Source organism: Gossypium arboreum, chromosome 9, assembly GCF_025698485.1.
Source record: "Gossypium arboreum isolate Shixiya-1 chromosome 9, ASM2569848v2, whole genome shotgun sequence".
Classification (NCBI taxonomy): Eukaryota; Viridiplantae; Streptophyta; class Magnoliopsida; order Malvales; family Malvaceae; genus Gossypium; species Gossypium arboreum.
The window spans coordinates 78,973,074-79,045,162 of NC_069078.1; the positions used below are offsets into that span (position 1 = coordinate 78,973,074).

Sequence of the window (72,089 nt, forward strand, 5' to 3'; positions counted from 1 at the left end):
CAGAAACTAGCCAAGCTCCGGTACACGCCCGCCGTGGCTCCGCCATACGTGGCCGCCGGAGGTGCCCAAAATCGAGCCTTTTGACCTCCTTTTACTCCATTTTCTTTTTCTTTTAAAAGATCTAAAAAAGAAAAAAATTTTAAAACGTTTAGTTAAGAAAATAGGCGAGAAAACAGCATGCAAGAACACCTTTACCGCTTCTTTTGAATCATCGACAGAACCCCGTAGGTTCTTAGGTATTCGAATATCAGCAGTGTTCGGCCGGGGAAGATCAATCGACAGGTATGGTTTCTAACTATTTGTTATTATTGTTGCTTTAAAATAAGACGAAAATCGTAAAAAAAAAAGAAAAGGAACAACCTTTGGAGTTTTAGTCTGATTTCTCTTTCAAAGTTTTTTTGTATTGATTTTCTGTATTCGTTTCCTATCCTTTTTTTTTTCGTGAAGGTTACATTGACATTTTTATGGCTATATAGCCGAACATATGTTTAGTTTAATATCATCTCTATTTCCTATGCCTTTGCTGTTTTCGCTTCTTTTCTTCTATTCTGTTTTCACCTTTTGTTCTGTTGTCTTGTTTTTGTTTCCCTTTTTGCTTTCTTTTGCAGGTGCATAAAGGGTCAACGAGGCGTGGGTGGCAGTTTTAGTGCAACGGGGCAGAGAGGGGCCGAACCTCGGGCGTCAGATGCACCGACGGCGCACATGGGAAGGGTACGGCGCTAAGGGGGGCTAGGGTTTCGAAATTGGTTTGGGTTTTGGGCCTATCCGGCTACCTGGGTTTTGGGCTAGGGTTTTAAAATTTTTGTTTAGGCCATTTGTGGATTGTTTTTTTTTGTTGATATTTTTTGTTTTTGTTTAAACGGGCTGGCAAAATTGGGCCCATACAAACATCTTATTAGTTTGGTAGTTTACAAAATGTTTGACATGTGTCTAATTATTATTTTTGGAGACTTGTATATGAATCACTATATAGTAAAAGTTTATATTAAAATTCTTGAAGGATTAAGAATATTAGAAGCATACATAAATTTCCAAGAAAATGTTCAATACAGTTGTATAAATATTTAGATGACTTGATTTGAACATATATATTAGTATAAAATGATTCAAAATACCTATTTGTATTCTTTATATAAAGATCGTGATCAAATTTGCTATGATTATTATTGAAATTTTAAAGAGATCAAAATATATTTCCTCAAAATTTTCATTACTCATAACTCTAAAAAGATAATGATATAAATGCTTAGCAAATCTATTAAAGTGATTATTTGAAAAGCTAGTATTCAATATAAGAATATTTAGAATTTGAGATATTATGTGATTTTGTCATGAAGGAGAATAAATTAGCACTATATTTTTTTCCCTTGATTGATGTTTGGACCCATTAGATTTTCCTGATAAGGTTTTTTGCATAGATTTTTATCTTAGTAAAGATTTAATGAGTCACATTATCTATCAATAGACAACTAATGAAAGTGTTATGAATATTTCATTATTAAATAGATGTCTATTATGATCAAAATAAGTTTGATATACTTACGACTCTAAAAATCATTAGAAGTAGAGTTTTATATTGTATAAACTTTTTATGTTTATAAATATAAATTTTGGAAAAATTTTGTAGACATCCATAGCGATCAATAAAATACATATCTATCTTTTGTTCTCTTATTTCTCTAGTTATTTCCTTTTTATTCTTTTATTTTATAACAATTTTAAATTTTAAAATTTTAATAAGAAATATTGAGGATAAAAAAGAGTTGCATAAATGTCTCCAAATCCATTTTTGCTTCTTTCTTGGCCATTAAAGTAACCTATTTGTGGCCATAAATTTAACTTTAGACTGGTCCAAGATTAGGATGTTTTTATTTCACTAGCCCCTATTTGCTGGTCAAATTTCTGTTTGACCCAATTGAATATTTTCTTTTTTCAAAAAAAATAAAATTTGTAGATCTGCCTAATTATCGCCGTGACGAGGAATGTAAGTTTTATTACGAGTAAATTAAGTCTCTTACAATACTAAAGTTACATAAAGTATTTATTGGTGTAAGGGAGGTTGTTGACATTGATAGAGATGCAAAAATCGACACAACTATTATGGATGATATAAAAATTTGTTAAAATTTGCGACTTTATTAGAGAGTTTAGGAATGAATTTTGGTTGTGTGTTGATTATGTTTGTGAACTTTTTTCTTTTTTTTTTTTTTACTTATGAGGTACTTTATAATGGGAATGTTGTGATAGGATGTAGGATATTAGTTCAGGGCATTGTTAGAGCCGACTTGAAAGGATTAGATGAGGTGCTTGTTAAATTTGGATTTGATGGATTGGCGAGTGTCATCAAGAATCCTTCCTAATATACCTTTAGCAGATTGTACGAGCTCACTTAGTGTAACGTGATGTGAGGTGAGACATGTTGATCTTTTGGTGAAAACAAGATTATGAGGCTGACCTTTGTGATGTATGAGACTATATGTCGTCGAATTTCTATAATAGTTAAATGTTCTAATGAGAGAATTCAACAAAATCTAATCTTGAATTATAAAAAGAAGAAGAAGAAAAGTCTCATTTTGTAGTAATTTAGATGTATATGATGACATTATGTATATTACGTGGATACATATGAAAGTTATTTGAATCTATGATACGAGTATTTGTGCTTAAATCTCTCGCATTCGAACCTACTCTCAAACATCATATATATATATATATATATATATATATATATATATATTATATATGCACACCGAATTATCTCTTCAAAAGGATTAAGTTTAGTTTACATAGTATATGAAAAGCATGCAATAGGAAGAAAGTTACATGTGAAGACCTATTGTATATGTATAATATCTAATACCAAACGTGATCTTGAAATTTAACTTTGGGATCATTTGTTTTAGTTATACAAATCGTATTGGATGATTTTTATGAATAAATTATATAGTATTATACTTTAATATAGAGAGGTCCAATCTGATTAAGTGCAAAAGAAATAAAAATAATAATTACTCAAGTCTATGAATTTGAAAGGTACGCATATATTAAATTAATCTATGATTATTTTACGGATGAAAATTAATTGGGTGCCGACGTTTGAAAAAATGATAATAATAATTTTCATTTTCATTTTTTTATAATATGTATTCGAATAACAATATAAACATAAATGTTTTTTAAATAAATATATTTATATAAAAATTATTGTGTGGTGTATTAAGTGAAAATTTTAATTACTATGTATCTCATTTAAATATGAATTTAATAGAGCTAACTATTTGAAATTAAAAATACAACAAATAATTATCCTCCATATAAAATAATAATAATAATAATAATAATATTAATAGTATCCACTACCCATTTTAAAATCCGGAATAAAATTTAGCGGACTTTGGATTCTTTTGAGTGAGTAAAGAAAGAAGAGACAAGGCCTGTTAGGGGAACGGTGTCACGTTTGCCTCGAGTAATACTAATTTATGATGGAAGCTTCTCTCAGCTCAGCTAATCAATAAACAAGATGATTGGAATTACAAGCCCTGTCTTTTGACTTGTGTTTTTTATTTTTTATTTTTTTTATCTCTCTATATTAATATCTCGATCAGTGTCCCAAAACCAATTTGCACAAAGTCTATGTTTCGGGGAAAAACTTAAGTAGCCACCATCACCTTTCACCCCCACAGTAGTTCTTGAAACAAACTTTGTTGGTCTGGTTTTCCAATACCCAAAGATCATGGGAAGGGCTCCTTGTTGTGACAAGGCTAATGTGAAGAAAGGACCTTGGTCCCCTGAAGAAGATGCTAAGCTGAAAGAGTATATACAGAAACATGGAACTGGAGGGAACTGGATTGCTCTCCCACAAAAAGCTGGTGAGCTTTTAAGCAACTCTAACTGATCCTATATTATCAACCTCTAAATTAAAAAGTCTTTTCTGTAGCTGTTGTTTTTTTTATCTTGATTTTTTTTTTAGGCCTTAAGAGATGTGGGAAAAGTTGCAGATTGAGATGGCTTAACTATCTCAGGCCTAATATTAAACATGGAGAGTTCTCTGACGATGAAGATAGGATAATCTGCACTCTCTTTGCAAGCATTGGTAGCAGGTATTAATCACCCATTTTTTAGATAAAATTTGCTACTTTTAGATAAAATTTCTCCCATTTTTTTTCCATGCATGCCGTTTTTAGTTTCTCAAGTGTTCTAATGGAACTTAACTCATCATGAGCTGCAACAGGTGGTCAATTATAGCAGCTCAGTTGCCAGGCAGGACTGATAATGATATCAAGAACTACTGGAACACGAAGCTAAAGAAGAAACTATTTGGCATGGTTCCCCAATCTCAAAGGAAACCTCATCAGATTCCCCATGCTAGCTTTTCATCTCTTCTACAATCATCTTCCCCTTCATCCCCATCCCCATCCTCATCATCGCCATTACTCTACAATTGCAGCAACAACACCTACCACACACCAGCTAGATCTTTTTCATGCTTTGAAGCATCATATTCCTCAAGTTTCTCAAACAGCAGTGCTTCTTGTGTAAATGCTGCATCAGTTCTTCAACCGCAGGAGAGTTTTTTGGGTCAAATCCAGCATTATCAACTGCATGATAATGGTGTCCAAATGTTTGGGGGGGAAACTAGTTGTAGTTCTTCTGATGGGAGTTGCAGCAACCAAATCAGCCACAACAAAGAATTAGAGAATAGCAATGGTACATTATATGATGGTGATCATCAACAATTTGGGATGTACAGTTATAATAATTTCTATAGTGAAGCTGCTGATGGAAGCCAGAAGCTGATGATGGCATTAAATGGGGATCATGGTACTGATGGATGGTCTGATCATCATAAGTCATCAAATGGATTGTTGGATGAAACTGAAACAACTTTAGATTATGGGATTGAGGGAATTAAGCAGCTAATAAGTACTAGTAGTTGTAACAGCTTTATTTTTGATGAAAACAAAGAAGATGAAAATCTTTTGTACTATTGATCTGACTTTGACCGTGTAAAATCACATGGATTTGAAGGATAAGGGGGGAGGGAATGGGCTCAAGATTTTACAGATTTAGGTATTTTTTTTTTGGGTGTCTTTTTGGGAAATGATGTAATTTGCTAGTGGCCATAGATTTTGACTGCAATATTCAGAAATAAAACATTAAATTTCATGGAAACTAGGGAGAAGCCATCATATTTTCAAGGACCAAACTTAAAAAGTAAGCAAAACCAGTTCTTTAATCCAAGTTTTAATTTCATTTTTAATGATTATGCATTGATTAACTTTGAAGCTAGTCAATCCCAATGGTTGGGGACTTTGGATCTTTGTGGATATTATCCCTCATGTTCTAAAAATGACTTGATGTTAATCCTTATCTTAGTCTTCTCAAAATGAAGAAAAAGTCTGCCAATTTTATATATTAAATTAATATATCTTTTTGCCTAAAATAAGTTAAAATAGGATGTTACTCGTACTATTATATGACAGGTACACCCCAATTTGTAAATTTAGTGCATGGTGTTTGAAAAAATAATGATTTAAGAAATTTTTCTTTTCTATACTTGGTCTCCGTTGGATGCACTACGACTTGACTTCTTACATGCAGGAGGTTTGGCCTTACCTCACACTTCCTTTACACCCACTTGCATACATCCAACAATCACTGGTATGCGGAAATATAAATTTTAAATTTTAAATTTACATTCTATTTATTACTCATGAATAAACTAATTGAATTTTAATATAATATATATTTGAAAAAATATGATTTTTTACAGTGAGATATGTTACTAATTGTTTAACATCTATTTTGAGTGTCCATGTATTTAATTTAATGTTGAGGAATTGCAACCGGTCGGATAATTATAATTTTAAATTATCCGAATTTGAATTTGCAAAGTTTAAAAATTTGAATTCTTAAATTATCTAAGTATTATTATCTAAATTGAAATAAATATTATTATTCGTCGGATACCGAATCAGTAAAAAATATAAATTTTACATTTTACAATCATATGTCGGATATCCGAATATGCAAAAATTTAAATTTGGATCTGTAAAATAATATAAAATGAAACCAAAAAATTAATTTTAAATAAAATTTAATTATAATTAATAATATATAAATACAAATTAACAAAAGTGATTAAATAATAATCTAAACAAATTAAATATAATAATTTCACAACAATTTAAATATACCTAATAACTTAAACATAAGAATTCCAAACAACATAACAATCAGTAAAATATTCCAAATTTAAAAATTCTCAATTATATGTCGGATATTTGAATCTATAAAAAATTGAATCTAAATCAGTAAAATAATATAAAATCAAACAAAAAAATTAATTTTAAATAAAATTCATTCATAATTAACAATAAATAAAATAGTTGAATAACAATCCAAACAAATTAAACATAATAATATCAAAACAATACAAATATACCTAACACTTTAAGGATAATAATTCCAAAAATAAAATAAAAGTTCCATAACAATTCAAAATAGCTTAATTACTTAGCCATGCTAATTATATACATTATAATCTATTATAAAGTTAGTTACAAGTTTAGGGTTTAAGTACTATTAATCTACCAAAAATAAGACTTACCATTAAAATAAAATGTACATTACAATATCAAAATTGTTTACATATTATTATTAATCTATCTTAATTATATAATGGTAAGTGTATATATTATAATCTATCATAAAGTTAGTTTTATGTTTAGGGTTTAAGCTTACATATCATTAATATAAAATGTACATTATAATAACATAGTTATATATAAGAATCATATCATTAATAACATACCTTAATTATATAATATTAATTGTATATTTTATAATCTACTATAAAATTAACTACACATTTAAGGTTTAGGCTGCATATTACTATTAATAAAATGCATATTATAATATTATAATAATATAATTATTATACAATCATAACTTACTTATATATAACAATTAATATATTATAACTAGTTAACCGCATATGCATACTTTTTTGAAATATAATATGTACTAAATATAATTTATCCAACATTATTAAATAATACTATAATATTAAATAAATATTAATTGAATTTTTAAATTTAGGTATTTTGATAATCCTATCTCATTATTTGGTTGGCTCAAGTGAAGCTAAATGAGATTTTAAAAATAATATGTTAAAAGAGGTTACCTTTTTCTAATAAATAAATTATTATATTTAATTTTATTATTAATTATTACATTTAATTTTAAAAATATTTTATTATGTTTTTATATATCATATATTAATTTTAATTAATATTTAAGACAAGTGTTAATAGTTAAAGATTAATCCATATAAAAGTTATGGATTCAAGTAATTTTGGAAATATTTATACAAAATCAATAAATTCAGATCGAAATCAGCATCCACAATATAAAGAGTAATTTAAATATCGAATCTGAATATTATCCGCAATTTAAAGCTTATTCCTTTTTTTTGTTTTGTCTATTTATAAAATTTAAAATTAAATTTTGAAATTCAAGTACCTACTATACAAATTTAATTATAATAAATTAAGTGCATATATTATTTTAATATAATTATAGAATTGGGTGAAGTAAAAAGCATGGATTTGTTGAATTCAATTATTTCTTTAAAATTTCAAAGTTTTCTTAAAAATTCAAAATTTCAATAATAGATAGGCACTCAACAAAACTACGAATTTTTAAAATAATCATGCATATATGCTATGTTTCTTTTATGTACATCATCATTCCATTTATATTATTTTTAAAATTTAAAATCTGAATTACTGAGTATTAGGCGTAACTAGTCATTGGTAGGGGCGAGCTCTCTAAAATGGAAAATTTTTCATTTAAATTCTTTAAAAATTTTAAAATTTTAAATTAATAAAAGTAAAATTATACTTTAATCCCTTAAAAATGATCAAAATTTAATTTAATCTTTTAAAATTATATTTATATAAACTATTAAAATAATCAAATTATATTTTTAACTATCATAAAAATTATAATTTAATTCTTACCTCTAAAAATATTTTCTAACTTTATCCTTATAAAAATATGTCTGAAAACTCAAAATTTTAAAATCGATATCCCTCATTCCTGAACGGGTAGCTGATCAATTTTACATCCATAAAAAGACATCAACAATTTCATGGAGAATTATAATTGTGGAAATGATTTTGTTCCATCACATTTATCATTTCGTAGTTAGCAAACATGATGTCGAAATTTTTTAAAATTTTAAATTGGTTGATAATCAGCAGCATGACACGTGTGAGGCAGGTTTCAATTATTGATTACTCCCCAATTAATTAGGGTTGGTGCAATATGAAGAGGCCAAATAAAAATTAGTTTGATTTTTGAAAGTGAGAGAAAATGATAAACAAATCCAACATGATCAAATAAAAAGAAATTCAATGTTTCAAATAAAGAGCTTGAATATCATATGATATGATGAGGATAACGATGCCTTAGGGTTTATCAAATTATATTGGCTAATGGGTTTAGTTGTTTATATTTTATTCTTCTCCAAAGCAAAATATATATTACTGAAAAGATGAATCCATTGACCTTTTTCACCTTCTTTTTTTTTTTTTTTTTTTAATTTCTTCTCTCAATTAGGTTTAGATTTAATGGGTTTTGTCAGCCATAGCCATTGTTTATTTCAAGATTAATAATTTGGGTTTTTAAAATATATATGGGGGCCGGGAAGAGTTTGTAGGAATGTTTGTTTTGTAGTGGTGTGTAAAAAAATGTCAAAAGGTGTGGCAATGGCACCTAAATGATCCATGAGGTTTTAATATATCTTGCGCAAAATTTTCGATTCAACAAATAATATATTTTAGGTGATTCATTATTTGCTTTTGTATGTTTGCTAGTGAGCGAGCATCAAACTTCAACCTCTATTTTATTATAAATTAAAGAAAGGATTATTTTATTCCATTCACAAAATTTAATATATAATTAAATTATTTATTTTTGCAATACAGCTTCAAGTTCATTGACTATGCAAAAAATTATCGGTGCAAATGAAAATTATGTTAGATTTAACAGACAACTAATAGAAGCATACAAAATAAGGATGGAACATAGTTTTTATGTACATGTCTCAACTAATAAATTCAATCAATTTTGAATTTTCCACTCCTACTAATAAGTTAATTGATCTCCCTATGACTTATTCATATTAATGATTAAAATTTTTGTAGTCTTTGGGACACTAAAGTTCTCCTCTTGACTCAGGTACTGTAGATATCAAGTTTATTCCTACAAAAATCAAATTAACTAACAGAGAAAGATTTAGTAAAAATATCTATTATCTGATCATCTGATTTACAATAAACCGTTTCTTTAATTTTTTCAGTAATCGTCTTATATGATTTTCTTCTCGGCTAGGGTAGCTTCAAGAGCTACCTCTAATTGTGTCCTAGCCTATAATTACATCTTTAGATCATCTAAATCAAAATTTCACAATTCAAAATCATCACCAGCTAGCTGTTTCAGAAAAGTCATGGGAGTGGCTAATTGCCACCCCCTCCTCCAAGGTCTTGTGTTGTCACTATACTTGTGATTAACACCATTTATCGTTTGGTTAACAGATCTTCTTGCGACCAATAATTCCTTTTCAAACTTTGCATTTTACACTGAAAAGTATAATCATCTCACCAACTAAATTCTTAACACCAACAACAACTACTGATGTCAATTCTTTTGCATATGAAGCTTCTTCAGCCAATTTTTTATTTTGGATACATAACCCACTGTTCTCTTTTGAAAGTTGCCCTTGTTCCAATTTCAGTTTTTCACTCTTGATCTCCTGAGATTGAACCTTTTTCCGTAGCTCATCAACATGTTCTTCAGATATTTCATGTGCAAAAGATGATAGTTTCTCATCAAAGAGAAATGCCAACTGCTACATAAAGCCAAATCTATATGGCATCATTCAAATCATGTGCATACAAATCTGAAAATTATGTTTTGATAGATAAGCGTGAATATATATGGATATATGTGCATGAATATGATGACTGTGGGCAAATATGATAATTTGGTTAATTCTAAAAACTATTATTGTGAGTTCTGACATATCAATGATGGTTGCACTTGAAAATTCGATACTCTAAATTGAACTGCTATCTGTGATTATTTTATGCAATGTTAATTAATGTGTTCTAATATCTGTTGCATTGATTTTATTGTAAATGGACTCACACAGAGCATCAAAGCTCACCCCCTTAAATTTTCGTCCTTTTAAATAACTCACTAGGTTAGGATGCAGGCACGACATCCGGAGGGTCTCATTACAATCTATTTTCCTTTCAATTTATTAAGGTTTAATCTTTAGACTTATTTTATTAATCAAGATTGTGATATTTTTATTTTAAACCATGGCATTGGATTTAGGACTTAGGTGTGCTTAATTCTACATGACATTTAATCTTAATTTTTAGTTAGGTTATTAAATTATTATTAATAATTGAGTATGCATGAATCCAGCTTTTAATAAAAAACATAAGTAAATACTATCTTTTCCATTGTTAGATAATAATAACGTTAAGGAATAATAAGTCGACATCTAAACTAAATTTTCTTTTAAATTAAATCAATGTTTTAAAATAACTATTTAAAATTTTTTGATAATTACGCTAAGTCATTTCGTTGATTGATATAATCTCTAGAATTGAGCCTAACGTCTAGGTCAAATTGGGAGATTATAATATATATAACGACATTTTAGATTTAGATTATTAATTAAAATTTATAATATATTAATACTACTAATTAGTAAGATTTAGATCATATTTTAATAAAATTTACAAATATTATTTTATTTAATAAAAATGATTAATATATTTTATATAAAATTAAAACATTTTATTAGAAGTAGTTTTTTATGAAACGTGATATGCGTTTATATTTTTATTATTTAATAAAATGTTTTTATTCCATATAATTAATATAAATAATCATTGAGTTCATATTTGGTACAATCGATAATGTATTTTTTTATTCCATAAGAAACTTTAAAAATGGTCATGTATCTCTCTTTTTAAAATAGTTATTTTTAAATACTTTACTATACTTTTATAAGATACTTGTTAATTAGAGGTGTTCATGGGTTGGGCCAGGCTAGACTCAACAAAAAATTTAGGCTCGTTTGCTAGGCTTGGGCTTGAAAATGAGCCTAAAATTTTACCCAAGCCCGACCCACCCATATTAACTTTTAATATTATTTTTATATAATTTTTAAAATAAATATAATATATAAAAATAATAAAAACATTAAAATAAATGTTTCTCAACAAATTAAAAATAAATTAAGAAATATATATATACTTAAATAATACTAAATTAAATGTAGCTTAACAAGCAAATGTGAAAATAGTAACAAAATTAACAATAAAACAAAAGTTATACAATATTCAAATAATAGCAACAAAATAATAGTAACATAATTATGAAATGATAGCAAAATAGTAAAAAATAACAAGAAAATAATTATAAAAAAAGGTAAAAAATAGCAGGGTCTTTTTTTTTGTTTTCATATTTGGGCTTATTCGGGTTGGGCCCAGGCAAAAAAAAAACCTTACACAAGACTTGACTCATTTTCTAAACGTGCCTTATTTTTTTTTTGCCTAAACTCATTTTTTAAGCTTATATTTTTACTCAAACCCTCCCACTTTCAAGCGGGCCATGGACAGTCTATTGTTAATCCCTTAATATTGTTTGTGAAATCTAAAAGTTTTACTGATAATGTACCGAATATTTTTCATTACCATTATTAAAAACAATTAAAAATATATATTATTAAAAAAAGAAGAATTTCAAATCATAATTTAAATAATTGTACAATATTAAAATGTATACATGTACAACTTTTAAGAGATTGACATATTGCAGATCTATGCTTTTATTCTCTAATTTTTTTGTTATATCTACAAAATTAACGTAAATTAATTAATGAGATTATTAGTATATTAAATAATAAAGCTATTTTAAGCTATCAAATAAATTATTCATATGTGTCTTTCTTGTAGTAATACCTCTTTATATACTGCATTTTGTGTATGCCTTTTTTTTTTTTGTTATTGTTGTTTGATAATAGAATTAATCTTGATTTAAATAAGAAATAATTAAAAATAATTTTTATTGATTAAATTAAATAGTTTAAATTATAATGAAAGTGTTTTTGTGGATGGATTACTTGAACAGTGTGACTTTAAATAAAGCTAAAAGAATAACTATATCAAGAAAAATTATATAAGTATCTTAAAGATTAAATTTAATTTATTCTAAAAAATATTTTGAGAATTTAGATTAAAGGTTGAATTAATTCATATACTTACACTAATACATTAAAATGATCATATTAACTTCTAATTTTTAATTTAATGTTAAAACATTATTTTCAATATTTTTAGTTTGAATATTTAAAATTAATTTTTAGCATTTTATATTTGAAATATTTTCCTAATATAAAACCAAATAATAATGTTATTCATTAAAAATAATTCAAATTGTATTAAATATAATTAAATTAAAGTTGATGAATCTTGTTCAAAATCAACTTATTTAATTGGGATGAGATTATCATAATATATCCAATTTCATAATAGTTTATTTTTAAGTGAAACATCTATTAATATTAAACCAATTAGTTGTATCATAAAAAATAAATTTAAAACAAATTAAAAAACTTCAACTTCCTAAAAATAATTGAAATAAAATATATTTAAACAAACTAAAAATCCAACTTCCAAAAATTTAAATAAAACTAATTTAAAAATAAATACTATTACTATTATATGAATATGTTTAGGTTTTCTATCTTATTCTTATGCTTTAATCTATTATTCTCGTGATCATATTTTAGCTTAATTTTCTTATTCGATATATCATCCTTGTCATCATCTTCAATCAACATTAGATTACCAATGCAATCCATTACTTTGAAGTTGTAAATTAGTTAAACAATTATAATATTATAATATTAAATAATAAAAATTATTATTGTAAATTAGAGATTTTTAGAAATATAATTATAATCATAATCGTAATTAGAAAAATAACATAAAGTAAAATTAAAAATAATAAGAACATACAATTATATAATGAAACTTTCATAGTTGACAATGAAATGATAGAAGAAAGTGAGTAAAGGATGAGTTTAAAATAAATTTATTATAATATATATGATAAATTAAATAAATGTGTGATGAATAAATATTATAAAATTACCTCATCAATAATTAAAATAATTTTAGACATTATTTTAATATTTCATTATTCTTGAGACACTTCTAACCTATTAACGTCTAACTATCTTTTGGGATGGACCTTTAAATCTAGATGGATAACCTGGATCATAAACAAGTCTAGTTTTAAATATGCATATTAGGTGTGTATGTTTTTATTACTTCGAGCTTTTGAAGCATGGCAAGAGAAGTATGAATTGATTAATTATAATTAGGTATCATTTACGATAAGTTTGCCAGAGATATATATAGACATCGAATGTACAGTTACTTAATTAGGACCATTATCGAGCCAAATAAAGAGTATTACATGGTGCACTCAAGCCCATTATATTTTTTCCTACCTTTTTCCTTTCTCTCTCCCTTACCAATAATTTTTTTATCAACACTTACAGTAATATTTAACACCAATAAAAAAAAAAAAAACAGAGATAAGCAAGACATCCTGAACTTAGAGGCAATAAAAACAACCCAATAGAGGCAATAAAGCAAAATAACATAAAATACGATTATGCCTTAAGCAATTCTTTAGGTTTGCTCTTTCCATTTTAGGCCTCATCACTCTCATTTCACTTTCTTAAATTCAACATTGAGAGAGTTCATCTTTTCAAGTTCACAAATGACAGCACATTACATTTCCTCTAAAATGTCGCCAAAAAGTATCGTTTGAGGAATGCCACTTTATCATTTCTCACTTGATTGGGGTAATTGTTATACCTAACCACCTCACTTAAGATATCGGGTGGATTGCCCCCATATCACATCAAAATTTATTAAAGAACTTTTCTTATCCCATCTAATAAAGTCTCTCATAATTTTATTGTTGACTCTACAGGAGTCAGACTTTCTTTGGACGGACGTTAAGATTGATTCTGATAAGATTAAAAACAACAGTGATGATGAGATTAGTTACTGTAGCAGTGAGATTGAGTATTGTGATGTGTATTTGGATTACACCGCATTGACAACGATGAGACGGAAGTAGAAAATAACCATCAAAAGCATTAAAATAAGTGTATATATAATAAATTAAAAAATAATAAAATATTATTTATATTAATATTAAATGATAGTTAAAAAATATTAAAGTGCTTAAATATGAGAGACATTCGTATAAAATGTATTTGTAGTATAACAAATAGTTAAAAATAGATGTATATTAAATAATAAAATGTACATTAATTTTTACAATAATAAATAAACATTATTGAAATAATATTTTTATTTTATATCAAATGATAATTAAAATTAGCTTTATCATAATAAATTTTTATGCATTTATTAGATTTTCATATAAAAATAAATCTTATATAATAACATAATTAATAATATATTTACTTTCTATAATTATTCAATTTTATTATATATAATATATAATATATTTAAAATTTATAAAGCCCGCTTTCAAAAATATATATATAAACCCAACAACGAACCCTAAATTAAAAGGAAAGAAAAACATATCAAAGTTAAAAGTGGTAACAACATTTACATTGATGTAGAGTTTTTCCACTAACCATTTATTATCCAAAGAGAACACCAGTACAGTGCCTAAGACCCTGCCACTTCCCTTAATATTCCGCAGTAACAGAAATATGAGGAGTTGACTTTTTAAAACCAGATCATTTAACATCAACATTAATAAATGATTACCCGAGACGAAGACCAAATGCCAACAAATGTGCATTTTTGAACCATAAATGCAACCAAACAAAACAAACTTAATAATCCAAAACTGCAAAACCAAGCATCCATTCCTATCTCCTTAAGCAACAAGTCACCCCCACCAATGGCAGTTTCTTCATTCAATCCAAAAACCCAAACCTACACTTCCACCAGGCCCCCTATCAAGCTCCCAACAAGCCCTGACCTCTCACTCACCTCCTTTATATTCCAATCCACTTCCTCCATCCCTCATCACACCGCTCTCCTCAATTCTAATTCAAACGAAACCCTAACCTTTCTCCAACTCAAAGCTCATGTTTCATCTCTTGCTTATGCATTACGCCACCAATTTCACGTTGCTAAACATGATGTCGTCCTTATCTTTGCCCCCAACTCAATACGTTTCCCCATTTCTTTCCTTGCTATCGTCTCTCTTGGTGCCATTGCCACCACTGCCAACCCGTCATTCACCTTCACCGAGATATCCAAACAAGTCAAAGATTCCAATCCCAAGCTTATCATCACAATCCCTCAGCTTTATAGCAAAGTTAGCCAGTTCAATGTTCCATTGGTTTTCTTACAATCATCAAGCTCCCCCAACTTATCATCAGCTATTCCAAAATTCTCTTTTTACTCGGATATTATAAAAAACTACGCTGAACATTTTTTGAATTCGAATAACGATGTACAGCAGAACGATGTGGCGGCATTGATGTACTCATCTGGAACAACCGGAACCAGTAAAGGGGTGATGCTGACACATAAAAATTTCATCGCTTCGACCTAAAATTTCACTGCCGATCAAGACAGGTACATGGAAGGAAGGAGTGTATGTTTGTGTTTCTTGCCAATGTTTCATGGGTTTGGTTCGGTCAATCGGTCTTAACGTTGGCACAATTGAGAAGAGGAAATTTATTGGTATCGAGAAGTACAAGGTCACGCATATGTTCGTTGTGCCTCCGGTTATGGTTTCTTTGGCAAAGCAATGACAGATGATGAACAATAAGTATGATTTATCATCGTTGAAGCAAATTATCTCTAGTGCAGCCCCACTGAGCAGAGATTTGATCGAGACATGTTCCCACATTTTGCCCCATGTTCAAATTTTTCAGGTAATTTTCACAATCATACTCATTAAAACCGTTTAATAGATTTATGACACATATAACATGTTCACATCCTAAAATTTTTAAAAATTCTAAATATGCCTTTCAATTTTTTTTTTAAATTTTCAATTAAGCCCCCCATTTTTTTAAAAAAATTGTCAATAAGCCCCAATTTTTTAAAAATTTTAATTAGATTCCCATTTTTTGAAATTCTTATTAAACCCTCTAAAATTTTTAAAAATTTTAATTAGACCCCAAAATCTAATACTAGGATTTGCCACTAATATTGTTGTTGGAATTAAACCAGATCGACTGGTCAGACCAGTTGATCCAAGAACCGATTGAGGTATTAGTCCGGAGAAAGACATTATACTAGTTTTCTTGAGAACTGATATGGATCGATATAAAAAATATTGAACTAATTAGTTGCATAGGAATTTTTTTAAAATATTGTATATTTTCTTGAATTTTTAATAGTTTATTTAATCGAACTAGACAGCCCAATCGATCATCCAATTCTAAAAACCTTAAACATTCATCCCGTGTGTATATATATAAATTTTAAGTAGCACATTCTGTTTTATTGCCTCTTGAAATCGAATGGAGTAGTGTGAAAGGGAGATATTCATAAATAAGTCCTATAGCTACACACACAGTCCAATTCGCTTCATAAATTGACATTGATATTTCTTTAGCATTTGACAATTTTGTAGTATAGTTTTTGGTTGCATAATAGAATTAAGTGGGTTATTAAATTGTAAAATGAGGCGCCTGAGCTAATCATGATTTTAAATGAAAACATGCATGGTGCAGGCATATGGTATGACAGAAGCTTGCGGGAATATTTCAATGGAGAATCCTAAGGAAGGCCCTCCTTTCTCAGGATCAACCGGAACTCTAATGCCTCTAATTAAATCCAAAATTGTTAGTGTAACAACAACGAACCCCCTTCCTCCAGATCAGATGGGAGAAATATGCTTTCGAGGGCCCACTATTACACTAAGCAAATAAGCTTTACAATGAACCATGGCTCAATCCAGTTGGTTCATACTATTACTTTCTGAGACAAGTTTAACATTCCAACTTTGTTTTTTGAACGAATGGACTAATATTCCAACTTCAGCACATATAGTTATTATATATTGTCTCCTGATCTTTAACCAGATGGGACGCTATAATGGCATCATGAATAATTGTTTGCTACTTTGCTTATAACTTTTGTTACAAGAAATTCAATCATTGTCCTTCTATCCAACATTATTACAGTGGTCAGCTTGCACTTTTTTTCTTCTTCTCACGTTATCCAAATTGAAATAAATATGTTAACTACTTTAATTACAAGACATACATGAATATTTATCGTCCTTTCATCTAACAACATTATAGTTACAAACCATGACAAAGATGTTTGAATAATCTGAAATTGTTAGGATTCTTATATCAACCTAGTGTATTCCTAGTCTTTCGGGACCAACTAATTTGATTTCATTAGTAGAAGGCTGTACCTAAAGAAATCAAACCATCAAATTTTCTTTTCTTCATCAATTTTTTGTATTTATTGAGTGTGTCATAAAAGATGGATGATAATTACGAATTGGTTTTCCTTTAATACATATAAATGAAGGTAATTTGACAACATTATTTGTGGATTTTTATTGTAGGTTATTTTAACAATCCAGAGGCTACAAAAGTAGGTATCGATTAACAAGGGTGGCTGCATACTGGTTGTCGAAACCATCTTTTTCGTTTTAAAAAAAGAAAAACGGAGATTGACTTTAAAAACGAAAATGGAGTCGCCACCAATCTTTTATTTAGGTGTAATCGGATCACCTAGAAATTTGGTTATTTTAGTAAAATATTTATTTTCACTAAAACAACAATTTTGGTCTTACGAAAATATGAGAAAACGGGTTCGGGAGTCGGTTACACATGAGGAAGGATTAGCACCCTCACTACGCCCAAAATTGGTACCAAATCGATTAAATACTGTCCTTATGTCTAAGATTTGAAAATATTTTTTGAAATGTGGTTCCTTCTATAAACATTTGAATAGCCCAAGTTAGTCATCAAAATTCTCTTGTTTCAAAGGAATACAGCATCACATCCAGCACGATAGGACACGATCTTTTATACCCTTTAAAATGTGATAAATTTCGACTTCCAAAAATTTATATGTTGAAAACCGCAAAAGGATGCCCAATTATTTAGTCCAACGAAAAAAATCGAAACCCAGCACAGTAGGGCACGATTCCTCGAATTTCTAGACATCGGACATTGCCTTATTTTAGAATTTAAAGAACATGAGTGAAATTCTAAGGGAATATTCAATTATTTTGAACAAACAGGAAATCGCAACCCAACACGATAGGGCACGATTCTCCGAATTGCCAAACATCGAACATTACCTTTGTTTTGAAGAATTTTTAAAGATGCGGGTGAAATCCCAAAGGAATATTCGGTTGTTTTGAACAAACGAAAAATTGCAACCCATCACGATAGGGCACGATTCCCCGAATTGCCAAACATCGAATATCGCCTTTGTTTTTAAGAAAAATTCTTTAATAAATAATTATGAAACTAGCTTAAAACGCATTAATTTTACTTGAAATAAAACAAAATTAATCTTGAAGATTTGAACCTTATAAAACCACGTTTCGTAAACCAAGTGAAAAATAATGATATGGGATAATATACGTATGCATAAAGTACAACAATGAATGAATGAAGATAATATAATTTATTTAATCAACTAACAAACAATTAAATATACTAGCTTAAAAATATAACCCAATTTCAATCATGCATGAAAAATAATTGATATAGTAACACAAAAGCGAAAATAATGTGCCACAATAACATACATAGCCTAGTACATTACAATCAATACAAAGTATCTAAAATAAAATGATAATAAGAAAGACTATGGTATAAGACAAATTTAAAATAACGATAAACACGCACGTATAATATATGAACTGGTGAATATATTTTTTAAAAAAACTAGAGATATATGTATGTAATTATTTAAATAAGCGTTATAGAATGAATATTTTGAGTCAAATAATATACAAGGAAGACATTTGTTAAAATACATACGATAAAAGAAAATTTAATAGTATATAAAATATAAAAGGATAGCAAGAACGCATAATAAAATATAATTCTAGGAAATACACATAATAGGTTTACAAAACGTATATGCACATAAACTGATTTAAGAATAATTATTTATAAAAATAGCATGAAATTAATAATACATACAAAATTAAATTAACCTATAAATTATATATACACCATTGTACATAAAAGCACTTAAAAAGATACTATATAAAATATTAGGATAATATAATCTAAAGAAGAGTGTCAAAATAATAATTTGCAAACATAAAAACAAAGCTCCTAAAATAACTTTACATATACATAAGAGCATTAAGTAAATTTTAAAACAATAAGTATTTAAAATAGAAAATTCCACGAAATAACATATGTACAAATATACACAAAAACATTTAAATGAGATATCATGCAGAGTGTCATGCAAATAACATGATAAAACAAACTTCAAAACCCTTGTACAAATAAAACCTAATTAAAATAGATTTAAAATGAATGGGGACGATGCACAAATTCTTGAAATTGGACTAAGGACTAACGCATAATGCGCGTAAATGCCAAGGGACTAAAGCTGGAAATAATCCTAGCAATAAAACGCAGGGCTTGAGAGCGGACTAAATTGATGCGATGTCTTAATTCCAGGTGCCATTTAAAAACAAAGAAAGTATGAATAGGGCCAGAATCAGAATCAGCGCGCAAGAGAGGGACCACGCGTGCATATTTCCCAATTTAAGCAAAGGCACGCGGATCCGGCCTGCTAAACAGGTCAACGCGCGGGTCTTGCCTTCTTAAAACGGCGCTATTTTTGACACAGCCCTTAAACCCCCCCATTTTCATTTATTCCTCTTCTGAAACACAACCACTCTTTTAGCCCCCCCTTTTTCAAAACAAAACAGAACCCTTAACCCTTTTCATTAGGGTTTGGTTCAGCATGCAGCCGCCAGACCACCATCAGTCCGATGGCCGACGGCGCGAACCACCAGACTCTGTCGACGGAGATCTGGTAAGTCACTTCTTTCCCTTTCTTTTTTTTTTAAAAAAAAAATCTTCAAATCGTATTTCACTCTTTCAAAAAACCAGGCGAAAATTCAAAGAAAAACGTTCGACCCTCGCTCGAATCTCCTTATTTTCGAGATACTTGGGTGTTCATCGGTGTCGTTACAAATATTTCTTTCTTTTTATGCTACAATCGCAAGAAAATGAAGAGAGAAACAAAAGAATAAACAGATTTGAAAATCACCTCTTGATTTGTGATCTCTACTTTTTTCTATTTCTTTGCTGTATGTGCATGTGTCAAAAAAAAAGGAGAATACATTTCTTTTGGCTTTATAGCCGAAATCTCGAAAAATCAAAATAAAAAATATAATTTCTCTTTTTCGTATTTGCTGTTGTGGTTTGTCTGTTTCTTTGTTGGTACGGAGTATGCGTGGTGTAATCTGAGGTCAGTCTTTGGCGTATAGAGGCGCAAGGCGTGGGCTCTTTGGAGGTCTTGGAGGCTGGGGCTGCTGCGAGTTGGGGTTTGGCTGCTAGGGTTTCTGAAACCTTGACATTTTGGGCTTTTCGGGCCTGTTCTTGCAGTTGGGCCACGAGTTTTTGTAATTGGACTGTAAACTGGACTGTTATAATTTGAATTTTTGGACTTGTATTTGGGTTAGATTTAATTTAGGTTTGGGCTTGTAATGGGTATCGGGTCTAGGTTTATTTGAGCTATTGTAATAGTTTTGTACTTTGGACTATTAATTGGGTTTAATTTTTATTTATTTTGTATTTTGGTGGACTCGGGCAAATTGGCTCATTTACACTGGTGATCTAGGTTATTTCGATAAACAAGGACAATTATTTGTTATAGATTGAATAAAGGAGCTTATCAAATGTTATGGTTTACAGGTGAAGTTTTCAAACATCTTTAGTTTTATTTTTTTTCTTTTTCAATAAAATATCTGGATGACTTAGAAAAAAATGTATTTATAAGTGAGAAAATAAAATAAAATAAAATAAAGAATACACAAATTTAACGTGGAAACCCTTTCGGGAAAAAACCATGGGCAGAAGAGAAGAAAATTCACTATGTTGAATTCGAAGGATTACAAGAGGAATGACTATGTCTATTTATAGGCTTGTAAAGCCATATTCTAGTAAGACTGAAACACCTTATTCTAATCAATATAAAATAGATGGAGTTTAATAAGATTTAAAAAACCTTATTCTAAAATAAAATAAAATAAAAGAAGTGTAGTTCTATATGGATTTTACTTTTATTTTATTTTACCACTATATTTTATTTAAATAAGGATTTGGGTCATTTAATTCTAACAATCTCCACATTGACATGAATTCTCAATGAACAAGTTTTTCATCGCGAACTCCCAACCAACAAGTTGTCCACTTCTTCCATAAAACGCCTTAAGGGTTTAACTTCAACAATGGGCACCAACCAAGTCTAAGCAATGCTCAAACTTGGTTATAGGAATGACTTAGACATAATATATGCAAGATTTTCATGAGTACTAATTTTGCTCACAACAATATCACCACGAGCAATAATATCACGAACAAAATGATACCGAACATCAATGTGTTTTGTTCTCTCATGAAACATTTGATCTTTTGTAAGGAATATTGCACTCTAACTGTCACAAAATATTGTACTGATTTGAATGTCTTCATTGAGTTCACAAAAGAGTCATTTCAATTGGATAACTTCTTTTCCAGCCTCAGTAATTGCCATGTACTCAGCTTCAGTGGTAGATAAAGCGACTGTAATTTGCAAAGTGGCTTTCCAACTAATTGCACAACCTTTGATTGTAAAGACATAACCTGTGAGAAATTTTCTTCTATCAAGGTCTCTAGCAAAATCAGCATCAACATACCCAATAACTCCATCTCTAGTTCTTCCAAACTATAAACAGACATCAGTAGCACCTCTTAAGTATCTTAAAATCCATTGAGCTGCTTTCCAGTGTTCTTTACCGGCATTCGCCACGTATCTGCTAACTGCACTGACTGCATATGATAAATCTGGACGTGACTTAGACATCATATCCGTAGGATTTTCATGAGTACTAATTTTACTCACAACAATATCACCACGAGCAATAATATCACGAACAAAATGATACTGAACATCAATGTGTTTTGTTCTATCATGAAACATTTGATCTTTTGTAAGGAATATTGCACTCTAACTGTCACAAAATACTGTACTGATTTGAATGTCTTCACTGAGTTCACAAAAGAGTCCTTTCAATCGGATAAATTCTTTACAAGCCTCAGTAATTGCCATGTACTCAGCTTCAGTGGTAGACAAAGCGACTGTAATTTGCAAAGTGGCTTTCCAACTGATTGCACAACCTCCGATTGTAAAGACATAACCTGTGAGAGATCTTCTTCTATCAAGGTCTCCAGCAAAATCAGCATCAACATACCCAATGGCCCAATCTCTAGTTCTTCCAAACTGTAAGCAGACATCAGTAGCACCTCGTAAGTATCTTAAAATCCATGAATTGCTTTCTAGTATTCTTTACCGGGATTCGCCATGTATCTGCTAACTACACTAACTGCATATGATAAATCTGGACGTGAACAAACCATAGCATACATGAGAGATCCCACTACACTAGAGTATGGAACATGTGACATGCATTCAATCTCATCATCTGATTGTGGAGACAAAGTTGATGAAAGTCTGAAATGGGCTGCTAAAGGAGTACTAACAGGATTAACACTCTGCATATTGAACCTGCGAAGAATTTTCTCAATATACCCCTTCTGACTTAGGTACAATTTACTTACTTTTCTATCTCTGAGAATTTCCATACCAAGTATCTTCTTTGTTGGTCCCAAATATTTCATCTCAAATTCTTCACTTAGTTGGGCTTTGACCTTTCTTATCTTTTATTTATCTTTTGCTGCTATCAACATATCATCAACATAAAGAAGTAGATATACGAAAGAACCATCACTGTTTTTCTTAAAGTAAATACAACTGTCAAAACTACTTCTTTTGAAATCATGAGAAGTCATAAAGGAATCAAACCTCTTGTACTATTATCTTGGTGACTGTTTCAAACCGTAAAGGGAATTTTTTAGCAAGCAAACATAATCCTCTTTTTCTGAGACTGTAAAACCCTCTGGTTGTAGCATATAAATGTCTTCATCAAGTTCTCCATGCAAAAATACAGTTTTTACATCTAACTGCTCAAGCTCCAAATCATGCGTGGCCACAATACCAAGAAAATCTCGAATCGAACTATGCTTCACAACTGGGAGAACACATCTGTGAAGTCCACTCTTGGAATTTGTCTGTAACCCTTTGCAACAAGCCTTGTTTTATATCTGGGTTCTTCAACTCTTGGAGTCCTTTCTTTTTTTTTAAACACCTATTTACAACGAACAACCTTTTTACCTTTAGGAAGTTTCACAAGATCCCATGTTCTATTTTTGTGGAGTGATTACTCCTCTTACATAGAAAACATCCACTTTTTTGAATCTTTACAGCTAACTGCCTCAAAATAATTAGATGGCTTTCGGTTTGCATCTATATCTTTAGCCACATTTAAAGCATAAGCAATTAGATCAGCCTTGGCATACTTTTTTTGAGGTTTAATTTCTCTTCTAGTTCTATTTTTGGCAATAGAGTATTATGGTAAAGAAGCAACTCTATTCTTAATTTTTGTACTGGCTTGAGGAGCCGACTCTGTATTAATCTGATGCTTCACCTACTTTTGATTTTCTTTATTGGAAGAGTCTTTAAGAGATAAGTTAGGTAGTATAGCAGTTTCATCCAAAACGACATCTCTGCTAATCACAACTTTTCTATTTTCAAGACACCATAACTTATACCCTTTTACACCGTCTTTATAACCAAGAAAAACACATTTAATGGATCTCGGTTCCAATTTTCCATTATCAACATGAGCATACGCAGGATACCCAAAGATCTTTAAGTTAGAATAATTAGCAAGATTACCAGACCATGCCTCTTGTGGAGTCTTTTTCTCAATGGCAACTAATGGAGATCGGTTGATTAAAAAATATGTAGTAGAGGTTGTTTCTTCCCAAAACGACTTCGGTAAGTTGGCATTTGACAACATACATCGAACCTTCTCCTTGATCGTTTTATTCATTCATTCTGCAATGCCGTTTTGCTGTGTAGTATGACGAACTGTCAAGTGTCTCACGATCCCTTCTGACCTGCATAGTCTATTAAACTCATCAGAATAGAACTCTAATTCATTGTCTGTGCAGAGGTATTTTATTTTTTTCCCATCTGTTTTTCAATCATAATTTTCCAAGACTTAAATGCGAAAAACACATCACTTTTCTACTTCAGGAAGAACGCCCAAACTTTTCTGGAAAAATCATCAATAAAAGTTAGCATATAATTAGCTCCACCTCTCGAAGGCACTCTGGATGGCCCCCATAGATCAGAATGAATAACGTTCCCTTCGTGTTATGGATTCCTCTAATAACAATGGCAATTGCATCACCGATGTGATGAGAACCTCAGAAACATATAACTTGGTAGTCTTTCTCTGCCCTTTCATCACAACAAGGGAACTTTTGGAAATCTTTAAAACTCCACTTTTAGTTGTGTATCTATACCCTTTTGAATCAAGAGTACTCAACGAAATTAAATTTCTCTTCAATTCTAGAACATTTCGTACGTCACTAAGTGTTCTAACAACTCTATCAACATCTGAACTTTAATTGTTCCAACACCTGCGATTTTACATGAAGCATTATTTTCCATCAAAACAACACCTTTAGACACTATTTCGTAAGTTGTAAATCAATACCGATTAAGACTCATGTGGAAGGTGCAACCTGAATCAAGTATCCACTCATCGCTTATTTTAGAATTGTTGACAGAAGCAACTAGAAGTTCACCATCGCTGTAGTCTTCTACAACATCAGCCTTACCGAAATTTTCTGGTTGTTTTCCCTTTTGATTCGCAACCTCCCTTTTAATCTTGTTCTGTAGCTTATAGCACTCAGATTTAATGTGTCCTTTCTTTTTGCAGAAGTTACAAGTTTTACCTTTATTTGAATACTTAGATTTAACGCGAGGATTCCGTTCCTGTTTCCTTCCACGATCATCATTAGCATTCCGATCTTGTCTCCCACGAACAATGAAACCCTCTCCCTGAGAGTTGATTTTAATCACAAGATGCTTCATCTTATCATACGAGGTCAAAAAATTATAAACCTTATCAACTGTGAGAGACTCGCGGCTATATAAAATCGTGTCTCTAAAGGTTGAATAAGACAGGGACAACGAAAAAAGTAGAATCAACCCTAGATTTTCCTTATTATACTGAACCTTCATAGCCTCCAAGTTTGAGAGAATTTCTTTAAACACTGTTAAGTGTTCGTGTACAGACCCACCTTCCTCCAAATGATGAGCATAAAGATGCTGCTTCATATGCATCTTGCTTGTTAGAGTTTTCGACATACATATTTGTTCCAGCCTCTTCCATAATGCAACGGTGGTCTTCTCCTTCATCACATCCTACAAAATTTTGTTGGACAAATGCAGATGTAATTGTGTTAACGCCTTTCGATCCTAACGCTTCTTCTCTTCATCTGTTAATGTCGAAGGCATCTTATCAATCTCTAGCAGGGCATCCTCTAGATCCATCTGTGCAAGAACTACTTGCATTTTAATCTGCCACAACACAAATCTAGTGTTGCGATCTAACAGCGGAATTTCATACTTCAAAGACGCCATTACCGTGATCAAGATGAACTACCTAGAAACTCTGATACTAATTTGAAAAAATAAAATAAAATAAAATAAAGAACACACAGATTTTACGTGAAAACCCTTTCGGGAAAAAACCAAGGAAGAGGAGAAGAAAATTTACTATGTTAAATTCGAATAATTACCAGAGGAATAGACTATGTCTATTTATAGGCTTGTAAAACAATATTCTAGTAAGACTGAAATACCTTATTCTAATCAATATAAAATAGATGAAGTTTAATAAGGTTTAAAAAACCTTATTCTAAAATAAAATAAAAGAAGTGTAGTTCTATATGGATTTTACTTTTATTTTATTTTACCACTGTCTTTTATTTAAATAAGGATTCGGGTCATTTAATTCTAACAATAAGGATTATTAAGAAAAACACATTTATAAAGTTATTTATTAGGTGGCACCGGCAGAACTAGAAGGGTTGCTTCTTTCTCATCCTGACATTGTTGATGCTGTTGTTATTCTGTAAGTATAGTTTGATTTCGTGCTTCTTTTTTATATTTTTTGTAAGGGTTAAATCATTATTGAGAGTAAATTTTTCAATTACTTTCATATTGGGATTTGAAATTTTTTTAATCTAAGCTAATCCTTAAAACTTGACAATTGTTCCTAAATTAGGGCCTGAACTAGGCAATTTTTTTTTCAAATTAGGGCCTGGACCTTTTTTTTTTATCCAAGTTACTCCTTAAACTTGTCAACTATTCTCACAGTAAGGTATGAACTTTAGGATCTTTAAGAAAAGATCAAGGACTAACTTGGATAAAAAATTTAGACCTTAATGTGGGAACAATTATTAAGTTTAAAGAGCAACTTGGATAAAATAAAGTCCAAGCCCTAATGTGGGAACAATTATCAAGTTTAGAGATTAACTTGGAACAAAAAAAATTTCAGACTGCACTATGGGAGCAGCTGCCAAATTCAGGCCCCAAATAGCGAGTAATGCATTATCAATTAAACTTTTATTTTATTTCTTCTAATTATTTAGATTCCCTAATATTAAAGCTGGAGAATTCCAATTGCATATGTTGTTAGAGCATTAAACAACTCACTAACAAAAAAAGATGTTCAACTCACTAACAAAAAAAGATGTTCAACTTTTCGTAAAAAGTAAGGTATGAAATTGATTTTGTTTTCTCTCTCTTTAAGTTTCAAATTATTTTGCTAGGCTTGTAATAAGATTATTTATTACAATCTATCTTATCTTAATTTGTTCATAGGTTGCACATTATAAAAGATTGCGAAGTGTCACTTTCTTAAAAAGTATCCCAAGATTAGTGTCCGGAAAGATTTTGAGAAGAGAACTCATTGCAAAAGTTGGATCCAAGATATAAATTTCTCAATTCTTAATTGCCAATATTTTTAATAAAATTCCTGGTTACACAAATAGCTCCAAAGCCATTAGCGTGATTGCCCAAAGATCACAAAACAAATCTGTAATATTACCTCATACAAGGTACTCAAAAAGATTGAGTGTGATGATTGTATTCATACCAATGCAAAACATTGTTCGGTTCCGTTTTATATTTATTCTATAATTCTACAATGGTTTAATGATTTGGTTCTTTGAATGGGTGATTCAATGGAATTAGAGTTTAGCCTTTATTCCCTCACTTCGTGTAATAGAGATTCAATGATAGAGGCTATTCAGACCTTTTGCTATATTACGTCCAACAACAATGACAAAAATCAACTCTTTTCAATCTTTTCAATTACAAACCAGCATCTACTTAACCATTAAATCATCTGTTCTGCAAGCAAATTTCAAAAAAGAGAAATTCTCTCATACGATTATGTTAGCTATAAAGGTGTTGAGATGAAAGAGAAGAGCAAGTGAAAAATATCAAAAACCTAAGACATTTACACTGCGTTTAGTTCGTTGTAATGGAATGAAACTGTAATGAAATAAGAGTTGAAATCAATAATTCAACTGTTTGGTTGAATGGAATGATGTTGTAATAGTATAAGGAAAAAAATCTAAAATGATCAGAGTACTCTTAGCAAAAGTTTTTTAAGTAGTAGATTATGTTATTGTTATTCAATTATAATAGAGTTATTATTAAAAATAATTTAATAATAAATAATAAATAATTTAATAAAATAAAAATATATAATTTAATAATATTTTTAATATAATTATTTTTATATTAATTTATATTAAAATATGATTAAGTTATTTTTATTAAATTATATTTTAAAATTAAATATTTTATATTAAATTATATTAAAATATTTTAAATATTTTATTTTATATTTTCTAAGTCCAAGTTTTAAAGGACTAATCTGGAAATTAATTAATTTTTTTGTTATTCAATGTTGTATGGAACAACCATTCTTTGATAATATCAACGAATAGCTGTTACGGGAAAACAAGTAATAGGGAAGTAATAACTATTCCATTGAATAAGTACTACGTTCAACTAAATAAATGAATGGTTTACCATTCACTAAAAGGAGAGAATGCTATTCCATTCCCCTCAACGATATATGGTGTTAAGATGGTGACAAGCAGTGAAAAGAAGGTTGAAGTAGTGAATTGTTTTTGTAGATCTACACTTATGGTGTAGTTTAAAAGAGGAGGAAGAAAAAGAAACAACCATTTAAAAACATAGTTAAAAAACTATCATAAATATGGAATTTTGCTGGGACCTTAACTTAATTGACAAATTTGATTTGTAATTTTTAAATATCAAAATCATTTTAGTTTTAATATTTTTTTGATATGATATCACAAATTTAAATTTTAGATTTTGTTTTGAACTTAAGTTAATAATAGTTTAATGGTGAGAAATGGAATGGGAAATTTTGATTTGATTTGGGCCCATTTTTAATCATTTTGGATTGTTTTATCAAATTTTGGGCTTTGGCCCATTTATTTTGAAATTTATGAATGTTCTAAATTTATACCTATATACTTATATATATAATTCCAAAAAATAAAAATTACAAAATTAACCAAAAAACCAAAAAAAAAATACAAAAAGCCCTTAGGTTTTCTAAAATTTATAGTTTGATTTGTATAACTATTTTGGGGATAGGTGGTCATCATTAGGCATCCAATTAGTTCCAATGCCCTTCTTGCTAGCTCTCACTAACTCCTTTGCCAGCTTTCAAGAAAAAAAAAAGATTCATTTATAAAGGAGCATTTGTAAAATGGATAATAAGGTTAATGTTTAAGAAAATTTTCAAAAACAGATCAAAACGAACTCCATTCTTTATTGAACTAACCTAGAGATTCCCCACCACCAAACGACCATTATTCACCAATACGATCATCATTATATCTATACACCACCCTACATCCACCCAAAAACTAACTTATGTAATCAAAACCTTTTCAAATAGTTTTGGGACCGCAAGCCAAAGAGGAATAGCCAACATTGAAATATCAATAATAGTGCCATTTCCAATAAGAACCATACCATTTTCCATTTCATGTGTCACATGGTAGGTTGCACCAGAATCAACGTACCAACTAGAATCCAAGGGACGGGTAATAACTGTCAAAGCATGAGCATGAGCTAAACTGTTTTGAATTGATGAAGAGTCGAGATCACCAATATTAGAAGTAGAGGTGTGCATAGCCCGGCCTAAAGGCCCGCCTGAAATGTGAGAGGGTTTTGGCAAAAATATAGGCCCGAAAAATGGGCTTGGACAAAAAAAAAGACCCGTTTAAAAAATGGGCCGGGCCTTGGGTAAGGTATTTTTAGCCCGGGCCCGGCCCGGCCCAGCTCGAATTCACTAAAGGACAAAAAGAATCTGCATATTTTTTTTTTTATTTTTGAATGTTATTTTCTCCATATTTTGATACCATTTTACTATTATGTTGCTATTATTTTGTTGTTATTGTTTGGATATTGTATAAAATTTATTTTATTGTTAATTTTCATATTATTTTAAAGGCATTTGTTAATTTTTTATTATTTTAGAAGCATTTGCTTTTTAAGTTGCATTTATCTTAGTGTTATTTAAGTCTACATATTTTTCAAAATTTATTTTCAATTTGTTGGGAAATATTTATTTTGATATTTTTAGTATTTTGATGTATTATATATATTTAAAAATAATATAAAATAATATAAAAATTAATACAATGGGCAGGGCCGAGTTTTAGTATTTTTATTCTGGTCGGGCTTGGGCAAAATTTTAGGCCTATTTTTTGAGCCCGGCCCAGCCCAAGCCCAATAAATGGGCACGATTTTTTAGTTGAGCCCGACCTGAACTCGGTCTGGCCCGGCCCATGAACACCTCTAATTAGAAGTAATGAAATTAAAAAAGTAGGAGAAGGAAGAATTAGGGAGAATATTAGCCAATATTAATCATGTGCTAAAATTCTATGAGTTTGGTAAATTCTGGTAAAGATAACTAATAGGTTATTAATAACAGAATAGTGGTTGTTAGTAGCAATTACTTCAAGAGTTTAACTTAGATGAGACTCATTAGTCAAGCTATATACATAGCAACTGATGTAAACAGAAAAGTTAGTCTTCTATTGAATAAAATTCGAATCATTGCTTAATTGTTTCCTTTAAGTTTTCATTTTTCTTGTTTGTTCCATTTATATTTCTTAATGTAAAATGATGTAATTGAAGGAGAATGATGATGATTCACTTAACTAACTAAAATCACAATAGCGGCAAGCGCACATATCGAATAGCAGTATAGTTATGGTGAGTCGGGAATATCGTGTAACACCCCTTAACCCCAAGCCGTCACCGGAATAGGGCTACAAGGTATTACCGGACTTATACACTAACATTTATACAAAAACGAGTCATAAACTCTACATTCCAGATCAATATTCATCAAACTTCATTATAAAGTCCCTAATACGGGTCTACGGGGACCAATATATGTTTTAGAAGTGATTCGGGACTAAATTGGCAACTTTAGAAATTTTTCCTTGAAGATAGGGGCACACGCCTGTGTGGCCTGGGACATACCCATGTGACTTGGGACATGGCCGTGGGGCCAAGCCATGGGCAGATCTGACTTGCACACACGACCGTGGGAACAGCCCGTGTGACATAAACAGAGGGCCACACGGCCTGAGCACACGCCCATGTGCCTTGGCCGTGTGAAAACATGATTTTTGACCATTTTTATGCTATTTTCACTTGATAAACACATCTATTTCATGCCCAAACATTTACTAATAGTTCTTAAATCAAATATCATTCATTATGCCATTCAAACTTAGCAAATATTCATTCATTCATTCAATACCTCTTAAGAATTATTTACCGCAATTCATATCAAAATTTACTACATTATCATACTAGTCAAACTCATGTAAGTTTAATTTCCAAAAGATACACATTTCATACCATGCTTCAACAACTTTCATGTTTGTTCACTATTATGTACAAAATAACACTTTAACAACCTAGATACATGCCATTTTACCAAAAGAAAAGTATTCACCACTTTGAACCCGGGATTGACTTGGATGCTAAGTCCTTAACTTTCTTTCGTACCTAGACCTACGCACGAAAACATACCGTACGCTGAGTATACACTCAGTGGTATTTCTATAAACTAATACTTAAAACAATAATAAGCTATGTATATACATTGTAACATAACTTTTTATTTCATAATCTTATTAGCTTCATCGTTTATCTTTAACTTATAGCTCTTAAATGTATTTAAACAATTCTTTTTATACTTTTCATATCATTCAATATCTTTCAATACTTGTATAACAGTCACATAATCAATAGCAGTCAGTCTTTGTCTTTAGTACTTTCAATTACCCCTATTAACATAACTCGGACTTGAACGGATACACGGATCCAACCCACACACCCGGGATAATGTACAGTGTTTCATCGACCGAAACTGGAATGCACCGTAGGGTAATAGAAACAGTAGTAGTAACAGTCATAGTCAGGTACAGAGTACCTCTTTGGAACGAATCCGGAACAGTCACAGTAGATGGCACATATAGTGTCTTATCGACACACAGTCGAAATATCCTTGAACACTTCTAATCCTATGGCATGTCAATTATATCCGACTAGTCCGACACTTGTTAATAGGGTGTACAAATCGTTACATTTCAATACAAAAGTAGTAATAATTTCTATCATATCATTCATTATACATTCTAACTACTAAGAATAGCAATTACATTGTATTAAATCATTAAGCATAGTTTATAGAAATACAAACCGAATTTCTCGAGTTTACTCGATATCCTCGTTCACTTTCTCCTTTCCCTTTTTCGATGATGTTTCCGGTGCTACGTTGGCTACATAAAATTTAACATTTAAAATTATCAATATATATTATTGAATAACACACTCTTGTATTTTCATGTATCTTTTATCTAAATTCCAATTTATTCCTTCCACCATAACTATTCTTTTTCTTCAAAACAAATCCTATATTTTCATCCAATTATCATTTTAAACTATTCCAACTCTTAAATTTACAGCATAAAACACTAATTATAACATCTTCTCAATTTAATCCCTATTATTGCAAGACCTATATTTTCTTTTACAATTTAATCCTTCTCCCACTTCTAACTTGAATTTTCATCAAATTAACACTTAATTCTTCCATTTATTCAACTTAATCAACATTTAAAAATTCAATAATTTTCTAAATTTCAACATAACTCAAGTAGTATTCTTTTCAAGGATTCCATAGACATCAAAATTACAAGAAAAGAGATCAAATTGACTTACCAATCAAGCTTGGAACTCTAAAACCCTAAATTTTCCTTTTCTTCTCTTTTCCTTTTTCTTTCTTTCTTTCCCTGCTCTGTTTCGTTTTCATTCATTCTTTTATTTTATTTGTTTTATTTAATTACTTTATTATATTATATTATTATAATATACTTTAATCATTATTATTATTTCTTATTTAATAAGTAAATACTTATTTATACATACATTTGTACCAATTAAAATAATACAAATGTATTCATACATACCACACACTTGTCTCCTAAGGCTTATTTGCTAATTTAGTCCCTTGAATTTTTATATTTTATAATTAAACTTTTACACTATATTCAGTCTAGTCTTTTCACTAAATTAGCCTTGATTAAGCTAAATTTCCTTAATTAAAATCTAATTAACCTCTCACTTAACTTCGTAAATATTTCTAACAAATATTTACGAATCTAATTTTCAAAATCGAAGACCCAAAAACTCACTTTTTCAATGACCTAAAAAAATTTGGGTCATTACATATCGTATCCACGAGGACTAAAAGTACTAGTAATTACTATCTTTTCATTATTTAGTCAAAATATTGAAGGAATTGTTTTTAATTTAAAATTATCTAAACTAATTATTAAGACGCAACAGAGAATTAAGAAAGAAAATATTCGAATGAACCAATGAGAAAGACAATACCTGGAAAGAATCCACCTAGACTTCATTTATTATTCTGAATCTGAATTAAACGATTTATTTACTTGTCTTGATCCATAGAATCTCTAAATTATATTAATATCTCTTTCGAGAGTAAAAATAACTGACTCTAGATTGTATTGTCACATTAACTCGATCTATTGATTCTCCTATTAGATTGGACTCTAATCTAGCAGATTTATGTCATCCTATTTCTAGGATTGCATGCAACTCCACTCAATTATGCTAGATCTACTCTTAAATAGGGACTTTTGCTCCACTAAAATAAGCACATCAATCATGAATTAATATCCTGAAAACATTAAAAAATGGAATAAGTACACATAATTAAGACCAAGAAATCAAGTATTTATCATGTAATTCAGAAATTAAATAACAAGATCCATAATAGGTTTCATCTTCCCTAGGTATCTAGGGAATTTAGTTCGTACTTTTGGAGGAAAACATCTCAAAATTAGGAAAACAACAAAACATAAAGAAACCCAAAAACTTCTAGAGAAGTTGACTAGAGATCTTCAATCTTGAAGGAGATCTCGCTTCTGAGTTGATTCCAAGGGAGTTCTTCAAGTAATTTCTTCATTCTACTCTGTGTGCTTCCTTAAGTCTTCTTCTAGTGTGTATTTATAAACTTAAGAATGCTCAGAAACCCTAAAAATTGGCTTTTTTTACGTGTTGGGGAAACATGGTTCGAAATCGACACGGGTTGGCATATGGGCGTGTGTCCAGCCCGTGTGGCTCACACAGGCATGTGAGCAGCCCATGTAATGACCCAAATTTTTACAGTTATCGAAAAAGTGCATTTTCGGGTCTCCGTTTCTAAAAAATAGATTCGTAAATATTTATTTAAAATATTTACGAAGTTAAGAGAGTGATTAATTAAAGTTTAATGAAGCAAATTAGCTTAAATAAAGGATAATTAGATAAAAGGATTAAATTGAATGAAGTGTAAAAATTTAATTATAGGATAAAGAAATTGAAAGGACTAAATAAGTAAATAAACCAAAGGAGTGCCAAGTGTATGGCAAAAATAAAATACATGTGTAATATCTATTATACATACATTTGTAATACATGTATGTATTTACTTATTATTTAAGTAAATAATTAATGTATTTATTATTATTAAATTGATATTATATGATGAATAGATTAAATCAAGACAAGTGCATGGTAATGATTTGGTACAAATGTATTAATAAAAAAATACATACATTTGTAATATATGTATTTGATATTAAATGAATATTTATTATTTAGTGAAAGATATTTATTAAATAAATAATTATATTATAATATATTTATATGATAAATAAATGTAAAATGACAAGTGTATGGTGAGGATGAAATACAAATGTAATAATATATGTGTGCCCAAGTGTAAAATAAATATTTGATATTAAGTAGATATTTAATAAAGTCATTATTGTTATTATTGTTGTTATATTATATATATATATAAAGTAAAACAAAAGAAAAGAAACAGAGAATGAGACGAAACAGGGGAAAGAAAGGATGGAAAGAAAAATAAAAGAAAAATTGGGGTTCTTGAAGCCTTAAGCTTTATTAGTCAATGTGGTACTGGAAATCTCAGCTAAGAAAGGACAAGACAAAGTCAATGGGAGTTAGCTCGGAAATTACGGTTTGTATTTCTATAATCTGAACTTAATACTTAAATTGTTGGATTTATTATTTAATATATATATGTAGTAGGTGTTTTGAGATGATTATTTGAATTGAATTGAATATTGATTATTGATTATATTGAATTGATTTATGAATGTATGTGAATGTTTGAATTGAAATGAATATTGATGTGGAAATTGAATAATAAATATTTGTAGGAAGTGTGATGAAATTGATAGAAAATGTGATTATTGTGAAATTGAATATTTATTAGTGAAAAGCGAATGGAATTATATTGAATTAAAAATATATAGTTAATTAATTAAAATATGAATTAATTGAAAATTGAAAAGTGAATTAAATACCCTATTAACTAGTCGGGCTAGTCGGATATAGTTGGCATGCCATATGATATGAAAGAGTACGGGTTTTTGCCACCTCTCGATCGTGCACTTATGTGCCGACTCATCATTATCTTATTATCGTTACTATTACCGATTCGCACTTTGTGTGTCAAATCTCATTATCTTATCACCGTTATCATTCAGCACTTTGTGTGTTGAATACTATTACTTATTCTTCATTCATTATCATTACTATTCAATTTGTTCTGTAGCAACGTAAAAATTTCTCTTTCGGTCGCTAATTGAGGCGATTATTTGAAAATTTAAAATCGACTTTCGATTTTATTAAAAAGGAGTCGCCACCGATCTTTTTTCTAGGTGTGACCGGACACCTAATAAATCATCCTTTTCGAAAAGAAAACTTATTCTTGCACAAAATGAAGGCGAATTTAGGTCTACGTCAAAAGCCGAGTAACGTTGGGTTGAGAGTCGATTCTGTGAGGAAGGTATTAGCACCTCGCGACGCCCAAAATTGGTATCTTATTAAACACGTGTTGTCTTGATTTTCAAAAATACGAATTCAATTTGACATTTAAGTGTGATTCGATTGAAGGAAATGAGAAGTTGTAAGTTTTGGTTTTTAGAAGGATATTCCGTTTTTAACACGAGCCGACTAACTTCACCCAACATAGCGATGAAATCAATGACTTAATGTTAAAATTGGTACATTGCCTTATTCTTAAAATTAAAATGTAAAAAGTTTCTAAAATGATAGTAAAAAAATCTAAGAATATTATTGTAAAAAATGCGAATAGTGATGTGAATAATATAAAATATTAAAATATCAAAATATTAGAATAATAATAATTAATATTGACAAATAAAAAATAAAATAGAAATAAAAAGTGTACATAATATATATATTAGAAATAACAATGATGTTTAAAATAATACTATTAATAATACTACATAAATATGTACATATATAAAAAATAAATACGTGATAATATTAAAATATGTACAAAATATAGTGTAAAAATACATACATAATATAATTAAAATATATACATAAGATAACATGTAAAATATATATATATATATATAAATAATATAGTATTAAAGATATATACATAAAATAGTATAATATATATACGTAATATAGAATTTAGAATATACCTAATATATTAAAAGAATATATATAATATAATATAATATAATATAATATAATATTAAGAAATATAATAATAACAAAAAAAAAGAGAGGGAGAGAGTGGGTGATTTCCGGCCACAAGGCCGGCCACCATCGGTGCCACCGTACACGGTAGCCGGACCTCAAAAAAAACTTTTTCGGTAAAAATGGATAAGCTTCCTCCTTTTATTTTTACTTTCAAATAAAAGAAACAAAATAAGATTGAAAGAAAAAATGATAAGCAAACAAAGAACTTAAAACGAGAATAGACGAAGAAACCTCTTTTGCTTTGATTTTTGATTAATCTCCAAAAAAAACTACTCTCTCCAAAAACTAGCCTTTACAATAACTCTTCTCCTTGATTACTCTCAAAAAACCTCTCAAAAATCCTTTACAAGAACTTTCTCCCCCAAAACTTCTTCCTCTCCTAAATACAAAATATGAGAAGGCTTATATAGCCATTTACAAAATATTTTTTATTGTTTATGTCTTCATTTTAGGTACAAGTGGTGGTGGAGTGTGGCTAGTGGAGTAGGTAGTGGAGCAAGTGTGGCTAGTGGAGTTGGTGGTGGAGCAAGTGTGGCTAGTGGAGTTGGTGGTGAAGCAAGTGTGGCTAGTGGAGTTGGTGGTGGCAAAAGCTAGGATTTAGTTGAGAAAAGTTTAGATTGTGGGCTAGGGTTTTTTATTTTGATTTGGGCTTAGGGTTTGGGCCATTGGGATTTTGATGTAAATTGAGCTTTGGGTAGTTAAGATTTTGGGTTTTGGGTTTAATTTTGGTAGGTTAGGTAAGGCTAAATTGGGTTTTGATGTAAATGGGTTAAAATTGGCCTACAACAGCTGCCCCTCTTTGCTTATTATCGTGTAACGGGAATAAAGCAAAGACACAAAGAAAGGCCAATTCTGCCCGGTCTTACTAAGTATGACTTTTTTGGTGTTCTTCTCATCCAGGTAGTCTCTTTCCAGTCCACTGCATCTTGTAGCTTTGGTTCAATCCACTGCAAATTCGGAGATATGCCTTGTAGCTTCAATCTGTTCCAATGTAACTTCAAGGATATGAGATTTGTGGCTTCGATCCGCTTCACTGTAACTTTAGAAAGATAAAATCTACAACTTCAATCTGCTCTTCTATCGCTTCAGTGAGATAAGGTTTTGGTCTTCTCTTCTGCCACTTTAGAAAGGCAAGATCTGATATCCTCGATCAGTTCCAACGCAACTTTAGGGAGACAAAATATGGTGTCTTCAATCAGCTCAAATCTTTATTCTTTACTAGGCATGTGATCTTGAGCTCAACTCATTTCTTGCAATATGAATTGACTCTCTCGCAATATGAGTTGATTTTTGAAAATCAGAAATTGAAAACGCCTCAGCGTGTGACCCGAGGCTTAACTCACCTCTTGCAATATGAGTTGATTCTTTTGAAATGTAGAAATTGAAAAGCAGAAATTGAAAATACCTCAGCGTGTCCCGAGGCTCAACTCACCTTTCACAATGTGAGTTGATTTTTTTTGATAAAAATAGAATTTGAAAATACCTCAGCGTGTCCCGAGGCTCAACTCACCTCTCGCAATATGAGTTGATTTTTTTGAAACACAGAAATTGAAGAACAAAAATGGAAAACACCTCAGCGTCTTGAGGTTTAACTCACCTCTCGCAATATGAGCTGATTTTTTTGAAAGACAGAAATTGAAAATACCTCAACGTGTCTTGAGGCTCAACTCACCTCTCGCAATATGAGTTGATTTTTGACAAACAAAAATTGAAATTACCTCAGCATCTTGAGGTTCAACTCACCTATCGCAATATGAGCTGATTTTTTTGAAAGACAGAAATTGAAAATACCTCAACGTGTCTTGAGGCTCAACTCACCTCTCGCAATATGAGTTGATTTTTGACAAACAGAAATTGAAATTACCTCAGCGTGTCCTGAGGCTCAACTCACCTATCGCAATATGAGTTGATTTTTTTGAAAAACAGAAATTGAAAATAGAAATGAAAAACACCTCAGCGTCTTGAGGTTCAACTCACCTCTCGTAATATGAGCTGATTTTTTTGAAACACATAAATTAAAAAAAAAGAAATTAAAAACAGAATTTGAAAGGACCTCGACGTGTGGCCCGAGACTCAACTCACCTTTCGCAATATGAGTTGATTCTTTTGAAAAGCAAAAATTGAAAATACCTCAGCGTGTCCCGAGGCTCAACTCACCTCTCGCAATATGAGTTGATTTTTTGATAAAAATAGAATTTGAAAATATCTCAGCGTGTCCTGAGGCTCAACTCACCTCTCGTAATATGAGTTGATTTTTGACAAACAAAAATTGAAATTACCTCAGCGTCTTGAGATTCAACTCACCTCTCGCAATATGAGCTGATTTTTTTGAAAGACAGAAATTGAAAATACCTCAACGTGTCTTGAGGCTCAACTCACTTCTCGCAATATGAGTTGATTTTTTTTGAAACATAAATTAAAAAACCGAAAATTGAAAATACCTCAGCATGTCCTGAGGCTCAACTTACCTCTCGCAATATGAGTTGATTTGAAAAGCAGAATTTGTAAGGCAAAAATTGAAAAATAGAAATTGAAAATGCCTCAGCGTGCCCTGAGGCTCAACTCACCTCTCGCAAAATGAGTTGATTTTTAAAAAACAGAAATTAAAAGTAGAAATTGAAAAACAGAAATTAAAAATACCTCGGCGTGCCCCGAGGCTCAGCTCACCTCTCGCAATATGAGTTGATTTTTGAAAAGCATAAATTGAAATTACCTCAGCGTGTCCTGAGGCTCAACTCACCTCTCGCAATATGAGTTTGTAGCGACGTAAAAAAAAATTTTTAGCTTCGCTTGGTCGCTAATTGTGGCGATTTATTAAACATTTGAAAACCAACTTTCGATTTTATTAACAAAGGGAGTCGCCACCGATCCTTTTTTATAGGTGTGATCGACACCTAATAAAATTATTTTAAAACAAAAAGAAGGCCAAATTTAGGTCTACATGAAAGTCCAGAGAAAAATTGGGGTTCGGAGTCGATTCTGCGTGAGGAAGGTATTAGCACCCTCGCGACGCCCAAAATTGGTATCTCATAAACATGTGTTGACTTGATTTTCAAAAATACGAGTTCAATATAATATTTAATCATGATCCGATTGAAAAATGAGAATTTTTAGTTTTCGATTTTTTTTAGAAAGGGTGTCCTGTTTTTAACACAAGCCATTTAATTTCACCCAACATAGCGATAAAATCGATGGCTTAATATTAAATTGGTACATTGTCTTATTTTTGAAATTAATTAAAACATGAGAAAAAATATTCCTAAAGTGAGAAATTAAAAATAGATAAAGGACGCTTAAAAAATGATATCATTAATGAAAAATATTAACATGGAATACTAGAATATTAGAATAATAATAATAATAATGATATTTACAAAATAAAAACAAATCATGTACTAATAATAAAATAGGAAAAATGATATATTTGGTAATAATAATATAAAATAATAATATGTACATAAAATACATATATATATATATATGCATATAATAAAAGTATGTAATAATAATAATAATAATAATATCTACAATAAAAGAAAATATTAGGAAACGTACATAAAAAATATATACATAAAAATTTACAACAATAATATAAAATAATGATATGTGCAAAATATATATATACATATGTACATAAAATATACACTAATATAATAATAGTTATAATAATACTAACAATAGTAATAATTTGTAATAATAATATATACACAATATGGTATTTAAAATATATATATATATATATATATATGTATATAATAGTATTTAAGAATATATACATAAGAAATATATAACTAATGGCATTAAAAATATATACATAATATATATAAAATACCTAAAAAAGAAGGGGAAAGAAGAGAGAAGGGAGGGGAAAGGAAATCCGGCCAAGGGGCGGTCACGATCACCGGTCGATCGTCGATCTCCGCCATCGTCGACCACCACATGCCACCGCCTACAGTGGCGGGAAAAGGTAAATTTTTAACAATATATGTATATATAAAGAAAGAAAAAAACAACACAAAAAAAAAAGAAAAAAAAGATTCGAAAGAAGAGGAAAAAGGAAAAAGATGCAACCTTTTTATTGATGTTTCTTTTGTGTTCAAAATTTGAAGGGATTTTTGTGTTTTTTTTTCAATCTTTGTAAAATCCTCATTTCTTCCTTTTTACATGATTTTGAATGGCTTTTATAGCCATCTTTTACATGATTTTCTTTTTTTTTTCTATTTTGTAGGTGGTGGTGGTAGACAATGGGAGGAAAAATGGGGCAAGTGGGAAAGTGGTTAGGTGGCTAGGTTTTTTATCTTTTTTGTTAGGTTTTTCTTTTTCTTCTTTTTTTTTGGGGGTTAGGTTTTTTGGGGTAAGTTTTTCTTTTTTTTTTTTTTGTTTTTTTTTGGGTTAGGTTTTTTTGGGGGCTTAATGGGCTTTTGAATTGGGTTTGGGTAGATGTAAATGGGTCATGGGTTAAGGGTTTTAGTGGGTTTAGAGGTTTGGTTGGGTTTTCATATAATTGGGCCCGGGCAATTTGGGCTTCTACAGAGTTGATTTTTTGAAAAGCATAAATTGAAAAAACGGAAATTGAAAATACCTCAGCGTGCGACCTGAGGCCCAACTCACCTCTCGCAATATGAGTTGATTTTTTTGAAAGACAAAAATAAAAACATCAAAATACCAAAAGATGTTATCTGGTGGAACTCAGGTGTCCTTTCCTTTGATTCAGTACAACTATCATCGAAACCTCTTGTTCTGCTGAAATACATGTATATGTCATGCATGATGTTATCATGATATGCACATGTTTACCTTAAATGCCTTTATGCCTACATGATCATGCAATGCGCCTTGGGCTTGCTTGTCATATGTCCCTTTCTATCAGGATTTTTGATGATCTACGTTCATTTCTTTGACTCTTGACTTTCTCTTCAGGCCCTGTACCCGTCCTCTAGCTTCACGACTAATCTGCGTTTCTCAGATATCGCTCTTTTGCCCCTGGTTGAACTTTGTCCTTGCTTTGAGGCTCTTGTACTTATCAAATTCTTATCCGGGTAATACTTAGCACTTATTTTGTTTAGAGTATGTCATTTCACTATTTATCATGTAAATGAACCACATAATGAGATGCATGAAAATGGTCAGGTAGGGGACAAAAGGATACCTCATATTTATTCATTTCAAATGTAGCAAACAAAGAAAGTTAATCAATGATAGTAAACAAAGTGTCATAAAGAGAAAGGGGATCGCATTTCAACAAATACAAATGCTCTAGATATTCAACGCATGAACTCTTCCACGTTCCTCAATAAAGAATCTTTTCGAGCATGGCTTTCTTGCGTAAGAGATTTAAAGTTTTCAGAAATGCTTCAAATACTGTAGTCTCTCTGTTTGACCCACCGTTCAAAACGCCTTGCTTTTTAAGCCAGTGCTTGCTTCATTAGAACGCCCTTTCGGGTTTTCATCCTAATCTTTTGTGTTAATCAAGACGCCCTTTTTGGGTTTTCACCTTGATCCCTCTCTATTTTTCTTTTTTCTTTTTTTTTTCTTTTCTCTTTTTTTTTAAGATGTCATTTTTCGGGTTTTTATCTTGATTTTCCTTTTTTTAAGCATAATATTTCTTCACAGCATCTGAATTCACTGGATTCGGTAACTCCTTCCCATCCATCTCAGTGAGAATCAAAGCTCCACCCGAGAATGCTTTCTTTACAGCGTATGGTCCTTCTCAATTTGGGGCCCATTTTCCTCGAAAGTCCTTTTGTATTGGGAGAATCTTTCTCAGCATAAGTTTTTCTTCGCGGAATTCTCTTGGCCGTACTTTCTTATCATGGGCCGTGATCATTCTCTTCTGGTACATCTGTCCGTGACAAATTGCCTTTAGACATTTTTCTTCGATGAGGTTTAATTGATCATATCGAGCTCAAACCCATTCTTCTTCTTCTAGTTTCGATTCCATTAAGACTCGTAGAGAGGGGATCTCAACATCGATAGGTAGTACAGCTTCCATTCCATATACCAGAGAGAAAGGAGTTGCTTCCATAGATGTCTGTACAGATGTACGATATGCATACAAAGTAAATGGTAGCTTCTCGTGCCAATCTTTATATGTCTCGGTCATTTTCCCAATAATCTTCTTAATATTCTTGTTGGCCGCTTCAACAGCTCCATTTATTTTCGGGCGATAGGGTGATGAATTATGATGCTTTATTTGAAATTGTTCACACACCTCCTTCATCATCTTGTTGTTCAGATTCATGGCGTTATCTGAAATGATTATTTCAGGCAAACCATATCGACAAATGATTTCCTTTTTCAAAAACACAAAACTGCAGATCTTAAATCACGTTAACAAGCGAAGCGGCTTCTATCCATTTTGTGAAATAATCAATGACCACAAAAATGAATCGGTTTCCATTAGAAGCTTTTGGGGAAATTGGCCCTATAACATCCATGCCCCACATAGAAAAAGGCCACGGAGAAGTCATGACGTGAAGGGGCGAAGGGGCCGCATGAATTTTATCACCATAAATTTGACATTTGTGGCATTTTCGTGCAAAACTAATATAGTCACTTTCCATCGTCACCAAGAATAACCGAGTCTCATAATCTTCCCGCCATAGTGAAACCATTGGCATGTGTCCCTCAAATTCCCTCATGGACATCTTCAAGTATTTTTCGGGCTTCAACAGCATCTACGCATCTCAAGAGCACCTAATCTTTTCCTCTTTTGTACAGGATGTCCCCATCAAGAACGAATTCCGCTGCCATTCTTCTGATTGTTCTTTTGTCGTTCTCATTTGTTTGTTCGGGGTACTTTTGATTCTTGACGTATTCTAAGATATCATGGAACTATGGCCGTCCATCTGGCTCTTTCTCAATGCTGAAACAATGTGCAGGGACTTCATATATGCTCATTTGAAGATGCATTATTTCTGTTTCTCTGTTTGCTTTGAACATTGAAGCCAAAGTGGCCAGGGCATCAGCCAATTGGTTTTCTTTTCGTAGGAAGTAATTAAAAGTTATTTCTTCGAATTCTTTAATCAGCTCTGCCACTAGATCATTGTATTTAACCAATTTCAGATCCCTCACTTCCCAATCTCCACGGATTTGGTAAATCACCAACGCTGAGTCTCCATATACCTCTAAAGTTTTGACGTTTCGTTCAATAGCTGCACGAAGTCCCATGATACAAGCCTCATATTCTGCTATGTTATTGGTACAGAAAAAATTCAGCCTGGCAGTGAACGGATAATGATTCCCGTCTGGTGAGACTAGGATTGCTCCAATTCCATGCCTCAAGGCATTCGACGCACCATCAAAACTCATCTTCCATGGCTTCTCTTTTGATGACTCGAATTCCTTTTCTGTGATACACATTAAGTCTTCATCTGGGAAATCGAATCTCAAGGGCTCATATTCCTCTGTCGTTCGAGTCGCTAAGAAATCAGCTATTGCGCTCCCTTTATCGACTTCTGACTTACATAGGCAATGTCGTATTCTGATAGGAGGATCTGCCATCCTGCCATTCTTCCTGAGAGTGCCGGTGATTCCATCATGTATTTTATTGGGTCCAGCTTTGAAATTAGCCATGTCGTATGATACAACATATATTGCCTGAGTCTCCGAGCTACCCAAATTAGAGCGCAACAGTATTTTTCAATGGACAGATACTTTACCTCATATTCAGTGAACTTTTTGCTGAGGTAGTAGATCGCCTTTTCTTTCTTTCCTGACTCGTCGTGTTGCCCCAGTACGCAACCCATTGAATTTTCAAACACAGTCCAATACAATATCAATGGTCTTCCCAGAGTTGGCGGTACTAGCACTGGAGGATTAGACAAATATTGTTTTATCTTATCAAAGGCCACTTGGCATTCCTCATTCCATTCTCCCGGGTTATGTTTTCGAAGAAGCCGAAAAATTGGGTCGCATTGGTTGGTAAGTTGAGCGATGAATCGGGCGATGTAGTTTAATCTCCCTAAAAATCCTCTGACTTCCTTTTGTGTGCGTGGAGGTGGTAACTCTTGAATGGCTTTTATTTTATCTGGATCAACCTCGATACCTCTTTCACTGACAATGAAGCCTAGCAACTTTCCTGAGGTAGCCCTAAACGTACATTTGGCTAAATTAAGTTTTAGCTGAAACTTTCTCAGCCTTCCGAACAACTTCTTGAGGTTCACTACATGCTCTTCTTCCCCTTGGGATTTAGCAATCATATCGTTGACGTAGACCTCTATTTCTTTATGCATCATGTCATGGAATAACGTCACCATAGCCCTCTAATATGTTGCCCCAGCATTCTTTAACCCGAATGGCATCACCTTGTAACAGAATGTTCCCCACATTGTTACGAAGGTAGTTTTCTCCATATCCTCAGGGGTCATCTTAATCTAATTATACCCCAAGAATCCATCCATGAAAGAAAACAATGAATGTTTTGCTGTGTTATCCACCAACGTATCAATGTGTGGTAAGGGAAAATTATCTTTAGGACTTGCTCGATTCAGGTCACAGTAATCCATGCACATTCGTACTTTGCCGTCTTTCTTTGGTACCGGGACTATGTTAGCCACCTATTCTGGGTATTTGGAAGCTTGTAAGAAACCCGCATCAAATTGATTTTTGACCTCTTCTTTTATCTTTAACAGCATCTCAAGTCTCATCCGTTTTAGCTTTTGCTGAATGGATTTGCATTCTGGTTTCAGTGGGAGTCTATGGACTGCTACATCTTCATCTAATCCTGGCATGTCTTGATATGACCATGCGAATACATCTTTGTACTCGCGGAGCAAAGCAATCAAATTATGCCTGGTGTCCTCTGAAATAAAAGTCCTAATTTTCACTTCTTGCTTCTTTTCTTCAGTTCCCAAGTTTATTGTTTCAACAGATTCTTGATGAGGTAAAATCTGTTTATCCTCTTGTTCCACCATTCTTAGCAAGTCAGGAGACAAGACATAGTCTTCAGCATTTTATTCGGCTTCGAATTCTCCTAAACAAACAGCCTTCTCAAAATCAATTTCAGGACTCGTAACGGTTTTGTTCATGCAATTGATATCTGAGCACCTGAAAGTTGAATGGAAAAGGAAACTATATAGGGGCATCTAAGTATTGAAACCAACAAACTGGATGTTATGGTATTGCATGAGGCAAATGTAAAGATAGGCTATGAAATGATTATGGAATTAGTGATAATGCGAAAAATTGTGACAAAATGCATCTTCATTGATATTCATTTAAATGATAAAGAGCGAATGCAAGCTCTTACAAAAGAATTCTATTATATCTAAGGACATAACAGAATGTTAACGTTTGAGCATTACACTGAAGACTTATAAACTACAAGAAGATCCTCGGCAGTTCAATTGTTTAACATGAAACCCGGGGGATAAGGGCGTATCTTTGAGATGTCTTTACTCGCATCAGCTCCTTTGTCAATGACATTTATACTGATACTCTAAAAACCCTCTTCGATCATTAACATTGTGCTTTGTGCACTATACTGCCCTGGGTATATCATTCCCGCAGACGTAAATGTTTTTGACAAAGGAGGGTACGTTATAGGCTCCCATTCTAATTCTCAGCCTAAGGCTCTTACAATCCACCTTTCTCGATCTTTCTGTAACTATTTTCTTCTTTATTGCATGTCTAGCTGGAACCCCAAACCGTATCGGGCCTTGTGGTGCACTGGCTTTAGAGCCCTGACTATTCCTTGCAGATACCTTCCCAAACCTTTCCTTACTCGGGCTCTTTTTCCTTTGACCAAAGCAGTCATCATCTCTATTATTTTAACCATTTGATCCCTTTACTCGAGCGATTCCTCTTGAGATCTCACCATTAAGTCTCTTGTCTCTTGCTGTGACTTAGCCAATTGTTCTTGTAATTACCTTTTGACTCTTTCCATTCTTTAGATTCTCTCATTGAACTCAGCCTTAATTATTCTAGCTTGTCGACGTGTTCTATACAAATGGCGTGATTCCAGATTTGAAGTGTTGTGACTGCGAATTATATGATTCTAACCTTAGCGAATGATCATGGGATAGATATATGCAATGAATGAATGAGTGTATAAATGAATGTCAATCATGAAAGATATGCAAGAAATGGGTGTTGATTTCAAGATAGCCCCTATTTAGGCATTTCATTCATCAAAAGAGTCTATTACACAATGCTTCGGTCACTCGTATAATTGACTCCTCCATTAGAAACCCGTTTTTGGCAACCATTCTCTAATCAACACATTCCTAACAAGATGCCTATAATACATGATGAAAATAAAGCAAAGACGAACAACCCTGGTTTGTAGTCAAATATAGGCAAAAAAAAATCATGGAAAATTTATCAAATTACGCTACCCGATCTAGTTTATTAAACCAACCCAATCCCCTTGCATACAAAGTGAAAGTGCAAAAGGTAAGAGGCGTTTCTCCCGTATACTTATTTTGGTGACTATGGAACAAGCGGAGGTTCGGCATGGCTCTAGTTAGGGGGCTTGTACGGTTCACTATATGCGATTTTGGTTCTAGATAGGTACTCGAATTGTTCGTACTATCGTCTACTAAGACTAGTACGAAGTCTCGGTCATGGCCCATCACAGGCTCACGAGTTCAATTCGAGGGATCACATTTACTTATGCCTATGCGGAGGGACAAGTTAACTCACGAAAGCATAAGTCATATGTAGCCCGAAAGTATTCACTAGCCTGTGCGAAGGGATGAGTTAACTCACGAAGGCGTAGCGTTTACTTTCACTTAAACGGACGAGGCCCGGGTAGAGAGCTCATGTTATGCAAAGATGCTCGTGCACGGTGTGTGGGGAGAAACTCACAAACCTTTACGTTTTATTTAAAAAACTAAACCAAAACTAAAATCACAAAAATTTAAAGCTGAAAAACAACTGGATAAAACAAGTTAGAATATATACAACACGATGCAAATGCATGATTTTTTTTAAAACAAAAAATTTGAGGATCATGACTAAATCTTAATTTGAACAAGGAACTTTGAAAATTTTGACAACGCGAGTTTAATTCGACTCGACTCTCAAAAAGGGTCCTCAGCAGAGTCGCCAGCTGTAGCGACGTAAAAATTTCTCTTTCGGTCGCTAATTGAGGCGATTATTTGAAAATTTAAAAATCGACTTTCGATTTTATTAAAAAAGGGGGTCGCCACCGATCTTTTTTCTAGGTGTGACCGGACACCTAATAAATCATCTTTTTTTAGAAAAGAAAACTTATTCTTGCACAAAAATAAAGGCCGAATTTAGGTCTACGTCAAAAGCCAGAGTAACGTTGGGTTCGGGAGTCGGTTACGTGCGAGGAAGGTGTTAGCACCCTCGCGACGCCCAAAATTGGTATCTTATTAAACACGTGTTGTCTTGATTTTCAAAAATACGAATTCAATTTGACATTTAAGTGTGATCCGATTGAAGGAAATGAGAAGTTGTAAGTTTTTGGTTTTTTAGAAGGATATCCCGTTTTTAACACGAGCCGACTAACTTCACCCAACATAGCGATGAAATCAATGACTTAATGTTAAAATCGGTAAATTGCCTTATTCTTAAAATTAAAATGTAAAAAGTTTCTAAAATGATAGTAAAAAATCTAAGAATATTATTGTAAAAATGCGAATAGTGATGTGAATAATATAAAATATTAAAATATCAAAATATTAGAATAATAATAATTAATATTGACAAATAAAAAATAAAATAAAAATAAAAAGTGTACATAATATATATATATTAGAAATAACAATGATGTTTAAAATAATACTATTAATAATACTACATAAATATGTATATATATAAAAATAAATACGTGATAATATTAAAATATGTACATAATATAGTGTAAAAATACATACATAATATAATTAAAATATATACATAAGATAACATGTAATATATATATATATAGAGAAATAATATAGTATTAAAGATATATACATAAAATAGTATAATATATATATCGTAATATAGAATTTAGAATATACCTAATATATTAAAAGAATATATATATATAATATAATATAATATTAAGAAATATAATAATAACAAAAAAAGAGAGAGAGGGAAAGAGTGGGTGATTTCCGGCCACAAGGTCACCACCGTCCGATCCTTGGGACATGGCAATAGCCACCATCTATGCCACCAGTACACACTGCAAATTGACCTCAAAAAACTTTTTCGGTAAAAATGGATAAGCTTCCTCCTTTTATTTTTACTTTCAGATAAAAGAAACAAAATAAGATTGAAAGAAAAAATGATAAACAAACAAAGAACTTAAAACGAGAATAGACGAAGAAACCTTTTTTGCTTTGATCTTTGATTAATTTCCAAAAAAAACTACTCTCTCCAAAAACTAGCCTTTACAATAACTCTTCTCCTTGATTACTCTCAAAAATCCTTTACAATAACTTTCTCCCTCAAAACTTCTTCCTCTCCTAAATACAAAATATGAGAAGGCTTATATAGCCATTTACAAAATATTTTTTATTGTTTATGTCTTCATTTGTAGGTACAAGTGGTGGTGGAGTGTGGCTAGTGGAGTAGGTAGTGGAGCAAGTGTGGCTAGTGGAGTTGGTGGTGGAGCAAGTGTGGCTAGTGGAGTTGGTGGTGAAGCAAGTGTGGCTAGTGGAGTTGGTGGTGAAGCAAGTGTGGCTAGTGGAGTTGGTGGTGGCAAATGCTAGGATTTAGTTGAGAAAAGTTTAGATTGTGGGCTAGGGTTTTTTATTTTAATTTGGGCTTAGGGTTTGGGCTATTGGGGTTTTGATGAAAATTGGGCTTTGAGTAGTTAAGATTTTGGGTTTGGGGTTTAATTTTGGTAGGTTAGGTAAGCCTAAATTGGGTTTTGATGTAAATGGGTTAAAATTGGCCTACAACAGTTCCAATGAGGTACAATGTGTACCGTACTACTACTGTTACTGTTACTATTCCGGCTTCGGCCGATAAGGCACTATGTGCCGTACTGGTGTGTTGGTTGGATCCGTGTATCCATCTGAGTCCGAGTCATGTTAATAGGGGTAAATAAAGATATAAAATAACTGATTATTATTGAATAATTGACTGTTACCGGATAATTGACTGTTACTGGATATTAGATTGTTACTGAATAACTGAATATTACTGAATAATTGATCATTACTGAATAACTTATTGTCATTGAATGAATGATCATTCTTGAATAACTTAATTGTTCTTGAATATCGATTTTCTTGAATAATTGATATTCTTCGGATAACCGATCAATTGATCGATACTGAATAACTGGTTATTATTGAATAATTGATTGTTATCTTAAAACTATGATGAGTGTGAATATTTATTTTAATTAATGACCGGAATTGGACTGTACTGACTGGTAATTTCTTGTAACCCTGTTCTAGTGACGGTATAGGGTTAGGGGACGTTACGGCCCGTGTGGGAATGCCTAGGCCGTGTGGCTCCTGAAAATAGCTCGTTTTGACCGATTTTGGCCCGTTTTCCACTCTTTTTGCTCCCCTACGCTCTTCTAAGTATAGAAACATGAAATTAAGGGATTAGGAGCATCAAATTTACTAAATTAAATAATAAATCATCCAAAAACGCAACAAGAATGGGATTAAGACATGTTAATTTTATGGCTTATCAAATATCCCCACACTTAAGCGTTTGCTTGTCCTCAAGCAAAATTCCTCAACTCATAATTAAAATTAAACTTTCTCAATTCATAATTCCCATCAATAATGTTTTATCGTAATTCATAAATAATCACATATTGATAATTAAACTAAAAGATCACTAAAGATTCAAACAATCCAAGTCACACATTTTTAAACCATGAAAATATAAGTATTTCCCCTTATCTAAGTAATTACCTTTTGTCGAAACCATTTTTTTTGAAAAAACAGGATCGACTTTGGTTTTGAAAATGAAAATAAACATGGGGGTCGCCACCAGTCCTTTTTGATGAGGTGTGATCGGGTCACCTCGTAAAAGTGGTTGTTTTTAATAAATGATTTAATTTATTTAAATAACGATTTTGGTTAGCAAAATTTAGAAGAATGGATTCAGGAGTCGGTTACGTACGAGGAAGGATTAGCACCCTCGTAACGCCCAAAAATTGGTACCTAGTTGATTAATTAGTGTCTTAGTGTCGAAAATTAAAAAACTTAAAAGATTTTAAAATACGATCCCTCTTTTTGTAGAAAACTCGAATGTCAAAGACCTTCTCGTCTTTAAGTAATAAAATGTCACATCCAGTAAGTTAGGACACGACATATCGAACTTTTGAGAGTGAGCTTGCCTTTTATTTAAAATTTGTGTATTTTAACCCTTTTTTAAAAGAATATTCGATTATTTAGGGTAAACGAGGAAAATCAAAACCCTGTAAGTTAGGGCACCATCTCTCAAACTTCCAAATATCGAACATTGCCTTTATTTATAAAAAATTCTTATTTCGAGGTAACAAGATGTCATATCCAGTGAGTTAGGGCACAACACCTAGTATCTCCGAGAATAAGCACTTTTATTCAAAACCCGTATTACGATTTAAAAGAATATTTCGTAATTTAGGTTAAATGAGAAAAATCGAAACCTAGTAAGTTAGGGCAAGATTTTCTCAAATTTCTAAATATGAAATATTGCTTTTATGAAAGAATTATTTTTGTCGGGTAAAGGTTAATAGAAATAAAAATAATGAAGAATGAACGAACAAATAAAATTTTGATATTGACAAACATAACAGAATAGAGATAAACGCATAATAAAAATTATGAGAACGAAACGGAAAAATAAAATAAACGAGCAATGTAAGAGAATAATAAAAGATTAACAATAATTATAATAATAATAATAATAGTAATAATAGTTAAGTAGGAAATAATAATAATATATTAATAGTACAAATAATATAATAATAGTGATAGTACTAAAGAAAATAATAATACTAACAATAGTAATAAATATAATGGTAGTAATAATTATTATAATTAATACTAATATTAACAATAAACGTGATAGTAAAATACCATAATAATAATAGCTAAAATAATAATAATAACAATATTTTAAATAAAATAATAGTAATAGATAGAAAGTGGTAGTAGCAATAACACATCAATAAGAATAGTAATAATAGTTAAAATAATAGTAATAGTAAATATAATGAAGCTATAATAAGAAGAAAAGAAATAATAATCATGCAAATAATGATAATAATAACAATAATAATAATAATAATAATAATAATAATAATAATAATAATAATAATAATAATAATAATAATAATAATAATGACAATAATAGAAAATAATAAAAATAAATGCACTTATGCCAACAAGGATGATAGTAGTAATAGTTAATAAAACAATAATAATAATAAATATAATAAGAGAAATAATAATAAAAATAATTATTTTGAAAATAAAACAACAAAATAACGAGAAAGGACTAAATCGGACTTAAAACGAAATTTTGGGGCAAATTCAAAATGAAAAGAAAGGGGAGGACCAGATTGCAACATGCGCGCAACGTGAAGGGACGAAAAAGGAAAATATCCTCGTCCCTTAAATGCAGCGTTTTGCGTGGGACCAAAATGAAATAAAAACCAAATTACTGGGCAAGATTAAAAATAACAAAAGATTTAATTATAAAACTATAGAAAAGTGGAAGTGCTAAAAGTGCAATTAGCCCTTCCATTAAAAAACGCGCGGATCTTCGACTGGAGCGGGTCGGATCGGGTTTGACTGGGGCAAAACGACATCGTTTTGGGGTTTATGGACGCCGGCCAAAACGACGTCGTTTTATATGGCCTATATAAGTTAAAAAAAATCATTTGTTATCAGTTCTAAAAAAAAAATCTTTCTTTCTTTTGTTTTCTCTGCATGTCTCCTAATTCGGTGAGGTTTGACCGATCGCTTGCTTGCCATCGCCGTATGATGGATCGAGGTCGAAATTTCCCCTTTTTTCGACGCTTTGAAAGGTATTCGTTTTTTTTATCTTTATACTTTGTATTTTATGCATGTATAAATATGGAGGGGAATAGATTCGAAAGTAAGAAAGAAATAAAATAAAATCAAGAAAGAAATAATAAGAAAGAAATAAAATAAAATCAAGAAAGAAATAAAATAAAATCACCTTAGGCTTTCGGTTTTGATTTTTGGTATTTTGGTTCTCTGATTTGGGACTATTCTCCTGCTTTGGTATTGCTAGAACCACTGTTTTGCTTCCGTTTAAAAATCGAGTGCTTTGTATTTATCAAAATTGTCGGGGCTACAAATCGATTTTGGCTTGGCTTTTTAAAGCCATTTACATGTTTTTTGTTTATTAATTACTGTCTTTTCTCCTTTTCTTGCAGGTGCAAATGGCGACAGTGACTAAGGCGATGGAGTAAGTGGCGGTGCAGAGGTGTCAGAAGCACCTAGGGTTTGAAAATCTGATGGTGGTTTTGGGTTAAAATGGGCTGGGGTTTAGTTATTTGGGTTAGGTTTGTTTTAGTTTAGTAATTGGGATAATTTGGTCATTTGTTGGGTCTGAGGTTGGGTTTTTGTTTTAGTGGTTAGGTGCTAATGGGTTTGGGGTTGTAATGGATGAGGGCTTTGGTCTATTGGGCTTTGAGATTGGGTTTAAAGTTGTATGATGGACTGTTTATGAACCATTTTATTGGCCTGGGCAAATTAGGGGTCTTACACCTTTAATTCAAAACTGACAAGAATTGACTCCTCACTAAAGATTCACTCAAATCACTCAAAGTGTTTAAGGTTCAAAAAGTAAGCACTCAAAAGTCAAACATGAAAAGTCATTACCATAGGTTTATATGAAAATCAAATCTCTACCACTATAAAATAAGATGATACACAAATCAAAAGGTCTTTAAAGGGTTGTAATGGGGCTTAGGTTAAAGGTGTGGATAAAGGTTGAAAAAGAGGGTTAGATCGGGATTGAATTGATAAATTACCTAACTAGAAAAATAAACTAATGCTGAATAATTACATCAATCGAAATTATTTAAGAATAACAGGAGCTTCTTCTCAAAATATGAAATTAATTGTTTAAGCTAAAAAAAACATAGAACTAGTAATAATAAACATATATGTATTACTATTATTTTTTCACTTTTTTTTAAGACCCTATTTCCAGACCCAATCGATGGATCTAAGTAACGGAATGTCACATTAGTTGTCAGGGCAACTTATGTCATAAAATTTTGTAATTCTGTCAAACACACGACTATAATCCTCCATACAATTTGAATTTATCTAAACCGAGCATACGAGAACCCATTTTTAATGTTCGAGCATGAAATAGGACTGAGTTGTTTAAAAATTAAGAAATAGGAATTGATACTTTATGAAAGTATATTTTGTAAAAAATATAGATACTTGGTGCAAAGTATCGATACTTTGTGCAAAGTTACCTTAACCTGGTATTGATACCAAATTGACATTTTGTTTGTCTGATAAAATTAATTCAAATGATCAAGTATCAATACCTATGCCAGGGTATCGATACTTTTGTATAAAAATTGTCAAAAACACCTTTTAAAGTTCCCATTTCATTCCCAAACTACAATAGTTGCAAGGATGCCTTTAACCACAAATAGGGCATGCATAAAACCATTTCATAACACCTCAAAACATCCTTTTCAAGCCCAATTCATACCCACACATTACTATAGCACATTTAATACTCAAATACATCATTTTGTCATTTATATACCAACCATTTCATTCAAGACCATATTAAACCATTCAAACATCATCTAACCTTATCAATTCACTTCTATAACATCAATCAACTAAGGGTGCTTGTTAGTCTACTTGTTCATATTCTAAGCATTTTCAAACATGTTTGTGCATTCATACCTAAACAACACAATCTTCTCAAATATGTATGTTTAACCCGTTCAAGCATGATTAGTTCATACTTAGCACATATCCATAACATTTTCCATGCCAAGCATCATCAAAACATTCAACCAATCTCCACATACATATATATACATTTATGATTCATGCCATAACCAAAAACATTAACATATACATATACCATAACAAAATACTAATTCATCCTTTTGACTTCAAGTGTTATAAATATAAGAGTCCCTTAGGTACATGCCCTGACTAACAAAAGAAATTCATCGAGATTTATGAGTTCAGGATTCTTGGTTGATGTTGAAAGTCGTTGTTTGATTTTCCAAACACCTAACCTACGCACGTAAGCAAATTCGTATGTTAAGTATAACTCAATGATACTTTTATATTCGAACATTAGAACATAATATAATTCATGTAATGCATAAAGCAGGAAACAAAAATTTAAATGAAAGTTAACAAGTCAATCTACAAGTCCAAATACATCACTTGATTATACAATTTATTTTGCTTATCTTAAAACAAGCTATCATAGTTGCAGCAAATACATTTCCCCATATATCAATCGAATTGACTAAATCATGCAATATCAAATTCATATTTTTGGAATTATAATTTGATATCCACTATCCACCCTTATTTCAATTTCATATATATAATCAATTTTGAATTCCACATACGTGACAACATATTTCATCACAAAACTGATTCAATTGCACATTTACAACAATAAACAATATTTTCAAAACTATTTACATTAGTCTTTATCGCTAACAATCAATTCAAATCAACTCCATTCAGCTTGTTTTATCATTTCCAATTTAACTTATAATCTTATCATGCAACAAAATTCATAAACGCAACAGTTGAAAATGTTCGAATTATAGGAATACAAATCGTAAACTCCGAGCTATTTGTCAACAACCTTATTCTTTCCCTTCATTTTTAAGGAATTTGGCTCATTGTTAGCTAAGATTAACATAAATATACAAAAACGTCAATATATAGTCAATTCTACACTTAATTGTAAATTTACACAAATTTTACAGTTTATTCGATTTAGTATCTAAAACCGAAACTAGCCTGACTTTCATTTTAGAACTCAAAACTTCACCCTGAATTCACTATAGTCCAATTTGGACCTCTTATTCCTCATTTCTACCATCAATTCCTAAATTTATGCATTTTAGTCCCTATTGAACAAAACTATAAATTAACTTCACAATTTAGTCATTTTTTACCTCCAAGCTTATAACCTATCAATTTAGTTCCTAAAACTTCAAGAAATCATTAATGGCATCTTTTCAAAGCTTTAACAGCTTCAAGAAATAACACACGGCTCAACTAGATTAAGCTCCTAGGATTTCAAAAACGTAAAAGTTACAAGAAAATGACTAAATTGCACTAACCAATTAAAGATCAAAGGTTGAAACATTTAATAGCCGAAGCTTCTCCTCTCTTCTTCTTGTTTCGATTTTCTTTGCATGAAAAAGATGAGCAATGTGTTTTTTTTCTCCACTATCTTTGTTTTATAATATTTTATTATTAAATTTTATTTATTTAATTAAAATTTATAACATTTATCATTTCAAAACCTACACCACCGTTCACTTTCATTTATGTAGTGGTATAATTACCACTTAAATCCCTTATCAAATATCTAATTAAAGATTCTCTAGAAAATTTAGGCCTTACATATTAAATAACCACTAGTTCGATAAAATTACCTATCCAAAATTCAATTCACCTATAAAATATTAAATATTTATAGATCCGATTTACGAAAACGAGGTCCCAAAACTGCATTTTTCAACAACGCTGACTTTAGGATCGTTGCACTTTTACCTAAATTAACTATCAATTAAATAAAATTACCAAACCAAATCGTAATATATTTCTATACTAGCCTCGTAAATATTAATATTTACGAACACAGTTTACTAAAATAGCATTTCAAAACAGGAGTTTTCGACACCACTAGAAATCGGGTGATTACAATCCTATATGCTTACCTATTTTATTTTTCCCTATTCATTGTAGATTGTCACCTTGAGAAACATGTCAAGTCTGATCATCTCGAAGCTCACATTATCACAGAATCGGTAGTTATGCGATCATTTTGAGTCAATAATTGTGGCATGTATATAAGTGTCTTGGTGTATATTTTAATATATAAAAGGCTTGATGAGATAAAAATTTATGATGAGTTTGAATGTTAGTCATGATATGTGAATTAGAAATGCATGATTTGGCAATGGTTGATGCTTAGTTGAAATAATATATGTTGTTGTCATGCTTGACATGTGATTCGGCATATATTTGATTTTGTTCATTTGAATGGTCATAAAATTTGTGATGGTTGAATTGTACATGTAGGCAAATGTTGAGTTTGGAAAAACATAGTTAACATAGTTGGATGGATATTTGGGACAAATAGGCTTAATTGGTGAATGGTTGAGAAATGGGACTTTTTCTTGATATTGATGTTCTTGTTCAAGGTCTATAACCATTGGTGTGTGCAATGTGCATAAATGCATGTAATTAAAATGGAATGGCATGTTTCAAGATGGTATGACATAAGTAAGGGTTGGTATTTGAATGGTTAATTGTTATATCATAATGTCATTTCAATTATTTGAGTTTGGTCGATGATTAAGCATTGAATGCTTTGTTAAGAGGTTGGATTAAATGCTTGAGTTTGCTTAACATGATTTGGTAAGTTTTGAATAAAGTAAAAGTGATGATTTGTTGAACATATATTGATAGGTATGGTTGGAAGCTTTGATTTAGGTACCAAATTGTGCATTTTTGTCAAAAACAGGGGTCATGTCTCAACGACCAACCTTCCGCATCACAACGTCAACCGATAGTAAGTGATGTCACAACATGGAAGAGATGACATCACGACGTCGGGTCTAAATTTTTAAACTTTGCAATTTGGTCCTAATTCGTGCTCAGGTTGACAAAAGAGCTTTCGTAAGCTCAATTAAGTCTCGAAATTGATTGTTAAGTGTAAATTGAATTTGAATGATGTTTAATCACATGATTGATTTATTTATTTTTGTATATTTTACTATTATTTCTCCAGCAATAGATGTAAAATTTCATAGTTCGAATTCGACGATTAACTTGTTAACTCAAATTTTTTTTCACTTAATTCGATCGAACACGCACATCTATTCTTGATTATTGATTATTGATAGATTGATTGGTGTTTGTTGTTGTTAATTGTTAATTATTTGGTTGGTGAAGCTAATCTAAATTGTTGATTTTTTATTAGCTGGTCGAGTTTGTACATTGAGGATTCTAGTTCAATGCTTACTCATATGCACCAAATCCCTTTTCTTTTCTACTCTTAGAGAGGCAATAACTATTGTTAAAACAATGTTTGCCAAAGGCCACTTAATTCAAGTTAGACTTCAACATTTGGAATTTTATGTTCATGCACCTTGATTTTTGGCATCTTTCATTTTTAGTGGGCCTTGTCTCCAACTTTTCAAATTGTGATTGACGTGATTCTTCATGAAGTAGTAATGATATTTGATCCAGTAGTTCTTCCAATTATGATTCTTTATCAAATGGTTATAGTCCAATGTTGTATAGTTCAAGAAGTATATTAAAGAGAAGCTCATGTGGCGGTTGAAGCCGCTCCATTATTGCATTATATGGCGACTTAGCTTGTCGTTCTCCCAATTCAAAGGTTTGTTTGATTTTGACGATGAAGGGATAGTTTTAGGTTTTTTTTTTTTTAAGGCTTTCCTATTTCCTTAGGGATTTCTTTTAGGCTTAATGTATAATTTAGTATTTAGTTTAATTGAACTTTTTAGTTGATTTGATAAAATTAATAATTAACTAACAATATAAACAATTAATTTTCATCAAATCAACTTTAAAATCGAAATTAAATCACAAATATTGGTACTTGATAAATTAAATGCAAAATTAAATAAATTCACATTAACACTAAATTTATTCTATTAATAAAATCATGATAATTTCAAACATAATAATACTAACAATTAACTTTCATCAAATCAATCTTAAACGGAAATAACACTAAAAGTTAAAATTGTTATCTTTTAATACTAAAATATATATATTTTTGTAGAATACAAACATTAAATTAGATTAAAAAATTACATAAATACCATATTAATTTTTTATCAAAATTTAAGAATAAAATGATATATTACAATTTTAATTTTTCTTTTTAATCTTGCATTTGTTTCGTTTGTAGCTGTTTCCAAGACGTCCCATAAAGAAATCAATAAAAAGATTTAGCAAACATTGATAGCAGCCGAAAGAGCAGACCTGAGACCATGATCACAACAAAATAATAATTCAAACTTAATAATTCATCATCATCTATATTCAAACTCGACAAACTTTGCAAAACCAAATATAAATCCATTCAAGCCTAGCCCCCAAAGAAAAATCCGCAAGCCTTGATCCCAATCTCCTCAATCAACAGCCCCCTCCTCCCCCCCAGCACCCCCAAAAAAAAAAAAGTCTATGGCAATTTCTTCATTCAATCCTAAAACCGAAACCTACACTTCCCCAAGGCCCCCTATCAAGCTCCCAACAAGCCCTGACCTCTCACTCACCTCCTTTATTTTCCAATCCACTTCCTCCATCCCTCATCACACCGCTCTCATCGATGCTACTTCTAACGAAACCCTAACCTTTCTTCAACTCAAAGCTCATGTTTCGTCTCTTGCTTATGCATTACGCCACCAATTTCACGTTGCTAAACATGATGTCGTACTTATCTTTGCCCCCAACTCAATACGTTTCCCCATTTCTTTCCTTGCTATCGTCTCTCTTGGTGCCATTGCCACCACTGCCAACCCTTCTTTCACTTTCACCGAGATATCCAAACAAGTCAAAGATTCCAATCCCAAGCTTATCATCACAATCCCTCAGCTTTATAGCAAAGTTAGCCAGTTCAATGTTCCATTGGTTTTCTTACAATCATCAAGCTCCCCCAACTTATCATCAGCTATTCCAAAATTCTCTTTTTACTCTGATATTATAAAAAACTACGCTGACCATTTTTTGAATTCGAATAACGATGTACAGCAGAACGATGTGGCGGCATTGATGTACTCATCTGGAGCAACCGGAACCAGTAAAGGGGTGATGCTGACACATAAAAATTTCATCGCTTCGACCTTAAATTTCACTGCCGATCAAGACAGGTACATGGAAGGAAGGAGTGTATGTTTGTGTTTCTTGCCAATGTTTCATGGGTTTGGTTCGGTCTTAACGTTGGCACAATTGAGAAGAGGAAATGTATTGGTTTCGATGGCCGAGTTTGGGCTGGACAAAGTGTTGGGTGCCATCGAGAAGTACAAGGTCACGCATATGTTCGTTGTGCCTCCGGTTATGGTTTCTTTGGCAAAGCAATGGCAGATGATGAACAATAAGTCTGATTTATCATCGTTGAAGCAAATTATATGTAGTGCAGCCCCACTGAGCAGAGATTTGATCGAGACATGTGCCAACATTTTGCCCCATGTTCAAATTTTTCAGGTAGTAGAACCAAAACCCAATACCCCCCCACTTGTACAACACGCCAAAATCCAAAGCTGCAAATCAGAAAGCAGCAGAAGCCAACAAGTCACAAACTAGAACATAAAAGCCGTCCAAACCATAATTCAACAAACCAGAAAAACTCTGCCCTTATAAGTCCCACACATCAAACCTTTCAATATGTTGTTCACTTAGGTGCATGAGATTTATACATTAAAGATGCATTAAATATTTATCAGACCGAGGCTTTGACCCCAACACATTTGAAAATTTTCATAAAATCCCTTTAAATTGTTTAGAAATTTTAATTAGGCCATTCAAATGTTTTCATAATTTTCATTAAGCTCCTAAATTTAAAAAAAAATTAATTAGACCTAAAAAATTTTAAAATATTTATTAAATCTTAAAATTTTTAAAAATTTTAACCAGAACCCAAAACTTAATGTTAAGATCTACTAGTGTTCCGTGATATTATTATATATAAAAATTTGAAGTAGCCCATTCTGCTTTGTTGCCTCTTGGAAAATGTGAAAGGGAGATGTTCATAAATAATTTCAAAGCCCTATAGCTACTTCATGAATTTACAATAATATTTGATTAGCGTCTGAGAATCCTGCAGTACTGTTTTTGGTTGCATAATAGAATTAAGTGGTTTATTAAGTTGTAAAATGAGGAATTAAAATGCAAACATGCATGGTGCAGGGATATGGTATGACAGAAGCTTGCGGGAAAATTTCAATGGAAAATCCGAAGGAAGGCCTTGGTTTCTCAGGATCAACCGGAAGTCTAATGCCTCTAATTCAAGCCAAAATTGTTAGTTTAAGCACAATGAACTCCCTTCCTCCAAATCAGATTGGAGAAATATGGATTCGAGGACCCACAATTACACCAGGTAAATATGCTTTATAATTAACCATGCCTCAGAATGACCATCACTTTTATAAAAGAAAAATATATAGTCTCTAGGAAAAGAGCAATTTCTTATCCTGATCTTTATTCATAGGGGACAATCAAGTATGGGATTTTTTTTTTTTTTTGGTTGAACCTTTGCTCATAACTTTCGCTACAAGAAATGCAAGAATTGCCCTTTTATCTATCAAGATCACAGTTGTGAGCTTGTACTTCTTTTTTTTCCTTCTCGCTTTATTCAAATAGAAATAAAAGTGTTTGGTATTTTTGTTACAGGACAGACATGAATAGTTATTGTCCTTTTATCTAACTACATTATATACAAACCGTGACCAAGATTTTGAATAATTTGAAGTTGTTAGGATATTTAGGTGAATGTAATGAAGATGTTAGGATTCTTAGGTAACATAGTCATCACCTACATAATATGTATATATATATATTTTTTAATTTGATTAAATTTAGTTTTTAAGTTAAATTTTTTTAATCGAATTGTTGATTAAAATATTAATTTTTGACATGTTAGCATGACAATCTATGTAATAATCCATACATATTTTATGTTGACATGATATTGTTTATTTTATATGTCAGTCAATAAATAATTTAAAAATTATAAAAATTCAAATTTTAAAATAATTATAAAAGTTCATAAAATTTAAAAATAATAAATAAAGTAGACATGAATTGTCATGTTTAAAATTTAACATTTTAGCTAGTATTTCCGTTAAAATTAATAATTCAACTATTGTTGAGAGATGTTAAATTTGACTCTTTTAAAAATTTAATGTCAAATTTAACTAAAAAAATAAGAGTAAATTTGGCAAAAATGTAAATATTAAAGTAGTACCTAATGAAATAAAGCATTAGTTTTAACTACTCCCTTGAATCTCAAGCTATTCCTTTTATCTAGTGAGTGCGTGACAAAATATGGATGATAATTACGAATTGATTTTTTTTTAATACATATAAATTAAGGTAATTTGACAACATCATTTGTGGATTATTATTTTAGGTTATTTTAACAATCCAGAAGCTACAAAGGTAGGTATAAATGAGCAAGGATGGCTACGTACTGGTGATCTAGGTTATTTCGATGAACAAGGACAATTATTTGTTGTAGATCGAATAAAGGAGCTTATTAAATGTTATGGTTTTCAGGTAATAAATTATTCATACATTACTTTAATAGTTTGTTATTAAAATGTGTATTTGATAGGTGTAGCGACGTAAAAATTTCTTCTTTTGGTCACTAATTGAGGCGATTTATTGGAAATTTAAAAATTGACTTTTGATTTTATTAAAAAAAGGAGTTGCCACCGATCCTTTTTCCTAGGTGTGATCGGACACCTAATAAATCCTCTTTTTCAAAAGAAAATTTATTTTTTAAACAAAAAGAAGACCGAGTTTAGGTCTACGTTTAAAGCCAGAGAAAAAAATAGGATTCGGGAGTCGGTTACGCACGAGGAAGGTATTAGCACCCTTGCGACGCCCAAAATTGGTATCTCGTTAAACATATGTTGTCTTAATTTTCAAAAATGCGAGTTCAATGTGACATTTAATCATGATCCGATCAAAACACGAGAATTTTTATAATTTCGATTTCTTTTGAAAAGGACGTTCCGTTTTTAACACAAGCTGATTGATATTCACCCAACATAGCGATGAAATCTACGACTTAATGTTAAATTGGCGCGTTGCCTTATTTATTGAAATAAAAAAAATGAATAAAAAGAAAAAGAAAAAACTAATATCGATGTTGAAATAAGATGTGATCTGATAGGGGAACCGAAACAGTAATTATTCATTCCTATCAAAACGCAGTACATCAACGGGGACTAAATTGAAAATTGCGACAAACTTCGAGACCAAATTAAAAATAAAAAATGACTTAATTGCAAAGTAAATAAAAAAAAGCGGAAGGGTTAAAAGCGCAATTAGCCCTTCCGTTAAAAAACACGCGGATCCTAGGAGGGTCGGGCCGGGTTGATCCAGTCCAAGTCAAAACGACGTTGTTTTGGGGTTTAATGGCCAACCCCAAGATGACGTCGTTTTGGAGGGCTATAAAAGGCCCATTTTCTTAAAAAAAAATCATTTTTGCACTTGAAAGGAAAGAAAAAAAAAAAGAGAGGGAGAGGGTGGGTGATTTCAGGCCACAAGGCCGGTCACCGTCCGGTCGCCGGACCGCCATCGGTCGCCGTTGGCGCCACCTTACACGGCAGCCGGACCTCAAAAAAAACCCTTTTTCGGTAATTCTAAAATAGGTAAGCTTCTTTCTTTTATTTTTACTTTCGTATAAAAAACAAAATAAAATTAAAAGGAAAACAATAAACAAACAAAGAACTTAAAACGAGAATAGACAAAGGAACCTCTTTTGCTTTGATCTTCGATTAATCTCCAAAAAAAAGAACCAGCCTCTAAAAAAAACTAGCCTTTACAATAACTCTTCTCCTTGATTACTCTCCAAAAAACCTCTCCAAAAATCCTTTACAATAACTTTCTCTCCAAAAACTTTTTTTCTTCTTCTTTAAATACAAAATATGAGAAGGCTTATATAGCCATTTACAAAATATTTTTTTATTGTTTATGTCTTCATTTGTAGGTACAAGTGGTGGTGGAGCAAGTGTGGCTAGTGGAGTAGGTAGTGGAGCAAGTGTGGTTAGTGGAGTTGGTGGTGGAGCAATTGTGGCTAGTGGAGTTGGTGGTGGCAAAGGCTAGGATTTAGTTGAGGAAAGTTTAGGTTGTGGGCTAGGGTTTTTTATTTTGATTTGGGCTTAGGGTTTGGGCCATTGGGATTTTGATGTAAATTGGGCTTTGGGTAGTTAAGATTTTGGGTTTTGGGTTTAATTTTGGTGGGTTAGGTAAGGCTAAATTGGGTTTTGATGTAAATGGGTTAAAATTGGCCTACAACAATGCCCTCTTTGCTTATTATCGTATATGAGAATAGAGCAAAGATACAAAGAAAGGCCAATTTTCCGGTCTTGCTAAGTATGGACTTCTTTGGTGCTCTTCTCATCCAGGTAGTCTCTTTCCAGTCCACCGCATCTTGTAGCTTTGGTTCAATCCATCGCAAATTCAAGATATGCCTTGTAGCTTCAATCTACTCCAATGTAACTTCAAGGGTATGAGATTTGTGGCTTCAATTCGCTTCATCAGAACTTCAAAAGATAAGATCTACAACTTCAATCTGTTCTTCTATTGCTTCAGTGAGATAAGGTTTGTAGTATTCTCTTCTGCAACTTTAGAAAGGCAAGATCTGATATCCTCGATCAGCTCCACTGCAACTTCAGGGAGACAAAATCTTGTGTCTTCAATCAGCTCCAATCTTTATTCTTTATTCGGCATGTGATCGTGAGCTCAACTTATTTCTCGCAATATGAATTGACTATTTAAAAACAGACATTAAAATAGAAATTGAACATAGCTCAGCACGTGAGCCAAGGCTCAACTCACTTCTCGCAATATGAGTTGATTTTTAAAACAAAATATGTAAAACAGGTTTTGAAAATACCTCGGTATGTGACCCAAGGCTCAACTCACCTCTCGTAATATGAGTTGATTTTTGCAAAACATAAATTGAAAAAAAAAATATCAATTGAAAATACCTTAGCGTGTGACCTGAGGCTCAACTCACCTCTCGCAATATGAGTTGATTTTTTTGACAAACATAAATTGAAAAAAAAAGAAATTGAAAATACCTCAGCGTGTCCTGAGGCTGAACTCACCTCTCGCAATATGAGTTGATTTTTTTAGAAAAACAAAATTTGAAAAACAGAATTTGAAAATACCTCAGCGTATGAGTCAAGGCTCAACTCACCACTTGCAATATGAGCTGATTTTTTTGAAACACAGAAATTGAAGAACAAAAATGGAAAACACCTCAGCGTCTTGAGGTTCAACTCACCTCTCGCAATATGAGCTGATTTTTTTGAAAGACAGAAATTGAAAATACCTCAACATGTCTTGAGGCTCAACTCACCTCTCGCAATATGAGTTGATTTTTGACAAACAAAAATTGAAATTACCTCAGCGTCTTGAGGTTCAACTCACCTCTCGCAATATGAGTTGATTTTTTTTGAAAGACAGAAATTGAAAATACCTCAACGTGTCTTGAGGCTCAACTCACCTTTCGCAATATGAGTTGATTTTTGACAAACAAAAATTGAAATTACCTCAGCGTCTTGAGGTTCAACTCACCTCTCGCAATATGAGCTGATTTTTTTGGAAGACAGAAATTGAAAATACATCAACGTGTCTTGAGGCTCAACTCACCTCTCGCAATATGAGTTGATTTTTTCTGAAACATAAATTAAAAAAACGAAAATTGAAAATACCTCAGCGTGTCCTGAGGCTCAACTCACCTCTCGCAATATGAGTTGATTTGAAAAGCAGAATTTGTAAGGCAAAAATTGAAAAACAGAAATTGAAAATACCTCAGCGTGCCCTGAGGCTCAACTCACCTCTCGCAATATGAGTTGATTTTTGAAAAACAGAAATTAAAAGCAGAAATTGAAAAACAGAAATTAAAAATACCTCGGCGTGCCCCGAGGCTCAGCTCACCTCTCGCAATATGAGTTGATTTTTAAAAAGCATAAATTGAAATTACCTCAGCGTGTCCTGAGGCTCAACTCACCTCTCGCAATATGAGTTGATTTTTTGAAAAGCATAAATTGAAAAAACAGAAATTGAAAACAAAATTTGAAAAGACCTCAGCGTATGGCTCGAGACTCAACTCACCTCTCGCAATACGAGTTGATTTTTTGACAACAAAAATTGAAATTACCTCAGCGTGTCCTGAGGCTCAACTCACCTCTCGCAATATGAGTTGATTCTTTTGAAAAGTAGAAATTGAAAAGCAGAAATTGAAAATACCTCAGCACATGAGCCGAGGCTCAACTCACCTCTCGCAATATGAGTTGGATTTTTGAAAAATAAATTGACAAACCGAAATTGAAAATACCTCAGCGTCTTGAGGCTCAACTCACCTCTCGCAATATGAGTTGATTTTTTTTATTTTTTTTTTTGAAAGACAGAAATTGAATATACCTCAACGTGTCTTGAGGCTCAACTCACCTCTCGAATATGAGTTGATTTTTTTGAAAAACAGAAATTAAAATTACCTCAGCGTGTCCTAAGGCTCAACTCACCTCTCGCAATATGAGTTGATTATTTAAAAACAGACATTAAAATAGAAATTGAACATAGCTCAGCACGTGAGCCAAGGCTCAACTCACTTCTCGTAATATGAATTGGTTTTTTTAAAAGACAAAAATTGAAAATACCTCAACGTGTCTTGAGGCTCAACTCACCTCTTCGCAATATGAGTTGATTTTTGAAAACAGAATTTGAAAAACAGATTTTGAAAATACCTCAGCGTGCCCAAGGCTCAACTCACCTCTCGCAATATGAGTAGATTTTTTTGAAAACAGAAATAAAAACATCAAAATACCAAAAGATGTCATCTGGTGGAACTCAGGGGTCTTTTCCTTTGATTCAGTACAGCTATCATCGCATCTTCTTGCTCTACTAGAGTACCTGTATATGTCATGCATGATGTTTATCATGATATGCACATGTTGGCCTTAAATGTCTTTATGCCTACATGATTTTGCTATGCGCCCCAGGCATGTTTGTCATATGTCCTTTTCCGTCATGATTTTTGATGATTTGTGTTCATTGCTTTGACTCTTGACTTTCTCTTCAGGCCTTGTACCCGTCCTCAAACTTCATGAATAATCACTCTTTTGCCTCTTGGTTGAACTTTTGTCCTTACTTTCAGACTCTTGTAGTTGTCGAATTCTTATCCAGGTAATGCTTAAACATTTCTTTTGTTTAGAGTATGTCATTTCAGTATTTATCATGTAAATGAACCATATAATGAGATGCATGAAAATGGTCAGGTAGGGACAAAAGGATACCTCACATTTATTCATTTCAAATGTAGCAAACAAAGAAAGTTAACCAATGATAGTAAAAAATGTCATAAAAAGAAAGGGGATCGCATTTCAACAAATACAAATGCTCTAGATATTCAGCGCATGACTCTTCCACGTTCCTCAATTAAGAATCTTTTCGAGCATGGCTTCTTGCGTAGAAGATTTCGAGCTTTCAGAAATGCTTCAAATACTGTAGTCTCACTGATTTGACCCACCATTCAAAACGTCCTTTTTTTTTAAACCAATGCTTACTTTATTAGAAGGCCTCTTCGGGTTTTCATCCTAATCTTTTGTATTAATCAAGACGCCCTTTTCGGGTTTTCACCTTAATCCCTTTTTTTCTTTTTTAAGATGTCCTTTTTCGGGTTTTCATCTTGATTTTCTTTTCTTCAAGCATAATATTTCTTCACAGCATCTGAGTTCACTGGGTTCGGTAACTCCTTCCCATCTATCTCGGTGAGAATCAAAGCTCCACCCGAGAATGCATTCTTTACGAAATATGAACCTTCCCAATTTGGTGTCTATTTTCCTCGCAGATCTTTTTGTATTAGGAGAATCTTTCTCAGCACAAGTTCTCATTCATGGAATTTTCTTGGCCGTACTTTCTTGTCATGGGCCGCGATCATTCTTTTCTGGTACATCTGTTCATGACAAATTGCCTTTAGACGTTTTTCTTCGATGAGGTTTAACTGGTCATATCGAGCTCGAACCCATTCTGCTTCCTCTAATTTCGACTCCATTAAGACTCGTAGAGAGGGGATCTCAACTTCGATAAGTAGCACAGCTTCCATTCCATAGACCAGAGAGAAAGGAGTTGCCCCCGTAGATGTCCGTACAGATGTGCAATATGCATATAAAGCAAATGGTAACTTCTCGTGCCAGTCTTTATATGTCTCGGTCATTTTCCCAATAATCTTCTTAATATTCTTGTTGGCTGCTTCAACAGCTCCGTTCATCTTTGGGCGATAGGGCGATGAGTTATGATGCTTTATTGGGAATCACTCACACACTTCTTTCATCATCTTGTTGTTCAAATTCAAGGCGTTATCTGAAATGATTCTTTCAGGCAAACCATATCGACAAATGATTTCCTTTTTCAAAAACCTGCAAACTGCAGTCTTCGTCACATTGGCAAACGATGCGGCTTCTATCCATTTTGTGAAGTAATTAACAAACACAAAAATGAATCGGTGTCCATTAGAAGCTTTTGGGGAAATTGGCCTTATAACATCCATGCCCCACATAGAAAAAGGCCACGGAGAAGTCATGACGTGAAGGGGCAAAGGGGCTACATGAATTTTATCACCATAAATTTGACATTTGTGGCATTTTCGTGTGAAATTAATGCAGTCGCTTTCCATCGTCAACCAGTAATATCCGAGTCTCATAATCTTCCTGGCCATAATGAAACCATTGGCATATGTCCCGCAAATTCCCTCATGGACATCTTCAAGTATTTTTCTGGCTTCAACAGCATCTACGCATCTCAAGAGCACCTGATATTTTCCTCTTTTGTACAGGATGTCCCCATCAAGAACGAATCTCGCTACCATTCTTCTGATTGTTCTTTTGTCTTTCTCGTTTGCTTGTTCGGGATATTTTTTATTCTTGATATATTTTAAGATATCATGGAACCATGGCCGTCTATCTGGCTCTTTTTCAATGCTGAAACAATGTGCAGAGACTTCATATATGCTCATTTAGAGAGGCATTATTTCTGTTTCTCTGTTTGCTTTGAACATTGAAGCCAAAGTGGACAGGGCATCAGCCAATTGGTTTTCTTCTCGTGGGAGGTAATTAAAAGTTATTTCTTCGAATTTTTTAATCAACTCTGCCACTAGATCACTGTATTTAACCAGTTTCGAGTCTTTCACTTTCCAATCTCCACGAATTTGGTAAATCACCAAGGCTAAGTCTCCGTATACCTCTAAAGTTTTGACGTTTCGTTCAATAGCTGCACGAAGTCCCATGATACATGCCTCATATTCCGCTATGTTATTGGTACAGAAGAAGTTTAGCCTGGCAGTGAGTGGGTAATGGTTCCCTTCCGGCGATACTAAGACTGCTCCAATCCCATGCACCAATGCGTTCGATGCACCATCAAAGCTCATCTTCCATGACTTTTTTTTTAGATGATTCACATTCTTTTTCAGAAATGCACATCAAGTCTTCATCTGAGAAGTCAAATCTCAATGGCTCGTATTCCTCCGTTATTCGAGTTGCTAAGAAATCAGATATTGCACTCCCTTTTATCGACTTTTGGCTCACATAGATGATGTCGTATTCTGATAGTAGGATCTGTCATCGTGCCATTTTTCCTGAGAGTGCAGGTGATTCCATCATATACTTTATTGGGTCCAGCTTTGAAATTAACCATGTTATATGATACAACATATATTGCCTGAGCCTCCGAACTCCCCAAACCAAAGCGCAACAAAAATTTTTAATTAACGAGTACTTTGCCTCATACTCTGTGAACTTTTTGCTGAGATAGTAAATCACCTTTTCTCTTTTCCCTGACTCATCATGTTGCCCTAGTACGCAACCCATTGAATTCTCAAACACAGTTAGATACAATATTAACGGTCTTCTCTTTTTCAAAAGAAAATTTATTTTTTAAACAAAAAGAAGGCCGAGTTTAGGTCTACATTTAAAGCCAGAGAAAAAAATAGGGTTCGAGAGTCGGTTACGCACGAGGAAGGTATTAACACCCTCGCGACGCCCAAAATTGGTATCTCGTTAAACATGTGTTGTCTTAATTTTCAAAAATGCGAGTTCAATGTGACATTTAATCATGATCCGATCAAAACACGAGAATTTTTATAATTTCGATTTCTTTTAAAAAGGACGTTCCGTTTTTAACACAAGCCGATTGATATTCACCCAACATAGCGATGAAATCTACGACTTAATGTTAAATCGGCGCGTTGCCTTATTTATTGAAATAAAAATAATAAATAAAAATAAAAAGAAAAAACTAATATCGATGTTGAAATAAGATGTGATCTGATAAGGGGACCGAAACAGTAATTATTCCTTCCCATCAAAACGCAGTACATCAGCGGGGACTAAATTAAAAATTGCGACAAACTTCGGGACCAAATTAAAAATAAAAAATGACTTAATTGCAAAGTAAATAAAAAAGCGGAAGGGCTAAAAGCGCAATTAGCCCTTCCGTTAAAAAACACGCGGATCCTAGGAGGGTCGGGTCGGGTTTATCCAGTCCAAGTCAAAACGACGTTGTTTTGGGGTATAATGGCCAACCCCAAGATGACGTCGTTTTGGAGGGCTATAAAAGGCCCATTTTCTTTAAAAAAAATCATTTTTGCACTTGAAAGGAAAGAAAAAAAAAAGAGTGAGGGAGAGGGTGGGTGATTTCCGGCCACAAGGTCGGTCACCGTCCGGTCGCCAGATCGCAGTCGGCCGCCGTTGGCACCATCGTACACGACAGCCGGACCTCAAAAAAACCCTTTTTCGGTAATTCTAAAACCGGTAAGCTTCTTTCTTTTATTTTTACTTTCGTATAAAAAACAAAATAAAATTAAAAGGAAAACAATAAACAAACAAAGAACTTAAAACGAGAATAGATAAAGGAACCTCTTTTGCTTTGATCTTCGATTAATCTCCAAAAAAAAGAACCAGCCTCTCCAAAAAACTAGCCTTTACAATAATTCTTCTCCTTGATTACTCTCCAAAAACCTCTCAAAAATCCTTTACAATAACTTTCTCTCCAAAACTTTTTCTCCTTCTTTAAATACAAAATATGAGAAGGCTTATATAGCCATTTACAAAATATTTTTTTATTGTTTATGTCTTCATTTGTAGGTACAAGTGGTGGTGGAGCAAGTGTGGCTAGTGGAGTAGGTAGTGGAGCAAGTGTGGCTAGTGGAGTTGGTGGTGGAGTAATTGTGGCTAGTGGAGTTGGTGGTGGCAAAGGCTAGGATTTAGTTGAGGAAAGTTTAGGTTGTGGGCTAGGGTTTTTTATTTTGATTTGGGCTTAGGGTTTGGGCCATTGGGGTTTTGATGTAAATTGGGTTTCGGGTAGTTAAGATTTTGGGTTTTGGATTTAATTTTGATAGGTTAGATAAGGCTAAATTGGGTTTTGATGTAAATGGGTTAAAATTGACCTACAATAATAGGTTCGTTTTATATATAGATAAAAAATCAAATAAATTGATAATCTATCAAAATAATCACGTTTGGTTCTATCGATTTTGACGGTTTCAAAATTTTTAATATATATTTATTTATATAAAATTAAAAAATCACGATTTGAATTATCAAATTTTACTGAGTTAACTTCAAATTTTATAAATTTGAAACCATAAATTATTTGTTCACTTTAATATAAATATGTAAAAATTAATTCATTTACTTAATTATATAATCTAATGAATCAAATGAACATTTTTTTTTTTTTGGGGGAGGGGGGGTAAAATACAGATATGTAGATAATTTGACCATAAGGTGAGCCGAAAAGGTAAGTGTGACTTGGAAAAAACTCTCTCAATCCAAATACGATAGCAAAATAAACAAAAGCTGCAATAGCATTGACCACCACAACTACTCTCTTTTTCCCCTTAAATTTAATTAAATTAATTGTAAATTTTAATTTTAACTTTTGGGTGGGATATTTATTTGGTTTTAGATTTTTGGTTGAGAGGAGTTGGGATATTAGTATCCGCCATTCCGAATTAGGGTTAGGATACGAAGATGAGTTTAATATTTATTAATTAGAAAATATTTATTTAAGTGATTTTTTCGAATTAAAAACTAATGTAAATTAACAAATTAAATTGAATCTTTTCATTAAATAAGATTAATTGGATTGGATGAAATTTAGTTTAACAACTTTTAACACTCGATGTATATTTCCATCTATTTTATTTAATTGTTAGGTGGCACCTGCAGAGTTAGAAGGATTACTTCTTTCTCATCCACACATTACTGATGCCGTTGTTATTCCGTAAGTATAGCTCCATCTCCAACCTCTTTTCAATTTTTTTTGTACTTCTTCGTAAGGGTTAGTAATGCACATTAAACTCAATTTTTTAGATTTCCTGATGTTAAAGCTGGAGAGGTTCCGATTGCATACGTTGTTCGAGATCCCAAAAGTTCACTAACTGAAGAAGATTTTAAACAATTCGTGGTAAATAAGGTATGAGATTGATCTTTTTAAAATTGCTAGGCTTGTAATAAGATTGTTTGTTGTAATCTATGCCCTCTCTATTGATTTGCTCCTAGGTTGCACATTATAAAAAATTACGGAGTATTACTTTCTTGGAAAGTGTCCCAAAATCAGCTTCTGGAAAAATTTTGAGAAGAGAACTAATAGAAAAAGTTCGATCCAAGATATAAAGTCAAGAATTCATTACCAATATTCAACA

General features: G+C 31.9%; 2 protein-coding genes, 1 long non-coding RNA gene and 1 pseudogene across 5 annotated transcripts in view; all 4 read left to right on the forward strand.

Annotated features, from left to right (window-relative positions):
• Positions 1-3,384: 3,384 nt before the first annotated feature.
• On the forward strand, positions 3,385-5,172 carry LOC108452401 (transcription factor RAX2-like). The gene is made up of 3 exons (XM_017750182.2): positions 3,385-3,869; positions 3,971-4,100; positions 4,232-5,172. The coding sequence occupies exons 1-3, from the start codon at positions 3,734-3,736 to the stop codon at positions 4,989-4,991; spliced, it is 1,026 nt and encodes a 341-aa protein (XP_017605671.1). The 5' UTR covers positions 3,385-3,733; the 3' UTR covers positions 4,992-5,172.
• Positions 5,173-15,048: 9,876 nt separating this feature from the next.
• On the forward strand, positions 15,049-27,233 carry LOC108451691 (probable CoA ligase CCL10; annotated as a pseudogene). The gene is made up of 7 exons (XR_008270636.1): positions 15,049-16,036; positions 16,844-17,033; positions 17,692-17,748; positions 20,943-21,031; positions 26,300-26,367; positions 26,888-27,014; positions 27,120-27,233. The product of XR_008270636.1 is annotated as a probable CoA ligase CCL10 (transcript).
• A 31,604-nt stretch (positions 27,234-58,837) lies between these two features.
• LOC108451692 (probable CoA ligase CCL10) lies at positions 58,838-61,971 on the forward strand. The gene is made up of 3 exons (XM_017749351.2): positions 58,838-59,857; positions 60,560-60,749; positions 61,782-61,971. The coding sequence occupies exons 1-3, from the start codon at positions 58,838-58,840 to the stop codon at positions 61,967-61,969; spliced, it is 1,398 nt and encodes a 465-aa protein (XP_017604840.1). The 3' UTR covers positions 61,970-61,971.
• A 9,389-nt stretch (positions 61,972-71,360) lies between these two features.
• The window catches only part of LOC108452314 (uncharacterized), an 818-nt gene continuing 89 nt past the window's right edge, over positions 71,361-72,089 (forward strand). The window contains exons 1-3 of one of the 2 annotated variants that reach the window (XR_008270707.1): positions 71,361-71,401; positions 71,601-71,668; positions 71,758-72,089. The exon at positions 71,758-72,089 is cut by the window's right edge and continues 89 nt beyond it. This is a non-coding gene — a long non-coding RNA (uncharacterized LOC108452314). The other variant, XR_008270706.1, reaches the window with a different exon arrangement.

What these genes read in the sequence shown, in the direction of transcription:
- LOC108452401 (XM_017750182.2), top strand. Translation starts at nt 3,734, where the DNA reads ATGGGAAGGGCTCCTTGTTGTGACAAGGCTAATGTGAAGAAAGGACCT. An exon ending in TGCTCTCCCACAAAAAGCTG is followed by an intron (nt 3,870 to 3,970) that starts GTGAGCTTTTAA and finishes TTTTTTTTTTAG; the next exon opens with GCCTTAAGAGATGTGGGAAA. An exon ending in TTTGCAAGCATTGGTAGCAG is followed by an intron (nt 4,101 to 4,231) that starts GTATTAATCACC and finishes GAGCTGCAACAG; the next exon opens with GTGGTCAATTATAGCAGCTC.
- LOC108451692 (XM_017749351.2), top strand. Translation starts at nt 58,838, where the DNA reads ATGGCAATTTCTTCATTCAATCCTAAAACCGAAACCTACACTTCCCCA. An exon ending in CCCATGTTCAAATTTTTCAG is followed by an intron (nt 59,858 to 60,559) that starts GTAGTAGAACCA and finishes TGCATGGTGCAG; the next exon opens with GGATATGGTATGACAGAAGC. An exon ending in AGGACCCACAATTACACCAG is followed by an intron (nt 60,750 to 61,781) that starts GTAAATATGCTT and finishes TTATTATTTTAG; the next exon opens with GTTATTTTAACAATCCAGAA.